The following is a 72,089-nucleotide window of genomic DNA, read 5'->3' as shown; positions in this document are numbered from 1 at the left end:
GTAATGAACTGATAAGAGAACGAGAATCCAAGATATCCTAGGTTTCCTATATGAGATAGGAATCCTAGGGCAATAGGGATGCTTGGGCAGCAAGCATCTAGGAATCTATAAATACGAGGTAAATCTAGAGGTAATGGAGAGCATTCATATTATTTTTCTATTGATAATTAGGGTTCATCTGCTAGTACGTGATACTAACTTAGGCATCCGAGGGGCTTTGCCACGAGAGGCAAAGGTACGCTCACCCCTTGCATGTTTTGCAGATTAGTGTTTTCGACGACGAATTAGGGTTCCGGTGCAGAGGCAAGAATAACCATTGCCAATTGGTGTAATTCTAGGCATCAATTGTTTTCATCCCCCTACAATTGGCACCGTCTGTGGGAAACGAACGAGTTCCCTTTGAAAAACAACCATGGTGGAAATAGATCCAGCAACACCACACGATTCGAAAAATCTACTAGATGGAGGTGGAGATAAATCTCCGCCTGGGGCTCCGAGAAAGCCCGAAGGCGGACACAGGAGGACCACGAGTAAGGGCCGCCCCCTTACTGTTCATGACAACTCTAAGAACAGAGAGGGAGGGACGGCTTCGAGATCCACGAGAAGGAGTAAATCCCACCAAAGGGATGAATCGGTTGCACACTCCAAGAGTGTGCACCATAGCGAAAATGTCCTCGATAAAAAGAGGCAAGAAATCGAGGAGTATGCTCGTCTGATTAAAAAATGAGAGCATGAGATCAGGGAGCTAGAGGGAATCCGGGAACACCCGGAGGACTCCGGACTGTCTCAAAGAAATTCCAAGGGCAACGGGTATGCTATGGTAAATTACAGAGAAGCCCCTTCACGAGGAAGAAGGAGCAGAAGCAGAAGTCCAACCTAAAGGCGACGCAAAGCTTCTCCATGAAAAGAGAAGAGCAGGAGTAAAAGCCGAACACCCGAACGAAGAAGTGCTTCTTCATAAAGGAGAAGAAGCAGGGGCAGAAGTTCTACCCCTAAGGAGAATGGGACTAGGAAACATCATAGGGACAAGTACGAAAGACCTGATTCCGATTAGGAAAGGACTAGACCCAATAAAACGAAGGGACTAGAAGATGAAACCATAACTGCACGAAAAGCAGCAAGAAAAGCATTGAGGAATATTGCATCCTCCCCTTTTGCAAGAAAGTTATAGGAGGCTAGGTTGCCGAGCAGAGTGAAACACGGAACATTCGTCATCTACGAAACAGATGCTGATCCCGTGGCACACATAAGCATTACCAGCAGGCAATGTTCATGCATGAAGGAGACGATGCAATTATGTGCAAGATGTTCCCATCAAGTTTGGGGAAGGTAGCTTTGTCTTGGTTCCATAAGTTGGAACCACGATCCATCCGAACATGGGTGCAGTTGGCTGAAGAATTCACTGCTCGTTTCTTAATTAGCAAAAGAGCTCCAAAAACTTTTGAGAGCCTCTCCTTTATGAAGCAAGGCGAGGATGAGCCAATCAGAAGTTATGCCAAAAAATACTGGGAGACTTTCAATGAGATTGAAGGTTGCAGTGAGGAATACGCGATAGCCACGTTCAAAACCGGGTTGCCTGTTCGAGGAGAACTGCTTAAGTCCTTGAACATGAGTCCAGTGAGAACACTAGCAAAGTTAATGGAACGGATAGAGCACCATGCCAGGAACGAAGATGACATACTCCGAGAAGATGGCAAGGCAGTTCCCGAGCAAGTCAGAGGCCTTGCAAAGAAAGCAGACAAGCCAGAGCCCAAAACCTATCGAGAGAGGAGGGACTATGGGCAGGCTAAGAGAGAGCCGAATAAACAAGCACCTGATCCCAAATCTTTCTTTTCCATTACCACGGTTTGGAAGGAGCCCATCTATAGGATTCTTTATCGAATAAAGAATCAGCCTTACTTCAAGTGGCCCCCAAGTTTTGGTGGAGATAAAAATACAAAACGTGCTACGAATTAGCACTGCAGTTACCATAAGGATTGGGGCCATATGACTGAGGATTGTGAGATGTTTAAAAGGCACATTGATGATCTGGTCTCGCGAGGTTATCTCAAGGAATTTATCCAGGAAAATCCCAAGGATAAAGAAAAAGCAATAGAATTGGATTACAAGCAGAATCCAAAGGGTAAAATCCATATGATACATGGATTGGCCGAGCCTTATACGAGGAATGAGGTGAGATTACTCCAGAGACAGATCAAACATGACCAACATGTGATGCGGTTAGGAAAGAAAAGAGGGCGTGACGAAGAAACATGCAACGAGGGCATAGTTTTCACGGATGAGGATCTGGGAGGAGTCCAGGTACCTCACAATGATGCTTTAGTCATAACCCTACGAGTTGGGGAATATGACATGGAAAGAATCCTGGTGGATTTAGGGAGTTGCACCGAGGTGCTATATTACGATGCATTCAAGAAGTTGGGACTGACTCAAGCAGATTTGGTACAGTCAGTAACCCCCATGGTCGGATTCTGGGTAGGAGCAGTTTGGCCATTAGGAAAGGTAACTTTGCCTATTCAGGCTGGAACAGTGGTACTACGAACTGACTTCCTGGTGGTGGAAGTGTCATCCTCCTATAACGTGATTATAGGGAGAACATGGTTACACAAGATGAGGGCAGTCTCTTCCACCTTCCATCAAATGGTAAAGTTCCCGGGATCCAATGGGATTGAAAAGATCAAGGGTAACCAGAAGGTAGCTCAACAGTGCTTGGTGTCCATCGTAAAGATAATAAAAAACGCCCACCATGTCCATACGGTGGAAGTCCCGAAACAACCGACTATCGAGAATGTCAGAAAGGACCCAACAGAAAGAGTAATTAAGGGTTTTAAGAAAATACAGATCAACGAGACTGATCCTGATAGGTATTTTTTAATTGGGGAATCGCTGCCAGCAGAGGAAAAGGCTGAATTGGCAAGTTTCCTAAAGACATACGTTGACGTATTTGCCTGGACGCTAGAGGAAATGCCTGGGGTGGATGCAGATGTCATCTGCCACCACTTGAATGTTGATCCACAACATAAGCCAATCATTCAAAAGAAAAGAAGGGCAGCCGTATAGCATGTTGACGCTGTAGTTGAAGAGGTAGATCGTTTGTTGGAAGCCAAAGCAATAAGGGAAGTTTACTATCCAGAGTGGCTATCCAATACTGTTGTTGTGAAGAAGAAGAATGGAAAATGGCGTGTCTGTGTGGACTTCACAGATTTAAACAAGTCATGCCCAAAGGACAGCTTCCCTCTTCCAAGGATAAACCAGTTGGTTGATGCAACTGCTGGATACAAACGGATGAGTTTTCTCGATGTATATCGAGGATATCATCAAATTGCCATGTTTAGGCTTGATCAAGAAAAGACTTCTTTTATTACACCACGAGGGTTGTACTGTTATAGTGTCATGCCCTTTGGATTGAAGAATGCAGGGGCAACATATCAAAGATTGGCAACCATCATGTTCAGAAAACTGCTCGGCAAAACTATGGAGGTTTACATAGATGACATGGTGGTAAAAAGTAAAACTGGACAAGGCCATATAGCATATTTGAAAGAGGCTTTTGAAATCTTGAGGAAGTACAAACTGAAGCTTAACGCCTCGAAGTGTGCATTTGGAGTCGGTTTTGGAAAGTTCTTGGGTCACCTTGTAACCATAAGAGGGATTGAGGCAAACCCTGACCAAATATCGGCCTTACAGAATTTACAGAGTCCTAAGACAACTAAGGAAGTACAAAGGCTAACTAGGATGGCAGCGGCCCTCAATAGATTCATCAGCCGGTCAAATGACAAGTGTAGACCCTTTTTCCAATTGTTGAGGAAAAGGGAAGGATTTGAATGGGGAGCAGAATGCGAGCAGGCCTTCCAAGGCCTAAATAAATATTTGGCTTCCCCCCCCCCCCGCCTTCTTGCAACTCCAGAGCCAGGTGAGTCTCTAGTTTTGTATTTAGCTATTTCTGAACATGCTGTGAGTGCAGTCCTGTTAAGGGATAAAGGATCCGAGCAAATCCCTGTCTATTATGTGAGCAAAACGTTGCTAGATGCAGAAACGAGATATCTGCCCCTCGAGAAATTAGTCCTGGCATTAAGAACGACAACTAGAAAACTGCCACATTATTTCTAGAGCCATAGAGTTGTGGTCTATACTGAGTTTCCATTGAAGTCACTGCTACAAAAAATAGACTTCGCGGGAAGGATCTCAACTTGGTCCGTTGAGTTGAGCCAATATGATATTGATTATCAGCCGCGCACAGCAATCAAAGGCCAAGTGTTGGCTGATTTTGTGGCAGAATTCTCGCCCACAGTAGCACATATGCCTCCTACGAGAAAGGAACAAGTAACAGGACCACCAGCAAAGAAGAACCAGGCCCCAGCCGAACAAGATCCCCTGGAATGGAAGCTGTTTGTTGACGGATCAGCATGTAACACTGGATCAGGAATCGGGGTTGTACTTTTTCCCCCAGAAGGATCAATGTTGGAACTATCTGTTCGGCTAGGGTTCAATGCATCAAATAATGTGGCGGAGTACGAGGCATTCCTAGCTGGATTGAGGAGTGCACGAACATTGAAAGCAAAACGGGTTAGGGTATATTGTGATTCACAGCTCGTGGTCAATCAACTGTCCGGGAAATACGAAACCCGGAGTGAAAAGATGGCAGCCTATGTGCAGGCAGCCAAAGATCTGCTTGATACCTTCGAAAGGGTATATATTGAACAGATAAGTTCTGGACAGAATACTCACGCAGATTCATTAGCTTGGTTGGCTGCAGCTGTACCAACTGAGTTTAAAAGGAAGGTGGCAGTAGAGTATCTGAGTGAGCTGAGCATTGGGAGAAGTGTGGAGTTGGTCTTGGACGTGAACCAAGGACCAAGCTGGATGGACCCAATTATGGAGTTTTTATGAGACGAAATACTCCCTTCTGACAAAAAGGAGGCTCACAAGATAAGGACCAAATCTGCTAGGTTTTGGCTATCCCCAGAGGGAAAATTGTACAGGAAGTCTTTTACAGGTCCTTATTTACTTTGCGTACACCCTGAGATGGTGCAAAAATTCTTACACGAAATTCATGAGGGAACCTGTGGAAGCCATGCTGGGGGCAGATCCATAGCCCACCGAGCAATCACCCAAGGCCACACATGCAAGAAGATGCCAAGGTTTATGTGAAGATCTGTGAAAAGTGTCAGAAGTTCTCACCAATGATACGAGTGCCAGCAGAAGATTTGGTGCCACTAACGAGTCCCTGGCCTTTTGCCCAATGGGGCATGGACATCGTGGGTCCACTCCACAAGGCAACAGGAAATAGGAAATTTCTGTTGGTAGCAACGGATTATTTTACCAAATGGATTGAAGCAGAACCTTTGGCTAAGATCACTGAACCTATGATAAAAAGAAAAAGTTCAAAGCATTTTGTGCCCAGTATGGAATAAAGAACTACTACTCGACCCCAGCCTACCCTCAAAGTAACGGGCAGGTAGAAGCTTCCAACAAAACCATTCTTGATGGATCAAGAAGAGGTTGGATAAAGCAAAGGGGAAGTGGCCTGATGAATTGCCACTGGTTTTATGAGCGCACCGAACAACGCCTAGGAGGTCTACGGGAGAGACCCCCTATTCATTAGCATATGAAACGGAGGCTGTTATTCCGTTAGAAGTAGGTCTGCCGACCAATAGAACCACTTTGGTTGAAAGTGGAGGCAATGACAGAGCCCTGGAGATTGAATTAGATCTTGCCGATGAACGAAGAGAGCGGGCCCTGGTGCATTTAGCCTCATACCAAGAGCAGCTAATGAAAACCTACAACAAAAGTGTCCACCCACGAGAGTTTGGTGTTGGAGACCTTGTGCTTCGAAAGGTGCTCGGCAACACCAAGGTGGCCAACGAGGGTAAGTTGGGTGCCAATTGGGAAGGCCCATATCGAGTCACTGAGATTGTGGGCATTGGGACTTATCGATTGGCTGACCTGGACGGGAACCCCTTGCCAAGGCCTTGGAATGTCCATAATTTAAGAAAGTTCTTTGTCTGAATAGCTTCAAGTTTACTTTTTATGATGCACATCGTGATTTTGTGGGAGTTACGAACAAAACTCTCTTGTGTCTTATTCTTTGTTAGTTGCAAGGGGTACGAGTAACGCCCCCTTGAGTTTTGAGTTATGAATTCTGATTTTGAATTATGAAACATTCTTCTTTTTTAGCAAATTTTTATTCTGGGTACTAGAATATGCAGTATGGCACTCATTCTTCAACCTTCCTTCATATTGGGGAGCAGAGAGTGGGCCCATACGCTTTCTTTGCATACATACTAGAATATGTAGTTGATTGTCTAAAGTACGAGTGAACTTAGGCATATATCCAAGTACGTGAAACTTGGAAAGCATACACGAATATGCACAGACAACTAAGTACAAGCAAACTTAGCTGGTTATCCAAGCACGAATAAACCTGGGATGCATACGAGGAGATGCAATCATCTGAGTAAATATTCATAAATAAACTTAGTATGTACGAATACATACAACACTGCCTGAGTACAAACACACTTAGAATGCATACGAGAACATGCAGATATAGTTCAAGTACAAAGCACTTGGCATACATATAATAAACATGCGAATACATTTGGGCACCGAACTAAGTATGAATAAACTTAGAATTCACGGATTGTCTAAATACGACAAACTTAGACATACGAATATGTCCAAGTATGAACAAGCTTGGGGTTGCATACGAATACATGCATAAGTACGAGAAACTTAACCAAGTACGAAACACTTAGCTAATATGCATCTGGAAAGGAACCTTGGCATCAAAAAACGAAATTTAAAGCCAAGAAAGGCCAAACAAAATAGTGTTCAAGCCAGACAGGGCCACAAAAGGCCAAAACACCTTTGTTAAACAAGTTTTTTTTTATACTTGTGCCACGCAGGGCCAGTTCAACTGTTTGAAAGACTCGGATTGTTTGTCAAAGGGAGGAGATTGTACTTATTCATCTTCAGTAAGATCTTGAACAGTCGCTAGAGAAGTTGGTGCAATAATGTCCTCCGTAGCAATATCTCCCCCAGGTTGACCACCACTGGCTTCCTTCTGGCCAGGGTTGGACGTATCAGTCGTTTGGTTGGCATTTGCTACCTGCTGATCGGGGACAACGATATTGAGGCCTCTGTCCGAACTCCCCTCTTCCACTACTGTTTCATCTTCGGAAATGGCTTGTGTGCTCGGTAGGTCATTGTTGGTCCACAAAGGGGAAGACTCAGGTGCTCCAATCTTTGTAAGACAAGCTGTCCAAGAGGCAGCCCAAATCCGATCTTGAGTCACAGGGATTTGATTTTTGTAGCTCTCAGTGGCTACGTTGATCCCTTCATTATACCCCTACTGGTATGCATCTTTTGCTTTGTTCTTGCTTGACTCTAGCTCCATAATAGTTTGGTTCAAACTATCTTCGGCAACGTTGAGCTTACCTTTTAGTTCGTTCACCTCCCCATGAGCTTGGTTTCTTTCTTTCTCAAGCCTGATTATTGTGCATTGCAATTGAGCGTTCTCATTTGCCAACTTGGCACGTTGGGGTTCAGATTGGCCGAGTTTTTGGGCCATAGCTAACATCTTCTGAATTGTCTAGAGATCCAAACAGTTAACGCAATTACAAGAAGATATGATTTAAATGATTAGTAAATAAATTTCGAGGAAGGTTACCTTAGCACTGTGGGTCATAAATGAGCCAAGGAGGTTATCAGGAGAGCATGCAACCTCTCTCTGCATGTCTCCTGGCAGTAGAAAAGCCTGAGATAATGCAATGGCTGTCCCCTCAGATTCTACACTGTCTCGAGCAGTGATAGGTCGATTCCCATGAGTGAGTGGAGGAGCCCAAATAGGAGTTGAAGTCGATGAGGACTGAGGAAGGGGCCTTTCAAGTGATGGTTCCACCCGTTGACGTTTGTCCCGGTGGCTATTATCAATTTCTTCCTGAGAAAACCCAGGGGGAGCATCAGTTTGAATGTGGGCTCGACGACCATGGCCCTGAGAGCCACTGTGGCTTCGAGCAATGCCACGACCTCGACCTGCGCCAGGAATGGTGAGAAGGTCCCCAAGGTCAATTGGCTGGTTCATCTCTTGAGGAGGAGAAGGGGTATAGCCGCTTGATGTGGACGTTGATGCTTCTTCGGCCAAAGTGATTGGCTCGCTTTGGAAGGGAGGCGTTTGAGAACGCCTTTCTTCTCCTTGCTCGGGATGTGAGATGGAGGGACCAGCAGCAATCAGGTTATTAGCTGCACGGGTACGACGATCAATAACCTCGCCATAGGAAGCCCTGTAACTAAAAAGAATTTGGGCAGCCCTTGCTCGGCCAGCAAGATAAGCACCTTGTCCTTTGAATGCTAATACCCGCCTGATATTCGCAACGTGGACCTGATGGGTGATGATGGCATAACCCTGGTTGACATTTGTGGCTACAACAACATACAAAACACATAAATGTTAGTTAAAGCACAAAGAAGCTTTGACTAAAGACAGACAAAACAAGAGGAGAGCACTAACGTGGGCTCCCAAATCTGTGAGGGGCATGAAAACCTATCACTCAGCCGTCCTCATCCCTGGGTTTGAAGTTTCCCGTAACGATGAGGATGTCATCATCGTCTCCCCGGGCAGAGTCAGGAAGTTCAAGCACGAGTCTTTTTTTGGAATCTCTACTTTTGAGATAATAAGTAAGGGCGTCCTTTGTCCTTGAGACGCTGTACAAATGATGGATATCGTGCAGACCTAGGGATGTGCCTAGCATCTGGTTTAGAGCATTTATGCCCATGACTACCCGAAAGAAATTGGCAGAAACCTGCATTGGGGACAAACCATAGTGGGCTAAAACGTGACGAAGCAGGGGTGCTAGGGGAAACCTAACCCCACCTTCAACAATGGCAACTACTGGTATATAAAGGGTGTCGTGATCTGGACACTCACGAAGGGCGTCCACAGGGGTGAGGGTGATGGCAACATTCTCAGGGATCTCGTAGCGAGATCTGAAGTTAGCCATAGCCTGGGGTGTGTTACAATGCTGACTAAATCTCCCCATTGTTGAAAAGTATGTTTTACAGAGAGGGACTAAACCCTAAATCTACGAGAGAAATAGGGCGAAATGGGGAGCAAAGACTTACAATGGATTGGTGATCGGAGTTCCTAATGCAGACAAGAGGAGACCTTGAGAGGGTGAACAGAGCTCCAATGGCGGGTGTGTACGAATAGTCTTTTGTGCAAAAAGAGAGAGAAAACAGGTTTAAAATGGGATGAAAACCCAAAAATACCCTAATAAGTGGGGTGGCGTATGTGAAATGTCACCCCAGACGCCGTTTGGGTGTTCCGTTCCCCAAAAGGCATCCGTCCGCATTTAATGTAAGCAATACGATGAACGCCACGTGTAAAGCTTAGGACTAAAAAGCCCTTTTAGGCCGAACGAAGAGATGTTTTTGCCTGGACTAATGATGAAAATTGCACCAAATTTTATAAAATAAGGTGCAGGAACAGAATAAATTTGCTCGGTAATTAAGAGCTTCACTCGTCATTTGAGTAAACGTAACGAGTAAAGCTGGGGAGCAATTGTAGGGAGGTATTCCCAAACAGGCAGAAATAAGGCCCAAACACGTGGTACGTGGGACCATGGTATAATACGACAAGGACAGTCGCGGTGCAAGACGATGGTCGGCAATGTGGACCAATGACCTGAGAAATCATTGGTCCAGGAAGGTTGTACGGGGTCTTGGTCTAGTAAACATGAGAAGTTATTGGACCAAGGGACTAATAACGGAATAGTGACATGTGAAGTCACTGGTCCAAGTAGCTTGTTCGGCAATGAGAAGGCCGAACAGGAAGGGAGCTCCTGAGAAGACATTGGTCCAAGTAATTGATAAATGACCAGTTACATGTGAAGTGACTGGTCCAGGCAGTTTGTTCGGCGACGAGATAGTCGAACAAACAAAGAACTCCAATCAAGTGTTGTAGCAAAGGGAACGCTCTGGAAGGGTCCAGAAATAGTGGTATTCCATTAAGGAATTAGATCCCGAGAATGCAGAATCTGGAAAAGATACCCAACGGGAATGAGATGTTCGTCCAGTTATGGAAAAGAGTCCTAAAAGGACTAAGGTAATGAACTGATAAGAGAACGAGAATCCAAGATATCCTAGGTTTCCTATACAAGATAGGAATCCTAGGGCAATAGGGATGCTTGGGCAGCAAGCATCTAGGAATCTATAAATACGAGGTAAATCTAGAGGTAATGGAGAGCATTCATATTATTTTTCTATTGATAATTAGGGTTCATCTGCTAGTACGTGGTACTAACTTAGGCATCCGAGGGCCTTTGCCACGAGAGGCAAAGGTGCGCTCACCCCTTGTCTGTTTTGCAGATTAGTGTTTTCGACGACGAATTAGGGTTCCGGTGCAGAGGCAAGAATAACCGTTGCCAATTGGTGTAATTCTAGGCATCAATTGTTTTCATCCCCCTACAATTATGTAGCTAGAGTATATTCGTAACTCACCTCGATCGAGAAACACAATTTATCGTGCGAATATTTACATATTTATTCTGGAACCTCTTGCCACTTCTTTCCTCCTTGTTTGATTTTTCTTCTTCTTTCTTTTTCCCTCCTCCCCTGTTTTCCTCTATTCTTTCCCTTTTTTCCCTTTTCTTTTCTTTGGTGACTGGTGGCCGGGGCCGTGGGTGGTGTGTGTAGTTGGTGTTGTGCAAAGACGTGGATGCCTATTTATACTAATGGAGAAGAATCTAAATGATCAAATCGTATCATATCATAATCTTGAAAGATTAATTAATTTATGTTGAAAATTGAGGGCGTGACAGAACCTGATTAATAAAAATGCATTCAGTATGATGATAACCAAACTGGAACTTTCACTCTCTGCTTATGAAAGTGGATGGTGGACATGATGTTAAGAGATAATCTGCATTGAAAACAACAAAGAATAAGTTCCAAAAATAAAAAAGATATTGAATAACACAAAGTAGTTTGAAAAAATTAGAATTCTACGTTTATAACACTTACCACAGTGAATACTTCCATAGTTCAATTCATTATCAATTACAGGCAAATCATGATTAACCTCTTCTAAATTCTCATCCAAAGTAATGACATGAAAGATCCATTTTTTTCGGCACTGAATATCACTCGACATCCAGTGCGAAGTGTTTTATTCATCCAAAACTTATCGCATCCAGTGTAAAAACGATTATCCGTTGTACGAACATGCTAGATTTTGACTTCGTCTATCAGCAAGACCCACACATCTTTGTTATCACCTTAAAAGATTTGTTCATAAGCAAGGGGAATGTCCTATAACCATAGAAGGAAAATATGAAAGCACATTTCACAAGAATTAATATACATGTAATAATTATATAACTGAACAATGGAAAAGAAAGAAACGCAAAAAACAACAAAAAACAAATTTCAAATTCAGCAGAATCATCAATATTAATTCTCTTAACAAACCAACAACTGTAACACCCCGATTTTCGGACACGTTAATTAAATCATTTTCAACTAATTTAATAATTCATAAAATTGATATATAAGAAATGAAATTTTATTAAACAAAGTTTAGTAGCAGAAACTTTAAATACCAAATTCAAACTTACTTAATTGTCACACAAACCAACAAAATAAAATAGGGTTTGACAATTGTGATAACACTTATAAAAATTTAATTAAAAGTACATCAAATTAACAGAGCTTCTAAGGGTAGGGCATCTAAAGCTCAACAACCTCCCCTTCCTCAGTTGGGAGGTCTTCACCCTGGTACTGATCGTCTTGCAACAGATTCTGTCATTCGGTCTCTTGATTACTTAGCATGAAACGCCAGCCCAACGGCACTATAATGAGTTTTGAAACTCAATAGATAATCTCAACCCTACTAACCCCTTATCTTACAATTAGCAGATCAACAATATAATAATTCACAGGAGGTACAGAATAACAGCACATTGTCCTTTTCTTTATTATCCATTATCTTACATGAAATCTAAGGATCCTTTCAACAAGGTCCTTTCCTCCCACATCCACCAACTTTGACCGTCCCATGAAATAATTCTCCCTTTATTTGTCCTGCACCAAGGTTCTAAGCGAATATTTTAAATTATGTACTTAGTTTGGATTCGCCTACAACCATAATAAAGGAACAGCTCACCATGACAACTCAGCATTAGGGGTCGCACTATCTCATTGCCAGGATCCTTAACCGTCTCCCAACTTTACACACTGGGTACTTTACCATACCCCTAATCTACACACTGGGTGCTATACCGTATTCAGAGATCCTTTACCGTTTCCTAAAATACTATACCTGAAGTCCTTTACCGTCCGTCACACACACACACTGGGTACTGTACCGCATTTAGGATCTTTTACCGTATCCCAAATCTTGTACCCGGAGTCCTTTACCGTCCTCCATACACACACACATTGGGTACTGTACTGCATTTAGAATCCTTTACCGTATCCCAAATCCTGTACCCGGAGTCCTATACCGTCCTCCACACACTCTGAGTACTTTATTATACTCGGGGTTCTTTACCGTTCCCCAACTCAACTAAAGGTACTTTACCGTACCAGAGTCCTTTACCGGCACCCAACTTCCTCTATCAACTTTACCATTTTATCCTTTACTTAACCACGTCTATGTGTTCACTACTCGAAACCAATCCATGAATCCAAATGCATTCTAGCACAAGCAACATGATATAATCAACAATAACTCAAACACGATACATTTCAATGAGATAGCAATATAACAATTCATATGTGCAAATAATTAAACACGTAAAGGATTGGATTGGCCGGGCCAATGCCTTTCGAGTTACTTATATTTTTTTTAATAAACATCTCTATTCTTTGTTCCAATTTTACAGTACATATGTTCTTTACTACTAAATAGGACTAACTTGTATACAAGTTACCTTACTTTATAGTTATGCTAGAACATATTTGTTTTTATTCATTTCACTAAAAATACTAATCTACTATACACTAGTACTCCTTTTATTAATTCCATTCATGAAACTTAATACTTCACAAAATAATGCATTCTAGAGAAAAAAATTTGTTTAATCATGTACACTTATGCATTTTTTTTATATAGCTACTGACTATTACATATTAAGTTTAGCACTTAGAGCATCCCCATTGTAATAATCAAATTGATATGGATAAGCAAACTTAACAACAATGCTAAAAAAATACCTCACATTGTAATAAGCAAAGTTATAAGTCTTTTAGCAAATAACCAAATTCCATTCATTCCATAACCAAACTTAACAACTTTTACCAATAAATAAAACTCAATAACCAAACCCACTAACTAAACTCAATAACTCAATAACTAAAAAATACCCCACATTAGAATCGTTTCATCGAGACGAATAATTTGGTGTGGTCGGGTGCGTGATTGGAACTCGTTTGCTATTGGACATAGGTGCATTGCGTATTGTGGGGGTTTTTTTTTATAGGGATGCAACAATAACCAATGTGGAGGTAAAGGTTGTTAAGTTTGATTATGAACTAAATGGATAATCAAATGCTGACGTGACACATTTTAATTATTGATTTTGATTATTCCCATTGCGGATGCTCTTAGACTACTCTAGTATTTTCTCTAACTTCTAAGTTTAGATTTTAAAAATCTGTTATCAAAATAAGTTTTCAACCTCTCCCAATTTCCTTTCCAAAGTTATCACTTAGAATAAATTTTAGGTTAATGTTTGTTTAAGCTAACTATTACTATTAATCTTATTCAGTATTTTCTTTTCCTATGATAAGGTTTGACTATGATTGACTTATTCACAAACATTTCATGTCATGCATATCAATCGAGAATACAATAGTCATGCATCTATATATCCTACTGAGCAACAAATGTAATAAGTCAACCACCAAGTTTAGGATCAGATTTGAAAACTATAGTAAACACAGGGGGCAAACTGCAATTTAAGAATATTATGCTTAAAATCAAAACGTGTATGCAAAGTGGTGCATTTCTTATTTCCAAAAAATAGAGTATTCTCGATTTCCATGATTTCCAATGCATATGTGCAATTTCTCCCATTATCACTTGCTTAAATCTACATATAGGAATTATTTTATACTTAAGAGAAAGTAGGGAAGAGATTATACTACCTCGGTCCCAACCGAAAAAGCGGGTAACGTTATTCTAGACAGTTTCGAAAGGCTTCAGAAAAATCGGGCAAGATGATAGAGCAACGGGACGCCGGTGCTAACTTCGGATGATTAAGGATTCGTTTGGAGGAGTAATGGAGAGAGAGAGAGAGAGAGAGAGTCGGTTGAGATAAAGAAGATAGGATATTGAGAATGATAAGAGGGATAAGGAACAAGTGTCATATTTGGTGGGTTTTAAATTCTAATGTATTTGGATGTGTATGTATATGGAGGAAGGGAGGCCAAATGAAAAGAGTGAGAAAGAGGGGCATGGGTAGGACTCAAATAAAGATAAGTATGCATATATATAGTAGTTATATGGTACACAATTCATGAGTAATATATTTTATACACATAATAATGTGTTTTAAATAGCTAATCTAATTTATTATTGAATTAGTATTTAACTTTTCAAATTTGTTTTATGAAAATAGGGCAAAAATCTGGGTCTTTACAACAACCATGATGATCTACACCCAAAAATAAAATAGCATGAGGCAAAGAATTTGAAAGCACGTAGAGCACAACATTTTAAAAAGGGAAATAAAAAATCCATTATTGAGAAAAACACTTACTATCTTGAGTCAGCAATAAAAAAGAGAAATAAATAATCCTATCAAGCTATGCATCAATTCCACTTTGAGAAGTCCATCTCAACACAAGGCCCATATCTATCATTCCACCATACGCAGCAACGAATCTAGGACACGCCTCATAGAGCAAATCCCTAGTTCCCCCACTCCAACATTGAGCAACGGTTTCCAATTGGCCACACACTGTCTCTAAGAAAACCGTCCCAACTCTTGTATCAAAATGTGGATGAACAAAAGGTGTTTGCAAATCCATTGTAAAAGCACAAATCTACAAACCTGCACCAAACCAATGCACCGGAAGTTCACAACTAAAATGGTCGGAAAAACACAACAGAATTGAGCATAATAGATATTTCAAATTAATTTTTACAATTTAGGAAGATGAAACACAAAATGCTGAACAAAATTTGGGTCGATCATAAACACCAATCCTATTGTGCTCTCTAACAACTACAAAAATCTTTGTCTAAGGCACAGAAACCGAACCAAATACCTGACATCTACTTCCTTAATTCGCTCTCTCTCTCTCTCTCTCTCAACGAAGATTAACCTACATAACTCAGCTAAGAACATATGCAGACCATCACTCCAATCGATATCAATATAATATTTATACGCAAAATAAAAAGTTAAAATCGTAGAACTCAATCATTATATATGAACCTAACCCAATCAAAACAACATGCATGCATCAATCAATGGGACCAAAAACAATCCCCATACATGATTTTGTGAAAGGGAATTGGAAAGAATCAAACTTCCATCCAGTGCTTTGAAACGGGAAACTAGTACCTTCTTTCTTTCTCTCTAACGAAACCAAATCGACAATTTCATCGTTCATCTCTCACCTTCCCCTTGCATAATAACTACGTGAGTTAGGGTTTTGTAATTAGCCATTGTCTCTCTCAATAATTCACAGATGAAAGAGAGGATAAAGAAACGTGTTGCAGGCTTTTCTCAGAAACCACGCTACCACCATGCAGATTTACCACAAAGCCCTCGCAGAAGGAGACAAAAGCAAATCAAAATGAATTGAGGTCTGGGACACAAAGGGAAAAAATAGGAAGTCCAAAAACCCCTAAAAGTAATTTTTAAATACCTTCTACAGTGCCAAATAGTACCCTTTTTTGCAGTGAAAAGTTGATATTACCCCTAGGCTCTGGTCTTGGGGCTTCCAGATGAAGGGGTTCAATTGAAAAAATCAACCAAAAATGGCACAGCCACACCAATTTCTTCTTCACACATATCCTTAGGTCTATGGTTATGTGTTGCATATGTGAGCCTATTGATTAGCCCCTGTAAGCGCAAGCCAGTTGCTAACAAGGAGGTATTTTCCCTTTGTGCACCGTAGCTCTCCAAGTTTACCGAGAGACTGTTCTCAAGGTATCCACTAAAATATTATTTTCTTTTCTCTCTCCTCCCTACCACTCTCTCATTTTCTCTCGTTCTTTCTCTCTATCACACAGTATGCCGATGATCGATGATGAAGAAAAGTTTGGGATGTGGGTTTGAAGTGATGATCGGCGTCGATCTTCAACGGCGAGGTCCGGCGACCTCAATCTCTCTCAGTCCGGTGACCTCAATCTTGCCTAGCTTGCTCCAATGACCTCCACCGCAACGACGGCGGCATAGATGGGCTAAACGAAGCATAGCCATAGGGGTGTGCGTAGACGTATATGTATCTATCGATGGGGTATATATATGTATATATACTTGTATAATATTTTATGAGTTTTAGGTAGATTGAGGGAAGATGATAGAGAGACTGGTGGAGGGTGAGAGGAAAAAGTGGGTAGGTAAAACATAAATTGTACTTTTTGAGTAGGTATTTTTGCTATTCTTTGTGTACATGCTCTTAACAACTTCTTAGCAATTAATCAAATTTTGGCTCTTGAATAATCAAAATTAGCCATCTTTTGTCAAAAAACAAATTTAGTGGACCCCACATATTCTCAATCAATCATTACACAAAAACCTTCTTTCTCTTCTCCGTTTCTCTCACTATTTTTAAAAAATTGTTTCTACACAACAATTGTTTTTCAAAACACTGTTTTTTTTTGAAAAAGTGTTCCTTCCAAAAAACTATTTTTTTTAATAAAAAAGTAAAAAAAACTGTATTTACACAAACTTTTTTTTTTCAAAAAATGTTTTTACACAAACTTTTTCAAAAAAATGTTTTTTTTTGAAAAAAAATGATTTCTTTTCAAAAAATATTTTTAAAAAAAATTTCAAAACTTTTTTTTCAAAAAATATTTTTGGTTTAAAAATAAATTTTTCTTCAAACATGAAAGCTTTTTTAAAAAAAATTTGAAAATATATTTGCTATTTTTAATAAACAATTTTTATTAGTTTGAAAATTATTTTATATGTTTACGGTTTTTAGTTTTTGGTAGTTTGAAAATGTAATGTGACAAGTTTTAGGTATCCAATTTTGATTATGTCATTGTGGATATCTACATTGTTAACCTTAACAATCTCTTAAATGGATAACCAAAAATTAATGTAACAACTTTTGATTATCCAATTTTGGTTAGGCCATCACAGATGCTCTAAGACATGGTCAGGGGAGGAGGTATGTTAAGGGAGCGTCTAGCACGTGCCACCCCCGTTTCCAAAAATATATTGTATTTGGTATTACCATTTTCCAACAACTTCAATTTATAAATCAATAATGAAAAAATGGGGGTGTAAGGCACATGCCATCCCCAATATAAATATATATATATATATATATATATATATATATATATATATATATATATATATATATGAACAACTTGATTTTATAAAAAAGTGATGAACAAATGCCGATTTAGAAGACAAACGTTTCCGATTATAAAATAATATCTCAATGACTTTCATTTAAAAATTATAAATAGTTGAACCTAGCTTTTAATCTTTTTAATTAAACAAGGTAAAGTTCATGATATAACCTAACTTTACATATTTAACATTTGTATTCGTATTTTTACGAACAACATGCAACAATACTATTGAGCTTCCATCAAACATTGTCCAATTTCAAAATCTTAACTCTGCCACCGCCCATAGTAACAAACTAATTTTCAGCATGATAAACATTCGTAGGACCAATAATGTTCTACCTTATCTGTTACTCATCTCATGTGTAAATGCAATTAATATCAATTAATACTACGGAATTTTGTTTAAGCTCATGGAAAATTCCATTTAAGACATATATATATATATATATATATATATATATATAGAATAACAAAATTTATTTCAAAACTTATATGGTACATCTTAAATAAAATTGCAATTAGAGAATTAAATGGTTTTCTATTTTTACATATTACAAGACTACATAATTGCTTGAGGTATTTGATTTCAACTTGCATTTTATATGGTTAAAAACCTCTTTCCACATTAATCCATTTTGTTATAAACCTAGCCGAAGAGATTTCTATACTCGCTAATATCATAGTGATACCTAACTACAACTCGACTTAAAATTCTCTCTTATTTTTGAGCAACGAAGAAATGTAATTTATTGATTAAAATCATTACGAATTATCAGGCCTATAGGCCTAAAATAGTTCAAACAACGAAGAAGGGAAAAAAGTAGTAAAAACCAAAAATGCTCATAGTCTTGCAACAAAAATCTTAACAAATTATCGAAAAAAGCCGCAAAAAATCAGCTACAAGACTTAAGGTAAGTGAAATGCTTGCTTTAGGCCTCGTAATTTCCTAGAATTGCAAGAAGGCCCATTTCAAATTGGATTGAGGCCCGAGTTTTCCAAAATTCTCAAATTTATCCTATTTATCTTTGAAGGCTCACCTGTTTATAAATTTGCTTTTGGCCCCAAAAGTTATTGAGCTAGCTCTGGCATTGGAAAATCACCAAATCTGCTCGTATATAAATCTCTGAGAGAATCGAGATAAGAAAAAATAGTTTTCCAAAAAACTTGTGTAGTAAAGGCTCCCCACTTCTCTCTCTTACTTCAAAGGCGATTCCCAGTAGCCCTGCCATTGGAAAATCTCACCAAATCTGGTCGTGTATAAATCTCGGAGAGAATCGAGATAAGAAAAAAATAGTTTTTGAAAAAATTATGTGTAAAGGCTCCCCACTTCTCTCTCTATGTCAAAGGCGATTTCCGGTAGGCTACTAGATAGATCTCAGGCATTTGTTCGACGCCTCTTCGGCAAGCCATAGATCTTCATTTTTTTTATTTTCTTATCTACAGAGTGTTTGGCTAAATAAGTTGCTTGACTTTCTTTTCTTTTTTTTTTTTGTATTTATCAATTTACTCTTGTTTCGACGGAAACATGGCCCTATTATCTTCTAATTAAAGTTCTTATGTTCAATTTTGATGAGTCCTCCATTTCCCATCCTTTTCTATTCCCTCCGATTTTATGAGTTTTTTTTGTGGCAACTGGGCTATTAACCAAATTTGATCTATCTTCGGCGATCGCTTGAGCACATGCATCTAGATGTGCAGTGTTCTTTTGTCACCAAAATCTTCCTTTGACTTCGTTAGAAATAAAAAGCTCTATGATAAAAAGTACTATATGTCGGTTCCTCTTGGGCCAAAACCCTGACTCTAGCACTCTATAGAAGAAGCACGCCCGTCTGGAGTAGCATCCTTAGATGCGATAAAAAATTATCAAGGTAACAAAATGATATTCATCGAATATCTATGCTTAACTAGAATTCCGCTTGAGTAATGGGTGGTGTCCTAATTGATAGGGAGCCCTATACCGCGCTCATTTGGTGAGGATTCAATCCCTCCCCCTCGATCCCCTAGATTAGCTTAGATTAGGAATTTCTATTTTATTCAAAATTATTCAAAAATAAAATTAGAATTCCGTTTTATAGTATCATATGCATGCTATTCTTCTTCAAAGCTTTGTTAAAGTTACTTGAGTATGAAATCTGAGTTGTTAACGGATCAATCGCCCGCCGTGGCGGAGGGACGGTGGTGCCCGTCGGGGCGGCTACCGCAAGTGTCACTCTCGTTATTGTTTTGGGTGCAGTGACTTTCGTAAGGTGCAACTCTTTATACAACTTTAGCCTAATGCACCATGTGCGATTATTTCCTTTCGTTTTTGACTAAAGTAATTATCGACCCTCACAACCCACACAAAGAATTTGTTAATCCAAAGTTGATGACGAATTACTTCTCCCCTAATACGTTAGCTTAGATTAAGAATTTCAATGTCACCAAAAAAACTAGAACTCCGGGTCACCTGCTTTTCTTCTCCAAATTTTAATTAGTTACCATTAGTATTCGTATCGACTCATATCTAGCTTAAGAAAACAATAATAGTACCAAAGTTACTCGAATTTAATTCGTAATCACCTTTGGATTAACAAAATCTTTGTGGATTATAAGGGTCGATAACTTTTAGTGGGAAAAAAAAAGAGAAAATAATAATCACACAAACGCATCATGTTAATTTTTTTTTATAAATAGCTGCACCTCAGGAGTGGCTTACGCATTTTACACCCAACTACAACAACGAAGGATGACACCCGCCGCCGCCGGCCGCCACCATCTCGCGGGAGGCGATCGCTCCGTTGACGGTTCGGGTTCCGAGCCGGAACCCGACATGGATACCGAAGACGACGACGTTGAGTACGAGGAAATTGAAGTAGAAGAGGAGGTGGAAGAAGATGATGAGGAAGAGGTCGAAGAAATCGACGAAGAGGTCGAGGAAGAAGAAGAAGAAGAAGTGGACGAAGGAGAATCGCTTGGTTCACCAATCGAAAACGGTGAGTTGATCGAGCACTGAAAACGCCTATTCTTTCGACGTGTTTAAGAAAATGCAACCTATTACATGTGACTGTTGTGTATATTATCTTGTTTCTTAGAATTTGTAATTTTAGCTGTTGTTTTCGTTATCGGGTATTCTGATTTTAGGTTTTTATGATATCTCATTGTGATTTCTGCATTGGCCCCTATCTTGAATTTGTACGTTGTAGCTGTTGTTTTGGTTTTTGGGTATTCCAATTTTTAGGTTTTTATGAGATATCTCATTGTTCTGCCCATGCTTGATTCCTGAATTGGCCCTTATCGTTTTAAAATACATCACATGACCTTCATATGTTAGCCTTGTTTGAGTGCATTTGTGTAACTTGAAAGTCATTTTATCTACTTTGCCCAACTGAAGCATAACTTAGTCTTTTTTCTTCAACTATACTGATTGGTCAACTGTGCAAAAAGCATATGGAAGGAGTGATCAAGTCTTTTTGAGGAATGTAGATGATATAGATGTGGGCTTGATGGGCAAGACATACCTAAGTGACCAAATGAACCTCAACCAGATGATGTTGTCGGGTGTCAACCCCACCTACAATTTGATGATGAGTTTCTCGGGTGAGAATGGAAGGCGTTGGCTGTTTTTGTTAATGTTGGTTTTCTTGGAGGAGGCATAGTTATTAAGGGCGAGAGGCGCAGGCGTGGGCCTTATTGAAGCAAGGCACGCTTAGGTGAGAAAATTTAGCAAAAATAGCATCCACTATGTATTTCACATAATAAACACTAAGACGATGAATTTTAGAAGTTTTACCATGTAAAAATCCATAAAACATCTATAATATGCCAAAGAGTAAACAGTTAGGGTGTTGCTAATGCCAAAATTGTTTTTGTTTGTGCCAAAATTGTAGTGCATAAAACCTTTGTACCGTTTGCTAGGTATATCGCTTTTATACACAAGAGTTTTGGCATTATCATTTCCCAATAGTTATTGCATAGAGAAGAACTTAATTGTTTATATTTGAGGCAAAAAAGAAAAAGGTATCGAAAACTGGCTGAACTGATAAAAATATGAGGCTGAAGGACAAAGAAACCGTTGGTAATAAGGAGGAGAGGAAATACACCTTGGAAGTTCGAAGAGACGAAGCTGCTTGTTGAATGAGTTTGTCTGGTTTGAGTCACTCCGAGGTTGTGAGAGCACATAGAGAGATGAGAGATCGAGGTTGAAAGAGATGAGAGATCAACTTTAAAATAGAGGCTGAGATCAATGTTGAAACAGAGCTAAGAGAGAACGTACTGTTCAAGTCGTTCGACTAAACGATGAGAGATTTGACGTGGTTTACTGATGTGTGAGGATGTTTAGCCTTTAGGTTAAGATCATAGTTACATTTTTTCCCTTCAGAATCAAATTTGGTCCTAATTGAAAGAGGCTCACCAAGTGCACACCTTGGTCACCTAGGCCTCGCCTTTGTCAAGTCGCCTTGCTTGGACTCCCTCTAGGCCCCTATGGTGAGCCTTGACGCGTTTTGCAGCGCGCCTTGTACACAATGGGAGGGGTTTATAGTTAGCTTCCTTCTTAGATTTGTTAACCTTTTTAATGGTTGATTGAAAAACCTACTTACCCAAAAAAAAACACATAAAGTGAAAGGAATTTGAGCCTTAGACAACTAGAGAATATATGGGGTAGGGTGGTATGGGTGCCTCGCTTCTTTTGCAATGTGCATGATTGGTTTTAGTCTCTTGATCTTCTGTATTGTGTGGAAATTGATAGCCAAAGAGAAGATGTAGGGGTTTGATGAAACGGAAGATTTTCTGTCACGTTCCTCTATTTTATTCTTATTTTTGGAGCCAGTAACACATGTAAGAGAATTCAAGTACATGGTCGCCATCAAAGGCGGCCTTTTTTTAGGCTGTAGGTTTAGATACAATCCTCAGCGTTGGCACTATTAGACAAGAGGTTACTTGCTCCCTTAGTGGTATCTTAAGTGTCGCAAAGATGAAGTGTCTTCATTGAGTTGGCCCAAGAAGTATGGAACAACCTTGGTTCACACATTACTTGTGGAGAGGGTTGTCTTTCAAGGACAGTCCTAGAAGCTCAGAGACTCCTTGATGAGGAGTATGAAAAGAAGAAAATGCAAAATCTAAAATTTCACTTGTAGTTTGCTTAAGTTTTAAGTTTTGTGTGCTGACGTTTTAAGGGTAGTTTGAGGGTTATATTCATGCATTCGATAGACAAAATGCTGGTGGACCCACTTACTATTATTATTTCAGATTGTAGTGAAAGCTATTTTTTGTGACATCAACCGCTGTTGTGCTTGAGTGGTACTCAAATATCATTGCCAAGTTACTCTTCATAAGTCTCTTGTACACATTCTGGTGATTGGCCGGGTGAATAAGTCAAATTCAAGGTGGATTTGATGCGCAAAGAGTACGTTATGTCTTGTGGCTGTTGACCTGGTGGGTGCAGCTCCTCCACTTGAGAAGCACATTGGACGCAAGCTTTCTTGAAAGTAAAGACGTCATAGAGGAAGAACTGACCTGGATTGCCTATCAAATTTCTTTTTCTTTTCTTTCATAGGTGATCAAGTTCACTTAAGGAAAATCTTGAAAGTGATGTTTGAAATCCATATGATGGTTTCTTTGTCTTCATCCGTAGTCTCTATCAATGAACCATTTGGCAAGCTAGCTAAACTGAAGACTAGGAGGATAGGACTATTCTCTATTCACTGAATTGAGAGAGCGCTTTTACATGGTAGGCATTTAGGTACTAGGCGTGTTTGCTCTTTGTACTTTGAGTGATAAACATTTCTCTTAGGTCCTTGTCCTGCTTAGGGTGCATTTCCGCCATCTTATTGGACTATAGGCTAATGGCAATAGTCAAGTTGTTTCCTCTAAATGGTATTTTAATTGATGCATGTGTGGAGAATGATCTGCCTAGAAATCTGTGAAAAAATGAGTTTTAGTCCATTTACCTAGAATTTTCTCACTTCTTTTAATCTTTCTGATGGGACTTAACATATCGTGGGAGGGAGGGTGCCCCTTTAGCCCATGTCTTGCCTAATAAGCACTGGCACGCCTTTTTGGCTGGTTCATCGATACCACTTATATCTGGGACATGGACACAACCAAATTGCTTGTCCATTACGCCATTGACGGCGCTCCACTATCCATTTTAATTTTTCTTCCAATTCGGTTTAGAGACTCCAGACATGCCAGTGACATCACTTGAACACTAAGATTCCAGACATGCCCAACAGAAGAAGAACTGAAGAAGCCCTTTTTTTGGTGGTGACCAATTGAAGAGAAAGGTTTAACCTATATAACACCTAATTGACTAATTCTATCACTTTCGAACTATGTGATCAAAATGAACAGAAATTGAGGGTACTATATAGTTGCTAGTTGCTACACATGTTCATGTATGTAGAGAGACGCATATAACCTGCTTGAAAAAGCAAGAAAAGAGGGATATGAAAATTAGTCTCCTGAACATGGAGAGGATTAAGATGGAGAATAAGATGCTGTTTGATAGACTGAAAACTGAATGCTGAATTTTTAAGTTGAAAAGTTGTTTGATAAAAGTATTAAGAGCTGAATTAAAAGATAGGTTGATACAAAGAATAATTAATTGTGATTACATTATTTTCAATTCTTCCCTTTTAGTTTTATAAATCCTCGCTATATGTTTGTTGTGGTTGTCGTTTGATGGCGGCAAGGGGGTGGTGGAGAGGCGGCGATTCCATGTGGTGGTGTAATGGAGAGATGGTTTTTATGGTGGCTGCCTGGCTGGTGGTGGTGGTGTGGTAAAGAGGAGGTGGTAACTGGAACAGAGATGGTGGGGGTTGGGGTGACTACATGTTTTGGTGTGGTGGAGAGACGGTGGTCGTGGTTGCTAGCAGCGGTTTGTTATGTGATAGGTATTGGTGGTTATAGGGGAGGTGGTGATGGTAGAGAGGTGGGTGATTGCATGCGGTGGTGGTGGTAGAGGTTATAACGAAGGATGGTGGTAGGGGAAGGATGGTGGCAATAGGGAGTGATGCTGGTGATGATAACAGTGAGTGGTGATGTAGTCATGGTGGTAAAAAGCGGGTGGTTGTTGTGGTTGAAGGTGGTGGAGAGATGGCGGTCATGGAGGCTAGTGGTAGAGAGGTGGTAATTGTAGTGAAGGTGGTGGATGGTGTCGACAGTGGTGGTGCTGGTGATGACAATGATGAGTGGTGGGTAGTTGTGGTGGTGAAGAGGTAGGGTGTTTGTAGCAATGGAATGTGGTGGAGAGATTGCGGTGATTGTATTGTTGGGGGAAATGGCGGCGGTGCAGTGGTGGAAGGTGGTTGTGGTTGTAGCGGTAGAAGTGGTGGAGAGATGGCGGTGACGGAGTGGTGGTGGAGAGGTGGGGTGTTACCAAGGAGGTAGTATACAAGTATTTTTAATTCAGATAGAGTTAAGTAGGTAGTAGGCTACTAAATTTTTCAAAAATAATTAGCCTTCATTTTAAGAGGCAAGTAAAATTTTAAGTAATGGGTAATATAGTTATAAAACCTACTTAATTCTTATTGCTTGATACATTCAGTTTTATGTGTTGAATTGGGTTATCAAACAACCCCTAAGTGTAGAAGAAGAAACTGTTTGGTTGAAAAGAAAAGAAATTTGAGTATTGAGCATAGCAGAGGTGGTCAAGGAGAAACAAAAGAATATTTTGTGGGGAATGAAAAGAAAGCCTGAAAGTCTCATGAATTGCATTGCTGAAAAGAGTTAGAAGAATAACAGGAGGAAGGGAGATGGACTATGTTGTTAATGTTAGGGACCGAGAGAAGTATTAGTTGGAGAGTGTGGAAACTTTATATTTATCTCAAAACCAATTGGCAATGAGTGGAGGGGTTGCTCATGTTATTAAGTGATCACTCATTCCACCACCAAGCAATGTGGGACTATATTTCCTTAATATCCTCCCACGTGCAACCGTGTTTGAAGTTTGTCACCTGTAACCTCTTTTTGGGTTTATCATTGTGCAGCCTTTTTGCTGGTGTGTCATCGTGAGGTGTGGATTGTGAATTTTTAAAATGTGAGGTGGAATGAGCCCTGCTCTAATACCATGTGGAAACTTTATATCCATCTCAAAACCAATTGGCAATGAGTAGAGAGGTCTCTCATGTTATTAAGTGATCACTCATTCCACTTTTATTTACCGCACCCACTCTATCGAGAGCCACCTTGCTGCTGGCCACTTGCCACATGCTCCAGGAATTTTCCTACTTCATCGAGAGTTACAATGGATTTTCCTGCTCCACCTTTGGAAAGTCCCGGTGCAAGCCCACGACCACCGATGCTTCCAGAAGAGTTCGCCCATAGGTCGTCAGCCATCGGCTCTGATACACTTGTACGACCCGGTCTAGCTGACCTGCTAACCTTTAGCCTTACCACGTGATTCAAAAGGTTAACCTCGAGTTATTAGTTGTTGGAGGGCCTTAAAGCATATACCACTTGACTTTCCCAAAAGTTTTCGATGTGAATCTCACCATCTCTGCACCTTATGATGCAATGTTGCATTGGCCTAGCAACCTTCCCTTGGTGGTCATGCTATGGCACTTAACTCTGTAAAAGACATCATCAGGCTCGTACCAGATCCTAGAGGTGGCTCCCTACCATGTAGACCAGATAAAAGCCCTAAAAAAGGGAGTTGGGTAAAGCAAACTCCCTCCTTGGACGAGCACGGGGCTTAGTCAAGTAGAACCGGGTTGCGCTGCTTGATGCTCCGATCGAAAAAGAAAATCAGTGGGGCCATGCCGGTACGACTGAATATGCGTTAGAAGGTCAATCCCTCCCCTGCGACACCAAAAAAAAGCGGGCCGAACTTCTAACAGCCCACCCGCTTCCATAGAACCATATCTTGTGTTGTGTTACCATGGTAAATTGTTAATCACCAACTTATTAAACTTTTAGATGAGTTGGTAGTTAACAGTCTAATATGGTATCAGAACAGGCAATAGATTCTGTGTTCGAACCTCACCTCCTATCTAATGTTAAAATATTTACACGTGTTTAGCCCGCTTATGGAGGAGAGCCTGGCTACACGTAAGGGGGCGTGTTTGAAGGTATAAATAATAAAAAGCTTAAGATTTTAGATGAGTTGGGGGTTAACAATCTAATAGAGACCAAAGTAGCTGTTTCACCTCATTTCTTGGCTCTCGTTCAAAGCTCGGGTTGTGTAAGTTGGGTCAGCTGTTATCTTCCTTGCAGGATGAAGAGATTAGGAAAGCTGTGATGTAGTGTTCTGTTAGCCATACATGCTTCACTGAACATAGGTGTGACCTGGTGCTTCATGCGGTACTACATTATCTCCCACAATTAAATCAAGGGCTTGTAAAACACCCGGATATTGGAATATAGAATGAAGGTATTAGTTAATTGTTCCTATTTCTTTAGCTATATCCAATTATGTATTGAGAAGAGTGACTTGGTGATCCATTGTTGGGTTTTGTGCAAGTAGACTCCATAGAATCATCTCTTAGAAACCAACCTTCCTTAAGATTGGCTGCAAGCATTCGTTCAAGGGAAGTGTTTACCGTCTCTTTTCTTGATTTTTGATGTTTCTTCCATGTAGATGTTGCCCAGGATATGGCTTCCAACGGGCCAGAAGAGCATTTGAGATCTTCTGATCCTGAAAAATCTGTATCAAATCTACGACCGGATACCCTTGCTCTGGAAGGTGGTAGTGGCAAAGTTGAATTCTCAAGTGCAAGTGAGGCAAGACAAAAGGGTGAATCACGCGTTGATGTTGATGATCCTCAGTATAAAAAATATGGATTTGGAGAGTCTTCTGGTGATAAGGAAGGGTTTGTGCCCTTGGTGGAAAGGGGAGCCCCTAAGGATGATGAAGCACGTAATGATGTTAACTTTTCTCTGCGTGACAGTGGGATTATGACTGCTGAGATGTCCAAAGCCTTGAGCATTTCTGGTAAAGAAATGAATGCTGCAATCGCAATCAGAGAGGAATCATGCAATGAGGCTTATGCTGTTTCTCTTGAGACTGAAACTAAGAAAATGGTCCCACTGTCTACGGAGGATATAAATCAAGAGCCAACAAGGTGCGGTGATGCTCATCAACATACTCTTGACTTATAGAACTTTGAGTGATGGTTTTTCCTATTTTTTGAAATATTAGTGATGAAGTTAAAATTTGATTTTCCACAACCATTTCTTAATGACTGCTAGTTTTTCCAGATTGGTTGTTCCCCAGATAAGGCCCAGAAGTTTGTCCCCTGTTGCTGAATTAAACAATGGAAACAAACGACCAGCTTCCATATGTGACTTTTTCTCTAAAGGTTGGTGCATCAAAGGGAATTCATGTAGGTTCCTTCACATTAAGGATAATGGTAATATTACCAGCCCAAAACCTGAGGGAGACGTAGCTGCTTTGGCAGAGAAAAGTGAATTGCAGGCTGGTGGAGGTAATTCAATTTTCTTATGGAGTATAGATGTCCAAGAATCTCTTATGCTGCGATGATTCTGATAATAAGCACCTTCTTCTGTATCAGGTGTGGGAGATGGTACTGAAAGATCACAGTCAACTGATTTTCCCAATGCAATGGCTTCTTCAGTTGCATATAGTTCTTCATTTTCTTTGGAAAGGACCCTATCAGGGGATCATGGAAAAAGCCCTAGGTGGCATCGCTTTGGAGAAAATCACAAGATTTTGTCTCTTCAAAGAGACAACTTATCTCATTTGAATTCCCCTGAGATGAGTCAGTCACCTATTAACAAAGATACTGCTAGGCCTCTCTCGTCTTCTAAGGACGTTGGAAGAGAGAACCTGAAGCAAAATTGGCCCTCAGAAGATATTCCAATGCATAGAAATAGCTTTTTTCCTGATCCCAGACCTCTGGCTAGAAATTCATCCATACCCTTAGATGCTTACGCTTCTCTTCCGACTACTGGCATAGTCTCATCGCAGAACATTTCAGGGCTGACAAGGTCGTCCTTTTCTTTCAGTTCTCTGGATAAAGATCCACTTGGTGCCTCAAAGCTTCCAGACTTTGTTCGAGAATATCGTGCTTCTGGATCTGCTTCCTTGTTGAGAAGCTCTTCACCGTTCTCTGGTTCTGAATCAGGAAATCTCTCACTGACAGATGTTTCTGGGGATCCTCTGCGTAGTGCTGGGCATAGAACAAGAATAACTACGAATGATTGGGAGCCATCTGTACCTTTTCGACCATCATACTTCATTACTCAACGTCTATTATCTTCAGGAAACATGTACGATCCTATTCGTGATAGCATTGAGCAACCTAACTTAGGAGATGGTTTCTCAAAATTTTCTTCGATATCAAATACATCCGTCACTAATACACAACCGAGTTTAGATAGTGATCCTGTTTTAAAGAGTACCCTTGGGTCCGAAGTTGGTTTGGATAAGCAATCTATTTTCAATCATAGAAAATTCGGCGGTGATACTTCTGACAAGAATTTTCAAGGAAAGGATTTGTTTACGAATGGGGGAGAAAAAGCGAAAACTTCTTATGCTGAACAGAAAAGTGTGAGTACCTTGTCCAAGGAAGACAAGCTCTCGAGTCATTTCAAGGACATTACAAAAGAAAGTAAGTTATTTTCTGATGATGATCCTCGGAATCAAGAGGATGGACCTAGACAGAAGAAGGAACTAAACGCAGATAGGAGTAACAATGATATGACTATTGATCTTAAGATGGACGAGGAGCAGAAGGAATCTAAAGCTCTGAGATATTTCCGTGCTGCTCTTGTTGATTTTGTGAAAGAATTGGTGAAACCAAAATGGCGCGAGGGTCATTTGAGCAAGGATGCTCACAGAATCATCGTTAAAAGGGCAGTTGAGAAGGTCCTTAGCACTTTGCAACCCCAACAAACACCAAGTACTGAAGAATCAATTAAACAGTACCTTTCTGCATCCGAACAAAAAATTTCAAAACTTGTTGAGGTGAGTGTCTTTATGTTGGTGATTAGTGATTGGAAATTACAGTTAATAGGAAATGTCTCCAGTTGGGTTAGTGATTCATTGGCAATTGACATTTAGTTCCTCTATTTGCAGGGATATGTTGTCAAGTATGGAAAATCTTGAGCTGTCAGGCTGCTCTGTTTTCTTGTACAGCCATCTATGCATTCAACCAATTTGAAGTCATGAAATTTTTCGAGGCTATCTTCAAAACTGTCAAAAGCTAGGACTGACTTTTGTAAGGGGTTAAGAGTTCTCTGAGGGATGATGTTTCATTCTATGGATAAGATTTGTTTATTTCTTGTTTTCTGGAATTGGAGGCAATATGAGAACAATGTTTGCTTTGATCCATTTCAAGTTTTGTGGTTGCGAGTCGCTTACATTGGAATCTGTTTAGACGAAGTGGAAATTCGCAAGAGGCTTGATGTCTGGACCTTGGTTTCCAATGACCCATTGTATCAATAGTTGCCGCTTTTGTCCTTTCTTGTGCTCGAAAACTCAGACTTCGTTTATCTTATTTGCAAGTATTGCAAGGGCAACCATTTTTCGTTGCATTTTTAGGTTGTGAATAACTTGAGAATAGTTGTGATGGTTTCTTGTGTTGTGTTTTTCTTGTTCGAGTCAATGACACATCTTGTGCTCCTTGGATGTCTTCCTTTTCTCTTCTGATAAATCCTCTCCATAACCTACTCTATCGTAGTCTTCCTTACCATTATCGTGCTAGTTTAACTTTAATCCCTAGCTGCCTTGAACTCGAAAGGAGGACCCGGTAGATATTGTATTAAGACAGTTTAGAGACAAGGTGTTATAACTACATAGCTGGTTTAGGATACAGTTGTTTTATTCCTTGCACCTATTTCGCACATGGATATGAGTAGCAAACACTTCGGACTATCCTATGTAGAAGCCAATATGTGTGAGGATATTCGTAATTTATCAAGAGAGATGATATTATTTTCATCTTTGATCTTCCTCTCTAAAAAGTAAGTAAAGGTTTAGAATTCTGTACTTTTATGTAATTCTAACAATGTTAATCCAATACTGTGCAATAAGTACCACAATCTTAATTTCACAAAAGTTGGGATACGTAACCTAGAGTATCCAAAAAGTAGCCAATACTTCAAAATTTTATCACTAGAATCTTTTAATAATGTTGATATTTATGGGGTACGTGTACGGATATGATTCCATATGGAAGTGCCCATGGTTTATAGTAGGTTAAAAAGAGAAACCTTAGTGAACCTTAGGAAATATAAAGTTTGAAATTACACTTAAGGAATAAAGTAAAGGACAACAAATGCAAACTAAGTAGCACGGATACGGATATGGATATGAACCATGCTACTGGTACAGACAATCTGTGCACAGATTGTGCACAGATTTTGTGATGGGATCCACCACGGGTCCCACACAAATGATCCGAGCCGTTCATTAAATGTAAAATATTTTTTCAAGAGTCCCCGTAAAAAATCAGCTCAATCTAATACCTATAAGTACTCGATCCAATTATCTAAATTTTCATTCAGATTTCTGGGAAATAAAAAGTTAGATGATTAGATCAAGTACCTATAGGTATTGGATTGAGCTGATTTTTTATAGAAACCCTTAAAAAAATGTTTTACATTTAATGAACGGCTCGGATCATTTGTGTGGGACCCATGGTGGGCCCCACCACAAAATCTGTGCACAGATTGTATGTACCAGTAGCATTTCGGTATGCACAGATTGTATGTACAGTAGCATTTCGGTATGGATATGGATACAGGACATGACAATTCTAAATAAATGGGGACAATGACAGGGTGGGGGACAAAGCAAAAATTATTTTTATATAGTTATTATTCATTTGACCATCTCATTTGGAAATAACCAAAACCAATAGTATCTTTACAATTGTTAATGTTTTCTTTTTAAATATTACAAGACGAACGATGGTTTTATTTGGTCATGATTCATTTATTCGTACTATTTTTCTCGTATTTTTGGAAAATCATACCACGAAAATAACCTTCAATATTATAAATTGCTCCCTATCATGTTTCCATCCATGTGCAAATTGAGACACGAGTTCCGTGTGGCCACGAAGTGTCATGTCTTCCCGAAGTGTCTAATGCGGATTTGGCAAGCTGTTAGTAGTGTCAGTGTAACAACCCGCGCCAACTGCTAAATCTTTAGCCTAACCACGTGGCTTAAAAGGTTTACCTAGAGTTTCCTCATATATGGAATTCACTTTCCATATATTACCAATGTGGGACTCCACAATCTCCCCCAATTAGGACTGCAACGTCCTCATTGCGCCTCAAGGTCCATCACTTCCACCCACCAAGCGATGCGAAACAAGTACCCACTTAAGCACGTCAAGCTCCTCATTTGCAAGACTCGCCTCACACTTCTGGTTGGTGCAAGCTCTGATACCACCTATAACAACCCACACCAGCTGACTTGCTAAAGCTTTAGCCTAACCACGTGGTTCAAAAGGTTAACCTCGGGTTATACATTAGCTGCTCGCGTTTCCTTATACATGGAATTTACTTTGCCATATATTACCGATGTGGGACTCCACAGTCGGTGTTTCATAGACCGCAAAGCACAACTCTATATTCGACCCCCTCTTTCTCAAATGCAAGAAGTAAAAGGCAAGAAAATCTAGAGCTTGCTAAGAAAATGAGCAATAATAGTGTGACTCTTAGTGAAAAATTAGCCATTTGCAATCAAGACGGAACAAATGGTAGATTAGTAGAGCTGGATTAAAGAGTTGGCAAACAAAATGACAATCACACTGAATATGCTTCGTACCCTCATGAAAAACCTTTCCCTGGAGGAAAGGCGACATCTAGGACTGGACCAATGATTTGAACGATACGCCCCAGCTTTTTTTTCCCAAGCCTCGAATCCCCAGAACTAAGAGTAGGATCTATACTCATAATTATAAATATTATAAAAAGTCTATTACGGCGAAATTTTTTCACAAAAATTATCGAATTCAAAAATAAATGTTCGTTAGCAAGTTGATCGGTTAATTCAATAAGAAATGGGTCACAATAAAGAGGCGTTGAGGAGGAAAGAGTAATATCCATATCTAATAAAAGCCAATGTAGCCAAACTGTCCCAGTGGCGGCATGAGCCATAGCACAATATTTTGTTTTTCCCATAAAGAAGAGAATTGGGCAGAAAAATGCAATAGCTTGATGAAGGCTTCTAAAGAGAGATATTACAAGACCAATCAGTATCAGCATAAGCTCAAAGAGTTAAGCTTGAAATTGAAGAGCAACAAACACTGTAGAAGTACCACAAACATATTGCAAATACAACAAGGCAACTCAATGCATTGAACAATGTGGGGGGGGGGGGGGGGGGTGGTGTGCAAACTAAGTAACAATTTAGATGACATATGCAATGTCAAGTCACGGTAAGCTAAACCAATAAGGCATTTTGCTCATGATACTCAGTAGGAGCAAGAGGAACACTATCCAAAGCGGAGAACCTAGCATCTAACTCAATAGGGGTATTAAAAGTCTCTTATAAGTGAGATGAGCACGGTGAAGAATGTTCTGCGCATACTTACTACACTAGCTAATAAAATATACCCTGTGCAAAAGGAGGCAATCTCAATGATAAAAAAGTACCAAAGATGGCCCAAATCTTTCATTTCAAACTCGCGGAAGAGAGAGAGTTTTACCTCACTGGTAGTGACAATAAAATCATCCACATAAAAGCGAGAGACCAAATCATACAAGTTGTGGCGATCAAACTAAGCAAAATCATGGGTATTAGACTGAAAATCAATATGTAGAACCATATCTTGAAACCGCGCATGCTAAGAACGAGGGGACTATTTAAGGCTATAGAGATTACAAAGTAAACGAGAAACAACCCAGAAGCATGAGAGAAGTCCAGAGGAGGGCATATGTTAACTTCTTCAGACATGTACCATTAACGAATGCATTTTGAACATTCAACTGAAAAGAGTACAACAACCTCAGATATCGTAGTGCTAACAGTAGTCAACATTGAAATGGGAACACAAGTTTCTTCGTAATTAATCCTGGTTTCCATAGATATCCAGCACATGCTGCCAGTGGAGTACGAGAGGTAGTGTTAGTGAAATGGGGTAGAGACCCCCCAGTGAATGTAGTCGGATGGACAGATCGACTGTCGCATGATCGAGTGTGCGTGCTTTCTCTCGTTGTTGAAGCAGTTATGCTTGTGTGAAAGCGGAGCCTTGGGTAAGGTTTGCCAGGATGGCTTGGTAAGCAAGCAACCACTTATGTAGGCGCCAACTCCTAGTTCTTTCTCTTCTTTCTTTTTTCGTTTAGTGACAGTTCATCAAAACATAAGACAGCAGTCGGCTCTAGTCTCTCGAACCAATAGAGTGATCTTATACCTCTCTTTCGTAGTAATAAATTTCTTCGTTGTCAATAAAAAATTGACGTAATTGTGGTTTAGAATGAGAAAATACAATTGTTAAAAGCATGTAATTTGTTGGCTTTAGTCCTCTAAATTAATGGTATTCTACTTCAATATATTTAGTAGATATGTGAAAAGCAATTTTTAATTCATGTGCCTTCGGAGGAATTTTGCGAGCACCCTACTCCCAGGGGTTGCTGTAAATATTCCTGGGCTGTAGGGCTCTAGGTGTTCAGCTACCAATAGTCCCAAAAAGTTTAGCTATTAGGAAATGGGCCCAACGATGTATATCAAGCTATCTAACACTCTCCAACCCCGTCTTGCACGTGGAGACGCAAACTTATATATTATATATATACAAATGTGTTTATATATCACGATAGAATGCAAATGGGAGAGACATAATGCAAACCGAGAACAAATGCCAATAAAGAGACTTGAACCCAAGACCTCTCCTAACCTTAGCTCTGATACCATGTTAAATTGCAAGTAGTCCCAAAAATTTAAGCTGTTAGGAAATGGGCCCAACAATGTATATCAAGCTATCAAACTCCATGATCTTGGAAGCCTTGTTTTTTTTTAAAGTCGAACCCCTCAATAAGGAATTGCTTAGAGTGAAGCTATTGGATTTGAATTGTCGGCTGAACCTTAGCCTGAGAAGGGAAGAAGATCACTCCTAAACAATTTAGAATTGAATGTTGGAAGTTTCTTTCCAACTCCCAGACATCATCGAAAACCTTTTTATGAGCGTGAACTGTTTCACATAGTCTGTTGTTACTCCTAAGTTCCTAACCCGCTGGATGCCTCGTTGTGCTAATTTCAGATAAAAGTTAAAAAGGAAACGTAAAGGCCTGTTTGAAGTGGTGAAATCTAAATTACATCTGAATATTTAGTGCTGACAACAAAGTTGGTACATGACTACATGTGGTTGCGGGAGAAGAGATAGATAGACAGCAGGAAGCAGATACACTACGTAGTTTTCAAATTATTTGGAGTGAGTTACTGATGAGTTGATTGGGACTTGAGGCTCTATTTGGTTTCGTTGGGTTTGAGTGACTGACAAGTCGATAATAATCTCAGGCTGAACTCAGTTTTAATCAGCGAAAGCATCAACCAAGCGAAATCATCGATATGCAGATAGTAGAAACATTTACTTAGAAGCAGTGAAATGTAAGTTGACGGAGCTGTGGTGTTTGATTTTCCTTTTGTAATGTCTATACCTTCACGGACCGAGATGGCTCAATGGCATGACAACCTCTTCACGGTGCACCAAGTGAGTTGAAAATTTTCTGATCAAAAGACTTGTTTCCTTGGTTCCTGACTTCATTGTTTTGTACTTTTGCAGATTTGTTGAACAAAACTCATTGTCATTCAATCTCCGGGTGCTGCTGCTAATTGTACGTGTACGTCTATGAGGTGGAGGCAACAACTCTTTCAAACGGACTTGACCCAGCACTTGAGATCTATTCAAATGGGGTCGAAGTGATTGGGGTAATCCAACCGAAATCAGCTAGGGAGATTTCGGTTGGATTACCTGCAGTTGAGCCTTGTGGTTTTACGAGACCAAATACAAATTCTGGGTCATGTTTGTGGAGAGGCAGTGGGAGCACATCCCTATCTGTGGGCTTTGAATTTGGGTGTCTTACATACAAGGTTTTGGAAGGATAGTGATTCAGTTGATCTGAGATCAGCGGAAACATGTAAAGATAATCTTTCTTCGTCCACTTGTTGCCATTGACTTTCTTATAAACCAAGTGCCCGAATCCTTGCCTTTACATATGAAGACATTTAAGAGGGTTTTGGAGGCACCTTATTGTTCCTTTTTGTTTCTTTCTTTACTTATTTCAGTATGTTCCTGATTCTTTCTATTCTTTTTGGTGCAGGGTAGAACTCTTTTGAAGAGGGAAATTGGTTTGCATGGGGTTTGAACCTGGTGACCCAACAAAGCATCCTCTAGCCTCGACCATTGGGTATGACTGTTTCCTCATATTTTTTTCTCTAGTATTGGGTCGGTTGAAAATTGAAATGTATTTTATCAAATAAACAGAAGAAAAGAGAAAAAGGTGGGGGTATTTTCTTTATTATAGTTTGTCTGTATTCGTAATTAAGCTTGGGTCTGCAGAGATTCTTTGGTGTATTAATGATCTTGAATTACGAAAGTAGAAATTTTTAGAAGAATGACAATCGAAAGATTTAAGATCAGTAATTCTTCTGATCTGAAATAACTAAAATCATGCTATTCTATAATTTGTTGTTGCTATTTTTGCGTTTTTATAACTTGGAATACATGTGTATAACCCTTTGTCGTTACAAACAATGTTAAGGTGGCTGATACCTATGAGGGAAGATGGGCATGTCGGTCACTGTTGACGGAAAAACAATGTAGTGAAATTGCATTTATTCTATGGTGGTCATACTTTGATTATGTGCCATCTTATTGTCACTAGGGGAAACAAGAAATGGAGATGATTGTAATGGTGGAGAAGAATTCTTGAACAAAAAACTTCAGATATTTCCGACCAAGAAGTATTGGATTCTCTTTCGAATGGACCCGGAAAGAAGAAGGAAGGCTGGAATGTCAATAGGCGTCTATTATTAAATTCACCCCACCCTAGAGTACCCGTTTGGGGAATGTCCAGGGCCGAAGTCATTGAATGGGTAAGTCACTGATCCTTAAAACTAAATTATGTAATGTACCCTGTATGCTGGGTTACGACTTACGAGTAGGCATTTTACCAGATGTTTCTAATTTATCTTTGTGTGATTCCTGTTGAAGCATATACTTACGGGTGGGTGTAGGGTGGACGGTTTTAAAGCAGACTCTCCTAGAGAAGATCCCTGTTTTGAACATGGTTGTCGTTCTCAAATGACTCACCTTCATTTCACTTGGCTGTTGCCAACGGAATTTGTGCTTCAAAGCACTGATTGGTTTGGGAAAAGCTTTTCTTTCTTTTCTTTTTTTGCTTTCTGGTAATAATTGCCGTCTAAGGTTATGTCTGAATATTGAATTTTTACGATATTATACAAGTCAATGTGACATTGCTTCATTTAGAATCGAAAATTATCTACTCAATTACCAGTGAACTAGTAGTAGCACACTATGTTGTCTTTCATGTAAAGAGTGTACCGTATCCCTTCTTAGGATGGGTAAAAGGTTTGGCCCCGTTCTAATTTACATTCTTTTTTTAAAAGTTCTTTTTTTTAATTTTTAAATTTAAATATAATGAAAATAAAAAATAATTTTTTGCTTTTTTTTACACCTTATAAAAGATCTTAATGAGTATTGGTAGAAAAATTATTTGTGTAAACATATGATTTTTGAGCTTGAAATTACTCTTTTTTTTCAAAAAATATTTTTTTCGGAAACCGGAACACCCCCCTCACATAATCCTTTAAAATTCTTTGTGTTCCTGCTTTCAATCTTCACTATCGCAAATTTAGTAGGTTGAGATGTGTTTTGTAGACGCTTTTACGTTCGCGCTTGAGCACACGCACAAGACACACTTGCACCCCTCGACTTTCCAGAAAAATGCACTTTTCACTGTAAAGTTGTACTAGTAGCCTTACAATATACAGTATGTTTCCCCGCTATGTGTGTACCAAAACAGCCTCTTATTTTTTCCGAAAGAAATTTCGCACAGTTTGCCTCTTGGGAATCTACGCGTTGTGTAGACTGTATAGGTACTTGCATATCAGCATTTAGGAATAGGTTTTCGCCTAGGGACGTGATTTTGACACTTTAGTTTTAGCCAGTGGCACTCCATATTTTATTTTGTAATCTCACATGATCAAGACACAAAATGGAGTGTTAGTAGTTAAAACATGAGTGCCAAAATCAATTTTCTTTGGCTTATTGACATTTTTGGTTTCCAAAGTAGTAGTATTACTTTGAACAAAAATTAACCATTTTCAAAATCGAATCGAAAGAACATGTCTTCATCAACAATTTGGAGAAAATCAACCCCAGAAAGAGACATTCAGCCAGATTCCACCATAATCTTCTGCTCTACTACGGAGTATTAAATTCCAAGCAAAGGACCTAAGATATTTTGTCCACTAAAAGAGTATATATAGTAGTACAATAAAATTGTATTATCTTTCTTGTCCCATTCGATTCCAGATCCATTTTTGACAAAGACAATTCCACTTAAACCTCTTCAAATTTCTTGGTGGTGGGTCATGCTAAGGTGAGAATAGACCATTGAAGTTTTTTTTTTTTCCCTTCTAATCAAACGAAATATTGAGAAGAATTTTGAAAGCATTAAGCTCAATTGAATATCAGTAAAAGTTTTCATTCAATTTTTGATTCCTTAGAATTCTCATTGACTGAAAATCGAATTAACAAATACTGATTTTACAAATATTCGATTGAGCTAATTTTTTTTTATAGAGATTTTCAAAAAATATTTAAATAAATTGAATGGCTCGTCATTTGCATAGAATCCCGAGATGAGTCTCACATAATCCGATGTATCCATGATGTACACATTTTGGTTGTCAAGTGTGTGTGGGACCCACCACTCATGTGAGTGTGGGTGTGTATTTGGGTGTGTATAAGTGCCTGTGGTACTAGAATTATTGATAAGGAAAAATTATTGGGTGGGTCTTACTCCTTAATCAATGGTATGACCCCACGTGTTTCTATACAGAAAACCCATTAGCTGTGGACCCCACAATTAATATAGGAAGAGGACAACGTTTAATTACGATCTGACACCTGTACAGTAGCCCTCAACTACTCTCATCCGATCTAGTACTGTAGTACTGATTCTACTGAAGGAAGCGATATTTTCTCTGGGTCCCATGTTTAATTTTATTGGAGTATATTAGTCTTCATCCTTATCCACATTGTTTTATTTTATTTCCACTTCCACTTTCACTACTTCCATGTAGTAGTAGTATTTTATTGCTATCTTATTTTTGGACAGATATTTTACGAGAAAATGAAGGACCAATGTTTTAAATACCGTACCGGTCAGGGTATCAGTTTTTCTACTGGTACGGTACATACCGGTACCGGTCAAATATCAGGTACCGTTTCGGATTGATCGCTATTAGTGTTATTTTCTTACTTAAAAGAATTTATACTATAATATACATTTTTTTAAAATAAATAAAAAATACAAAATCCGGTATTTGTCCGGTACCGTTCGGTATTGTCCGGTACTTGAAGAAAAAAATAAATTTAAAAGTAGTCCGGTACTATCCGGTACTGGCCAGTACTGACCGATATGTCCGGTATCGGGTATGGCCGGTACCGACCGGTATTTGAGCCGGAACAGAATTAGAGGTGTAAGGTACCGGATTCTGTCAAAAATGGTACGTACCAACCGGTACGGAACGGTATTGATAACATTGCGAAGGACACCGACCAAAGGGGAGACCGACAGGCTACTGATGGCGCGCAGGGGCCTACTCCGACCACCAGATGGCTGATCTGAGCCATCCAAAAATTCTATAAAAAAAAAAAAAAAACTAGCAAAATCTCTTGTACAAATAAGGATGCAAGGTTAAAATTAAACCCCCCAGCTCTCGCTATAAATTACCCGCTTCTTGCACTTCCAAACAACCCCTAAAGAAACTACACCTTTTTTTTTTTCTGGTCAGCCCAAAAAATACGTACTATACTTGGAAGTAGCAATAAACGGTCTTGAAAATCGCTTTTGGTGAGGAGATGTTTTAGCAACAACCTCTTCTATTTATTAGCGCAGTAGAACCAGATCCCTTGGAGAGAGAGAGAGAGGAGAGAGAGAGAGGAGATGGGTTTGCTGGACAAGCTTTGGGATGACGTTATGGCAGGACCTGTCCCTCACCAAGACCATGGCCTCGGCAAGCTTAGAACGATAAGTACCTTAAACATCAAAGGTACTGTGCCTCTAATTCTCTTGCTTGATTAAGAGTGTTTATATTTCAAATTTATTTTTGTACAAAGTGGTTTCTTATGGGATTCTAGGAAATGTTTTGGAATGGAGGAGCTTCTGCAGTTTCATCTCTCGAACTTTGATCGTGGAATTAATTAATGTTTCAAAGCGTAATTAAAAAGATTCTTTTCAAAAAGAATAGATTTTTCGAGAAATTTTTTCAAGCTAATCTGGAATATTAGAAAAAAAAAAAAACTAATACGATCGAGATTACGCATAACTGCCACCTTATTTAGCACGAACTCTACTATATAAAAGTTAAAAAAAAATTTCTCGTTTTGTGTAACAATATTGCTCGTGTCGTGATTCTATGGTGATCTTTGGGCAGAGGGGGAAGGAGAGGGGAGCAAGCAGTTTCAGAGGTCCTTGTCGATGCCGACGGGTCCCGAGACACCGACATCGTTGCCGATGACGCCGACGACTCCCTCACCGACGGCGCTGCGTAAAGAGAACGTGTGGAGGAGTGTGTTCAACCCGGGTAGCAACCTAGCCACCAAGGGTATTGGTGGTGCGGTGTTTGACAAGCCGCACCCTAAATCCCCTACTGTTTACGACTGGTACGTATACATGTAGCTTGATAAGTCCAGTTTCTCTTTGCTGCAGTACTCCAGTCCGGTCTAGTTCGGGGCCTTCATCTTATAGAGCTAGTTGATTATGTCGTTCTCGTAAAAAAATAATTTGATCGATCAATATGTAAATAAATTAAACAGATTTGTACGAGAGAATTTTTTCATTTTTTCATGTACAAATCTGTTTTGTTCATGCACCTATAAATGTTCGATTAAGCTATTTTTTTAACGTAGACAAAATTGTCCATTTTTAACTTGTACAAATCTATTTTGCTCACGCATCTATCGATGGTCAATTAAAGATATACTCGACTGAGTTTTACAAAACATTCGATTTCGATGATTATTGTTGCGGGATCTGGAGAGACCACCAAAGCCCAAAACTGAACCGGACTGAACAGTAGGCTGGTTATTATTTTGCATATGATCTGGTTTTTGGGTTTTTATTGGTGTCAAACACTAGCGTTAACACTTGTTGCTTGATTACAGGCTCTACAGTGGGGAGACCAAGAGCGAGCATCGCGGAGGATAAAGTTACTGATTACTGGGTGCATGTAAATAGTGTTCTTTCAGGTTCCTTGCCCGCCACGTGTTGTGGTGGTTGGTTTGTGATTAGTATCAGTTGTATTTCTCGTTTGAGTTTACTGCTCCATGGTAGTAGTAAGCAAGCTTGTGGTGTTGTACACTGGCACGGTTTGATGGTGTGAGTGAGTCGTCTGTATAATATTGTCTGCCGTGGACGGTTGTGATGATCCTCCTCCTTTTACCATCATATAATAAATGCTTTTAGTTTTTTGTTTTATTTAGTCCTGGTCATCTGGCTATTGGCTTGGTGATTAATAGTTGATACTAGTAATATGGTCTTGCTACAAGGTCCCGGGCTAAGGCACATGCGCATGCGATAGCGTGAGCCTAAAAGTGTCTTCAAAACATACCTCAAACTATTAAAATCCGTGAGCGATGAGAATTGAGATCACGTATGCAGTACGAGGATTGAGAAGTGTTTTAGATGATTCGGATTAAAAATAATCTATTACTTCTATTACCGGTAATAGATTGTTTTTAATATGGATAGTTCAAAATACTTTTGGACGGTCAAGATTGAGCTCTGTAATAATTAATTATGAAGCTGCGTGAATAAGTTATTCTCATATGACTGAGGTGTTGGACTTGGTTACTTGTAGGTTGATTCTCTCTTCTTTTTTTAAAATTGTTGATTCTATGAGACCCATAATTGATTTTTAGACTGATGGCTGAAAAGAGTAGGGATGAGTAAATATTTTGTTAAGAGGTTAAATTGGAATTTCTCAAAGTTGAAGGGAAGCTTATGGTTATTGTGTATTTTGAGGTCTTGGTGTCAATTTTTGGTGGGGAAAATTTCGAAATACCCCAAAAACTTGGGCGCCGCTATTCGCAGCCCTTTATTTTCTCCCGTAGCCCACAATATTTCGGTAAATGGTTGTTGAAAATCATAAATAACATTTCGGTAAATTGCTGTTGAAAACAAGATTATATTTCGGTAACTACATGTCGAAAATATGTTCAACTTTCGGTAAACAACTACCGAACATGCATTTTCGGTAAATATCTGTTGAAAAAAATATTATATTTCGGTAATTGGATGCTGAAAATATATCTCAATTTCGGTAATTAATTGTCGAGTATAATTGAAAATTTTTAACGGGCTATGAGAGTAAATAGAGGGCTGCGAATAGCAGCGCCCAAAAACTTTGACCTTCGGAGCCTAATAGACACTCAAATTTCAATAAAAACTTCAATTACACACTTGAACTATGACTCTATTATTCAATTAATTCCCTACCATCTAAATCTGTTAAATTATTGATGGATTTTGCTGACTTGAACTAATGACTCCGTTAAATCACATGTAGCTTCTTATTTTCTACACGTGGCGCAACATGTACACTAAAATAAAGATTTGGCCGACATATCTGATCATCCAATTTAAAGATGTGAACATAAATATTTAAAATATGTTGTAAATCCCGCACCGTACTGACAATAAAATGGACATATACATAAGTGTTCCCTTACTGTCCCAAATACCGGCATATATCAGACAATACCGGGTGTACCGTCCTGTACCGGTCGATACCAAACTTGTACCGGAATCTAAGTCATAAAAAAAATTGATTTTTTTTTTCCTCTTGGTTAATAAAGAAGTGCCTTTGTTTGGTTTCCATCTTTGGGTATTTTTGTTTTGAGTCCTGCTATAGGGACCGACCATTCAGCTACCAAAATCGTACCGATGGTTGATCCGAACCGTCCAAAAATTCTAAAAAAAAAAAAACGTGAGAATCAACGGCATCCGATGTGTATAGGGTGCTTGATCTAGACATCCTATTTTTCGTGTATATATATATACACATATATACATGAAAAATAGGGTGCTTATATCAAACACCCTACACATATCTTGATTCCAGCTAGGGCCCCCTCAGTTTTTTTTTATAGAAATTTTGGACTGCTCAGATCGGCCGTCCAGTAGCTGGAGAAGGCTCAGCACGACCGTCGGTACAATTTCGGTAGTCGAATGGTCGGTCCCTATAGCTTTTTTGTTTTGTTTTGGTAGTGGGTGGAGAAAGAAATATGGTAATAATTAGAGAAATGAATAATGAGTAAAAAGAGATAGAGAGAGAAATGAAAGTAATAATTGAAAGGCGCTGCTATTCGCAACCCCTTATTTTCTCCCATAGCCCGTTAAAAATTTTCAATTATACTTGACAGTTAATTACCGAAAATTGAGATACATTTTCAACATCCAATTACCGAAATATATATAATATTTTTTTCAACAGCTATTTACCGAAAATGTATGTTCGGCAGTTGTTTATCGAATGTTGAACATATTTTCGACATGTAGTTACCGAAATATAATCTTGTTTTCAACAGCTATTTACCAAAATGTTATATATGATTTTCAACAACTATTTACCGAAATGCAGTGGGCTGTGGAAAAAAATACGGGGCTGCGAATAGCAGCGTCCTGAAAAAGTAGGATAATGATTAAAAACAAAAACTAAACAAAGTTAAACTTGAAAACGAACAAAGTTAGTATTTAAGACAATTTCACAAAATTTGGACTCTATAATATGTTAATCATCTTAATTTTTTATTAGGACTAATGTTAAGGTATATCAAAGTGTTAGAATTTATTTTATTTCTCAATTTTAAGTTTTTTGGTTTTTCATAAAAATATATAAAATATATATCGTGGTCAGTCCGAAACGGTACCAATACGTACCATCCCAATAAAATAAACGGTACGCTTGTTGTCGATACGAGATTGACAACTTTGATTTAAACTCATTAGGATGAGAACTTAAGTAGGTCCCAAACAAAGTTTGTGAGTTTGGTTCAAACAAAAAAAGGGAAAAAAACAAGATGGCTATTTAAGGTGTGCATTTGGGGAAAAAAGTGTTGAAAATCAATTGGGGCCGACTATTTACAACTATAAATTTTTTGAACGTAACCTGTTTATATTATGGTACACATTTTTATTTGCATATGAAAACATGCTACGTTCAGAAATCTGTGGTTGCAAATAGTCCGGCCCTACCAATTATACCGAAGAAAACATACAGTCGGTCCCCAAAAATTAACAACATTGCTACGACGTCGTTTGCGTTTCTTTTCAGATGCCTCCAAATCCTAAACCCCAATTCCCCCAGACGATCCTCTCTGTCCCCTCAAATTTACTGTATTTTTTTGAGGGTAAACTACACACAGAACGAATTGATCGAAATTCCAATCCACCTGCGATTTTCCTCTCCAAATTTTCTGCAGTTTCAGTAATTCCCCACATGGGTTTGCCCGAAATCGTCGACGTAGCTCGCAATTTCGCCGTCTTGGTCAGAGTTCAAGGCCCTGTTAGTCTCTCTCTCGCCCTTCCACAACCCCCCCCCCCCCCCCCCCCCCCCCCCCCCCCCCCCCCCCGCTCTCTCTCTCTCCAATTGCTGTTTTTTTTCCCCCTTCTGTCTTGTTGTAATTGGGTGACAAATTTTCTTTTAATTTCAGGACCCAAAAGGACTGAAGATGAGAAACCATGCTTTTCACCTCTACAAGTAAGTTTCTAACATGTATCTATAGAGTAAAATTTCAAATCTCTTATGAATATCTCGTAGTTAGCACTTTTTTTGGTCCACATATAAATGGATACACAAAAGTTGTTTGCTTGTACAAACTTACATTGGATTAGTTTTAAAAAATTTAGCACCAGACACACAAGTGCGCGCACTTCACGCACTTGTATGTGGTGCACACTCGGGCCATGAGTGTGAGTGTGTGAATGAGTGCGCGCACACAGTGAATGTGAGTGTGAGTGTGTGTGTGCGCGCGCGCTCTTGTATGTGATGCACACTCGGGCAATGAGTGTGACTGCGAGTGTGTATGAGTGCGCGCACTTGTGTGTGGTGCATGCTGAGGCCCACAGTGAATGCGAGTGTGCGCACTTCAGCACTTGTCTGTGGTGCACACTCAGGCAGTGAGTGTAAGTGTGTGTATGAGTGTGCGCACTTGTGTGTGGTGCACACTGGGGCCCACAGTGAATGTGAGTGTGTGCACTTGTGTGGGGTGCTAGAAGGACTGATTGGTCATTAGATGAAGTCCGACTATTGGTTTGCAACTTTAAAACTGAGACCAAGTAATGAAGTGGTTTTGCAAAAAAACGAAGTCAATGATGTGATTTTTCAGCTTTTTTCACTTACCATAGTTGGTGACAAAACTAATCAGTTTAGGTGAGAACTCTTGCAATAAGTTGAATAACTCTTACAATTTCAATTACATGAGAACCCTTTCAATATACAGGGAATACTTACCACTCTAAGAGCTCATGTAGTCATATGCAGTTTTATGAATGGTTTTTCGAAGCCATTTGGCCTGCAGTGAGCTGAAATCTCCTCCAGTGTTTTGGGTTTTTTGTGTTGTGAAGTGAGTCAGTTTTCGTTTGGTGTATTTTTCGTAGCTCTGGCAATACCACACTTTCAGCCTCTGGAATGTTGTTGCCTGCTTCTTTTAGTCTTGCTCCAGCAGTTGAGCAAATCAACAGTGGTTATAAAGATACACAGTCGTTGGTTGTGACTGTTGCTTCCATTGTTGAGCCATTTCTATCTCTACAACACCGGGAAAGCACATCTCAGGTTGGAATTTTGGTTAATTTGTTACATATATATTTGTTACTTTGTACTGAGACTATGCACAAACCATTAATGCTTGCTTCCGATTTCTCGCAGGAGAAACCACAGATGATTCCTGGTGCTAAAATTGATATAATGGTAGAGGTATAACCATTAACCACTGCATTAGATATTACACAAGGACTTTTATTATTTTTGTACTTCTTGACAAACTCAAATTGTTGGCTTACAAATTACTTTTTTCATTTGATTATAAGGAAAATAAATTGGTGGAAGATGGCACTAAGAGGTCAGATGAGCGAGTTCCCCATTGGTTTTCTGCACGACTATTGGCATTGGTAGGCATTTGTTGAGTTGACTGCATTCACATGCATGGAAATGAATTGTGGTAATGTTTTCACGTACTTTGATATTTTATCTATCTCATTTGTAGTTTCCATTGGTATTAATTAATGTATTGTCTTATACCTTATAAGGAAATTTGATGTTTCCCTTTAATATTACACTTCTAGTTGACAACAGTGGTTATGATGCTTCAACTTGAGTGATTACTAATCATGTCTTTAAGTACTCGATTTCCTTTTTTTTCATAGAATATATTAGTTGCATTTTTTGTTATCTGATATGTTCTAAGTGCGTTTTGAAACTAAAGACATGATGTGTGATGTACAGATTGACGTGCCCGTATCTTCTACTGCTGTCCAATCACTGATTCAAGGTACTTCTGGCTTAATGGAGCATGGTTGGGAGGTTGGTTGGTCCTTAGCCTCGTCTACTGATGGGCCTCAACCTTCAACAGATGCTACACAAACCCAGGTAAATTCGTTTCTCGTGTAAATTCATCTGAACTGGGTCAAACTTATGAATAGAAAGAATTCCCTTTTATGGAGATAAATGAAAATAAAGTACCCGGACTCTAATACCATCAACAAATAGGAATGAGTTATGAGCTTTTAAAATCTATGCTTTGGCTGGTGGATGCCTGGTTTATTGGTGGTGTTGATTTGTGAATTTAGTGGAATTAATGGGTGTTTGCACTTTGTAGCAAATTTGTTCCTTGAACAAGGAGATATTTCCTGCCATGTTTTTTGAATTTTATGCATAAGCTGGACTTTTAACCCTTTAAATAAGGATGCAATGATCCTAGACTCATTGTTGATGTCTCTCAGAAGTCAAAAAGAATTCCAAAGTGAGATATGTCACACAAACTTTCAACTGAATGTTCTAGGTTGAGCAGTCTTCCATGAAGAGGCAGAATCATATGGTAGGGGGACAGTCAAGCAACCCAAATTTGATGGGTAGGTCAACTGCTAAAGTTGCCCTTCTCGGTGTTTCCTCTGTAAAATCTGAGGTACTCTCAAGCTCTCCCACTCTCCATCTCTTCTAGTATGATATTGTGAGTATGCCGCAACATGGAAAATAAATGTGCAAAAGAGTTATATTTTCTGGCAGTATTCTTTTTCCAGTTCTATTGCGTATTCTTGTGAATGATTGACATCTCAAGTAATTTCTACTAGGATCTGCCAAATCTTAACATATCACCCTCAAATGAGAGGGGAGATCTTCTTCTGGCTATGGGATCTCCTTTTGGTATCTTGTCTCCTGTGCACTTCTGTAACAGGTAGTGTTGCTCACCCGAGGATTTGTTTTACGTTTCCGTTTCAGTCTGTTTCCTGGAAAGATTGGATTATCTTGACTGTTGTAAAGTGCACTGCGACATAAAATGGGTTTGGGATAATGAGGTTTAACTAAGTCACCCTACTCTCACAACAGTTGGTTTTAAACATGTTATAAGTGCCAGAAGGCCCTTTCTTCAAATTCTACTTCTCCAAATAGGAAGATACCGTAATATACCCAATGACATTCCCCTTTAAATGGCTGTATGCTTTTGGAACTAAGTCACCCTACTCTCACAACAGTTGGTTTTAAACATGGTATAAGTGCCAGAAGGCCCTTTCTTCAAATTCTACTTCTCCAAATAGGAAGATACCGTAGTATACCCAATGACATTCCCCTTTATTTTGTCTCCTGTGCACTTCTGTAACAGGTAGTGTTGCTCGCTCGAGGATTTGTTTTACGTTTCCGTTTCAGTCTGTTTCCTGGAAAGATTGGATTATCTTGGCTGTTGTAAAGTGCACTGCGACATAAAAATGGGTTTGGGATGATGAGGTTTAACTAAGTCCCCCTACTCTCACAACAGTTGGTTTTAAACATGGTATAAGTGCCAGAAGGCCCTTTCTTCAAATTCTACTTTTCCAAATAGGAAGATACCGTATTGTACCCAATGACATTCTCCTTTAAATGGCTCTATGCTTTTGGAGTTGGCTGTAAACAGTATTTAGGTGGATTCTTTTCTTTTTCCCGTGCCATGCCTAACTAAAAAATTTAACTTTTTTTTTTGGTTAACAAAAAGGAAAAAGTTGGGGTTAGCTGTTTGAAGGTTTTCTATTTTCTTTGCAACACAGATTCTCTTTCCGAGGTTGCTGTTTTGTTTTTTCTTCTTTCCCAAGTAAAATAAAATGCAGAGAAATTCAGTCTGATTCAATGCCTGAGTTAGTGTTAGTGCTCTTAGTCATTATGGTGAATTAAATCTTTCTGTCATGTTGAAATTCTGTGGTCCAAAAATTCATGGTTTGATATTTTTCATTGTTTGCATCAGTATATCTGTGGGATCTGTTGCCAACTGCTATCCTTCTGGCTCTGCTAAGAGATCATTGTTGATGGCAGACATTCGGTGTCTTCCTGGTGCGGGAATTTCTGCTTAGAACTCTCGGTTCATTTATTGCTATTGGATTCTGATTTCAATTCAACACTTGACAGGAATGGAAGGCGGTCCTGTCTTTGGGGAGCATGCACTGCTTATTGGTCTACTGACAAGACCGTTAAGACAGAGGATAAGTGGTGCTGAAATTCAGGTAACTTGGAATATTATGTTCTCTTTACATGTAGTAGTAAGCCTTAAATAACTGAATCAACATTGGAGACATACTTACCTTGGAAATATCATGTGCATAATAACTATTACTCCCTCCGTCCCTTTTTAAGTGTACCGCTTCGTAACTCCAACTTATTAAGAAAACATTATTATTATACCTTTCACATCAACTTTTACCTCTACTTTCCCTACTTACCCTCTATGGAGACATTATCATTACACTTTTACTCACTAACTTTTCAAAATGGAATCTACTTTTAGGGGCAAAATGGAAAATGTACTAACTTTACAAAATGGACACTTATTAAGGGACAACCCAAAATGGAATACTGGACTTTAAAAAGGGGACAGAAGGAGTATTCGTTATTTTGAATGTATTCTCCAATACGTTGTTTCTTTCTTAGGTGTTTCCCTTCATATGCACTCATGCGTTGTGAAAATCTGAGTTGATGGCAATTTATCTGGACACCTTCATTCAAATTGTTAAGAATCTCCTGTTTGAATTTATTTAAGCAATCCTTGATTCCTTGAGCAAAATATTTATGTTGGTATCTTTTTTAGGGTGTGTCAGCTGTATGTTGAATAAGCAAAACATATATACATGTTTACAAGGGTCGTCGAATACTGCCATAGAGAATATTCCTACGCTGCCAAACAATATATGCATCCTTACCAAATATGTCATTATGCACGTAATATGTGAAAATAGTCTGATATGGCGACTCTGAATATCAGAGTACTGATTAAAATTAAGGATCCACTGATTGCCTGAAATTTGATTGAAATTATGATTTCTTAATGTGGATTTGTTATGGTTCTAACTAGATTTTAAATCTTATATGTGCTTCATTATGCAATATTTTACTTTGGATGACAGCTGGTAATTCCGTGGGAAGCCATTGCAACTGCTTGCAGTGACTTGCTGCAGGAGGAGCCTCAGAATGCATTCAAAAGAATCAATTATAACAATGGAAACTTGAATGCTGTAGGAAGGTTATGTACATCTATCAGTCTTCACTTAAACGGTTCGTCCAATCGTCTCCATTCGCCTATCAACTCTATGTGCCCTCCCCCATCACCTGTTGATAAGGCAATGGCTTCTATATGTCTCGTCACTATGGACAATGGCGTATGGGCATCTGGAGTTTTGCTCAACAGCAAAGGCCTGATTCTTACAAATGCTCACTTGTTGGAGCCATGGAGGTTTCGGAAAGCAACTGCAAATGGGGAACGAAATGAAAGCAAATCAGAGGTACTTGTCAACCCATTTGATGATTCTTTTCCTTCTCGGAAAGTGGGAATTGGTGGTGACCCTCGATCTCAAGGTTTGCTGCCAAAAAGACTGGAAACCAGAGGCTCTTCTGTTGTTAATGACCCTGGGGACCATAAATTGAATTGGAATGTCACTCACAGAAGCATACGTGTTCGCCTGGATCATGGGGATCCGTGGATATGGTGCGAGGCTAGGGTAGTGTACGTCTCCAGAGGACCTTTGGACATTGCCCTACTGCAGCTTGAATGTGTTCCGGATCATCTCTGCCCTATTGTTCAGGATTTTGCATGCCCATCCCCAGGATCAAAGGTATTTGTCATTGGACATGGACTTTTTGGGCCACGATGTGGTGAGTAATGTGCTCTTGTTATTTGTTTTTGGACTTATATTTGTGCTCTTTATTGTTGTGGTGGTAGTTGTCTGGTCATTCGTGTTGTTTGGAGAGGAAAAAGTGTGTAAGGTTTCTTTTACCTTCACACATAATCATTTATTTATATAAGGAGATAGTTCATTACATAATGTAAATAAGCAATGTGGGACTAAACACAATATACTAGTATATGAGTATACTAGTATTCCAACACTCCCCCTCAAGCTGGGAAATAGATATCACACAAACCCAGCTTGTCACATAACATCTCCAACCGGGGTTTAAACAATGACTTGATGAATATGTCGGCCAATTGAGCACTTGTAGACACGAAAGGAGTTGCTATAACACCACCAGTCAACTTCTCTCGCACCAGATGACAATCAACTTCGATATGCTTAGTCCGCTCATGAAATACAGGGTTGGATGCAATATGAATTGCTGCTTGGTTATCACAATACAAATTCATAGGCAATTGCACATGGAATCCTATCTCCTCAAGAAAAGATCGCACCCACACAATCTCACATGTGGTGTGAGCCATGGCTCTATATTCTGCCTCTGCACTAGACCGTGCAACCATGGTCTGTTTCTTACTCTTCCAATTAACAAGATTGCCACCAAGAAAAACACAATATCCAGTGGTTGACCTCCTGTCAGACGGGCCTCCTGCCCAATCAGAATCAGTGAAGGCCTCAATACGCAAATGACCATTAGCTCTATAAAATAGACCACGTCCAGGATGAGACTTGAGATACTTGACAATTCTAAGAACAGCCTCCCAATGTGGCACATGAGGAGCAAACATAAACTGACTCACGATACTCACTGCAAATGAAATATCAGGACGTGTAATAGTGAGATAATTCAGTTTACCAACCAAACGGCGATATTGATCAGGACTAGACATTGCCTCCCCCTGATCAATGCATAGTTTGACATTAGGATCCATAGGGGTATCGACAGGTTTCGTCCCCAACAAACCAGTCTCATCTAAGATATCCAGCACATATTTCCTTTGTGATAAACTAATACCATCTTTAGATCGTGCCACCTCGATACCTAAAAAGTATCGCAATCTACCCAAGTCTTTAGTATGAAATTGACTCTGCAGAAAGACCTTCAACGCATCAATACCTCTCTGGTCATCACCCGTAATAATAATATCATCGACATACACAATCAATAACACTTTGCCTCGAGGAGATGTGAGAGAGAAAACAGAATGATCAGACTGACATTGATGCATACCAAATTTCAAAACTGCATCACTGAACTTTCCAAACCAGGCCCTGGGAGACTGTTTAAGCCCGTAAAGAGCTTTACGAAGACGACATACCTGAGAACGCTCCCCCTGAGCAACAAACCCAGGTGGTTGCTCCATATAAACCTCCTCAAGAAGATCGCCATGTAAAAAAGCATTCTTGACATCCAATTGAAATAAGGGCCAGCCAAGGTTGGCTGCAAGAGAAATAAGGAGACGGACAGAACCAAGCTTTGCAACCGGGGAAAAGGTTTCAGCATAGTCAACACCATAAGTCTGGGTGTAGCCTTTAGCAACAAGGCGAGCTTTGTAACGCTCAACAGACCCATTAGGATGATATTTCACAGTGAATACCCAGCGGCACCCCACAGTGGATTTGCCAAAGGGTAGAGGAACCAACTCCCAAGTCCCATTATCATGGAGTGCAGAGATCTCTTCCTCCATAGCTATCCGCCACTCAGAAATAGACAAGGCCTCCTGAACAGTTTTAGGAACAAAGACAGAGGAAACAGAGGCAGTAAAAGCACGAAGGGTGGGGGACATATGATCATAAGATACAAATTTAGCAATAGGATGAGAGATAGTACAAGTGCGAATACCTTTACGAAGAGCAATGGGAGGAGAAGGTGGAGCAATAGGGGCCAAAGGAGGTGGAGGCGGATCTCGCAACGGAGGAGAAGACTCAGCGGTAGGCGGAGGGGGTGATGGTGCAGCTTTGGCACGGCGAACATATACCTGCATCGGGGGGTGCTGCTTTTGAGGTTGCCCGGAAGGAACCAAAATATGCATATACTCAGACGGATCCGCATGAGGCAAAGACGGAAAATAGGGTATCAACTCATGAAACGTAACATCAGCACAAACAAACTCGCGATGCAGAGTGGGAGAATAACACTTATAACCTTTTTGAGTCCTAGAGTACCCAAGGAATACACACTTAATAGAGCGAGGATCAAGTTTATCGCGGCCGGGATCCAGGGCATGAACATAACACGTGCACCCAAAAATTTTAAGAGGTAAAGAATATAAAGAACAACTAGGGTGCAAAATACTATAGGGAATCTGGCCCCCAAGAACGCGGGTGGGCATGCGATTCACAAGGTAGCCGGCAGTAAGGACGGCGTCGCCCCAAAAGGATTTGGGAACCGTTCGCTGGATTAAAAGAGCTCGGGCAACCTCTGTCAAATGTCGTATCTTGCGTTCGGCAACCCCATTTTGTTGGGGAGTGCGAGAACACGAAGATTGATGAAGAATACCATACTCATCAAAAAAGGCAGACAAAATATTATAGAAATATTCACCAGCATTATCCGAACGAAAGATACGAAGAGAAACATCAAATTGAGTCTTTATTTTCATATAAAAAGATTTGAAAATTGAGTACAAGTCTGACCGGTTTTTCATGAGATAAACATAAGTAAGCCTAGAATAGTCATCCACAAAAATAACAAAATACTGAAAACCACCACGTGATGAAACACGCACTGGACCCCAAATATCGGAGTGAACTAAATGAAAAGGACGAGACACTCGACTCTCTACTCTAGGCGGAAAAGAAACACGACGGTGTTTACTGAACTCACAGACTTCACATGGCAAAGACTGAAGACCACGACACGACGGAACTAACTGCTGGAGAGTCTGAAGGGAGGGATGACCAAGATGGCAATGATGTTCATAAGGAGATACGGAAGCCTGAAAAGCAACAGAGGCAGGAGGTGCGCGTTCGCCAGTGTCAAAATAGTATAGACCACCACGCTCAACACCGCCACCAATCTTCTTCCCCGTCTGGAGATCCTGAAATACACAATAACCAGGAAAAAAGGTAACCGAACAATTTAAGGATTGGGTAAGTTTACTAACAGACATAAGACTATGGGGAAAACGAGGAACATGTAAAACAGAGTCTAATGTAAGAGAAGGATGTAAGATAACAGAACCCAAACCAGCAATGTCAGAAGAGGAACCGTCAGCCAAGGCAACACTAGAAGACTTCACAAGAGGACGAGAACCAGAGAGGTGGATGGAGTGACCTGTCATATGATCGGTAGCTCCAGAATCAATAACCCACGGAGTATTAGAGGCCAGGCCAGCAAAGGTGGAGCCTTTCTGAGCGAACGTAGCAGTGGAAGAGGAGGGCGCATAAGGGGACGGCTGAGAAATCAGGCGATGATACTCATCCTCTGGAATAGTAACAACTCGTGGAATGGAGCTGGGCACAGAAACAGAGCCATCATCCTCAGAAACAGTAACCTGATGAGCAGATGGGCGGCCATGAAGAATCCAACAAAAATCAACTGTATGATTAGTACCATGGCAATAGGTGCAGGAACGAGACCCACGAGCACGAGCACGACTAAAATCACGACCACGACCACCACTACCAGAATCACGACCACCAACAGACTGCATCGGACCACTGCTACCAGAATCACGACCATATCCACGGCCAGTAGGACCACGACTGCCTCCCCCACGGTCAAAACCACGAGAAGAAGTACCACCACGAGGAATCGTGGTAACCAAAGCTGAGCTGGCAGCAGGGGTCAAATCAAGACTAGAGTCAGGAACAGAGGCCTGACGGACACGACTGAACACCTCACTGAGAGAAGGTAAATCTCTACCACCCAAAAGATTGGACCGGATAGAATCATATGCTGGCGAAGGTAAACCAAACAGAAAACGAGCTACCTGCAAGTGCTCACGCTGACGCTCCATAACCTGAATGTCTGAAGAAAAAGGCTCACAAGTGTTGAGCTCCTCACACACCACAGAACTTGGCATAATACTCTTCCAAGGATAAGTTGCCAAGGTCAAGAGAAAAGAACTGTTGATGAAGAGCATAAGTCTGGCGGAGATTATCAGCCCCAGAAAACATCTCCTTAACCTTCATCCATACTTTTTTCGCAGTAGATAAGAAAACCAGAGTATTCTTAATATTTTCCTCCATACTATTCCAAAGCTCAACACGAATCTTAGCATCTGCAGGAACCCAAGCACCATATGATGCGGCAGTCGCCGCGGGAGGATCATCAGTAAGATAATGATAGTCGGACTCCCCGACATAATAGACTTCAACAGCCTTAGCCCAAACAGCATAATTTCGACCATTCAATAAGGTAGAGGTAATGGACAACCTGTCACGAGACCGGGAAGAACGACTAACAGCGGAAGTCACAGTACTAGAACTAGAAATAGAGGCAGTGCCAGAGCTCATTGCAAATATACCAACCAGAAACTATGCCAATAACACAGAGGCAGCCACAATCATCAACAAACCGCGATCACCAGCAAACAAGAGCAGTAAAAAAACAAGACCAAGAAGAAACGAGAAGTCCAAAATAGCCAGACATAAAGTAGGGCAGCCAAATAAGCCCACAAATAAGAACAGAACAAAATACCAACGGCAAACTCATACCAAAGTGTCAGAAGCAAGCGACAGAAGCATAAAGAGACAGAGATCAGCAATTAGAAGAAGCGCCGGAGGTCGGTGACGACGAAAGAGAGGTTGCCGAGGGATGGGCAGGGGTTGACGGGGGCTGGGGAGAGCCGACAAGGGCAGGGTGAGGGCCAACGGTGGCTGTCGGGATGAGAAAAAGTGTATAGGGTGTTCTGATCGAAAATGGCAAGATCGACGTTAACAGATGCCGCAATGAAACAGTATCTGATGAACAGTGCCGTGAACAGTGCCGTGAACAGTACGATGAACAGTGACGTGAACAGTGCTGCGATGAACAGTGTCGTTTTAGGGTTTTTTTTTTTTTGCGTCAAGACGATAGCGGAGGGCTGATGGTGGCTGGTGGGTAGTGGGTGGCTGTCGTAGTCGGCCGATGGTGGCTGCTATAGTAGGTTTAGGGTTTCAAAGGTGGCTGCTATAGTAGGTTTAGGGTTTCTAGGGTTTCAAAGGTGGCTGCTATAGTAGGTTTAGGGTTTCAAAGGTGGTTTAAGATTGGGATTGAGAACCCGCTCTGATACCATGTTTGGAGAGGAAAAAGTGTGTAAGGTTTCTTTTACCTTCACACATAATCATTTATTTATATAAGGAGATAGTTCATTACATAATGTAAATAAGCAATGTGGGACTAAACACAATATACTAGTATATGAGTATACTAGTATTCCAACAATTCGTATATGTTTTAAAAGCCGTTAATGAAAGTTTAAATAAAAGCCGTTTTGTATAGAGGGTCTTTATGTCAGGATTACTTGAGATGTCCACTTGTATTTATTCATTGCTATTGTTCATGGTCTGATGTGATTGCAATTGCTTCATCTCGACCTAAGACTTATCCATGAGTACATCATACAACAAGCGGCGGTCCCCAGGGTGTGCAAGGGGGGACTCGAGCCCCTGCACAACCTCAAATTATCTCGCGTATTACACTTATTTTTAGGTTAATTAGGAAAAATTCTATGGGATTAGCCCTTGCAAGTCGTTTGGGTGAAAAAAATCTCTTAAAATTTCTATGTTGGGGTAAACATCCCCAAAAATTTCAAGTTATCAATCATTTTTTAGGTTGCCTTTATAAAATTAAATGGTGGTTGCGCAAATACAAATAATATCATCTCTTCTTCGGACCTCGCAAGCAGCAATATGTACTTATAAAATACATATTTTATTACCAATATGAAAATACACGTGATTTGAGCCCTTGCTCGACACAAATCCTGCGACTGCCACTTGATACAATTGATACATGCAGAATACTTAAGAGGTTTTGCTGAACACTGACAGATTGCTATTGTTATGGTCACTTCCTCTGTTCCTCAATAAAGGTCTATATTACAGTACGAGCTCCAGCCTTTTGACAAATTGACATTTGTTATTAACTAATTTCCTCTCCTACATACGCTATGCGACATGAAAGGCATAGCCATGTTTAATCTCAACTAAGAACGCAATAGATTTAGTTGTGGACAACTCAAATTATTTGTGAAATAAGTTGTATGGGTTGTATTTCTATCAACTATGTTCTTACCATACGTTGAGTTCTTACAAAGATTAAAAGGATCTTTATAATTTTTGCTAACTCCTTGCATCAGATTTTGCCCCATCTGCTTGTGTTGGTGTTGTTGCAAAAGTCGTAGAAGGAAAGAGGCCTCTACGCAACAGAACCAGTCAGCAAGACAATCACTCACATGAGCGTATTCCAGCAATGCTAGAAACAACAGCATCTGTGCATCCTGGTGGTAGTGGCGGTGCTGTTGTCAACACAGATGGTCATATGATTGGGCTCGTCACGAGGTATACTAAATGAAACTGTGGAATGTCCTGTCAGGAAGCCACCTGTTCTTTCTTTTATTTTCGTTGCTGCTGACTGACCGTCTGGGATTATTGGTTTGTGGTTAGTAAGGCCTAGTGGTAAAAATAGTGTTAAAGCTCACAAAGAGACTCAATTGATTACTATTATTAAGATGCCAACTCTAAGAATTAATCTAGTTGGTTCACTTGGTTGCAACTCCTTCCCCGCTAGAAAAAAAATGAAAAATTAGGTTGGGAATGCCTTCCCTAAAAATATTAGATGAGTTTGCCTTCCTATTTCCGGTTAAAACAACTTGACTTGCAAGGGCTGATATATCAGAATGACAAAAAATTGAGGGGTCGTAAGCTGATGGTAATATACTATCTGGATGAGACAGCAACTTCTTTTTAGTATCCACAGTATTCCAGTTTCTTCGTTGCAGATTAACTTCCTATCTAATTTAATATAGTATTGATACAGCAATGCAAGGCATGGTGGAGGAACGGTGATACCACATCTGAACTTCAGTATTCCATGTTTAGCTCTGGAGCCCATCTTCAAGTTCTCACAAGGTAAGCTGTGTGGAAATGTTTTATCCTTTTTTACTTTGGGCTTTTTGTGTTTTCAGAAACTACAGTAACAAATTTGAGAGCACGTGTCATTTTCTCCTCGCTTTCATTTTGTGCAGAAACAGTTTTCAAAACTTCGGTAACATCATTTGGGTATTTTTTGAAAAGTGGGCTGTTTTGAGAAATTCTCCCTAATACAGTTTTCCAAGAAGTTTTTTAGTGTTTTCCTCTATATGAAAACAGAAACAAAAACGATGGGAAATTTGGAATTGCAATTTTTTGAATTTGCTTCTAAAATACATTTTGGATTTTGTTTTTGTGGCTCGAATCAATCACTTTCATTGCTTGTGGGTGGTTGATAAAAAAGAAAAAATGCTTGTGGTTTAAATATCTCAGTTCAATTGAATGTATCTGCTGAAAGAAGCTTGAGATGTGCTACTGAAATTCGATGACACTGTCTTCTTAACAGACATGCAAGATTTGTCGCTGTTGGACGATCTTGACAAACCTAGCGAACATCTTTCTTCCATATGGGCATTGGTGCCGCCTTTATCTCCTGAACCGAGCCCACCATTGCCCTATCTGCCGCCATCACAGTCAGGTGATACCAATAGAGATGGGAAGGGTTCACAATTCGCTAAATTCATGGCAGAAAGGCAGGAAATCTTGAGGAAATCAAGTCACTTCGCTCCCAGTAAGTTGTGACTTGTGACTATCCACAATTCCCATACAATAATACTAGCAAAATAGTCACCCACTTGATTTACCTGTAAAAGAATGTATAGTCTGAGCTCCGTGGAATCGAGGTTTGTGGCTTTTTTGTCAGTTGTGAAATGTGAAATTGGAAAAATCTTTTGTGTATCAGTAGTGTATGCTGATGGGGATATTCCTTGAATTTGGCAAGTTACCTTGAAAACTTGCCATTCTTTCTTTGTTAGGAAATTGGTAGTGGTCGTTCTTGTTCTTGTTCTTTGTTTTCATCGCTCAGGGTGTCCAAGTCATCTTACCCGCATCTCAACTAATTATTGAGGACCAATCACATCGTCCACTAAAAGGTCCCTTGATTAAAATTGGGTCAAAGTCGCGTATGGATTGATCCCGCGAGAGTGGATAGACTTGGGAAGTTTCGAAGCTGAGATCTAGGAAGACGTAAATTCCTAAGTCCCAAGCCACGATCGCTAGGCCAACCCCTTGGGTTGTAGACGTTTTGTTAGTGAGCAATCACGGGAAATGATTTGATTCCTGCTGCACAATTCCTGAAGGTTGTGTTCTGATAATGTATCTTCACCCAACATGGGTTTTTCGTAATGGTATTTGAATTTCTAGTCGACTCATGCGGGCTGAACTTGCACAGTTTTGAGTTGTAGCCCCGTTGGGAAACTTTTCGATAGTCCGTCTATTTCGCAGGTCTTTCGATATGTGGATCGTTCATGAAAAAAGTTGGTTCCTTCAGGGTTCTAGTACGTATTCGACTGTTTCGTCGTATATTCTAAAGGCAATTGACGGTCCACGTATAAATGACACTTATCTATGGTTTCAAAGAAAAACATACGGAATCACATGGCTAGGATTTACCCAATTGAACTAAATTTTGTCACGGATGATGACTAGAGTCAGAGCTTATAAACCGAACGGCTTGGATCATCAGAGTGGTCTTCATGTTGGGATGATGAGCTTAGATTGTACAAAACAGTCCACATAAATAGAATACAGAGAATCCATTTATATTTTTTGCCCCCCTTGGTTGTCTAACTGGAACTATTATTTTGTAGCTCTATCATAACCATAATGTTCTAAAAGTCGCTAAGCGCTAGTTGGACGGTCGGCCACCTCTAAAGCCTAGAAATCGGCGTTTAATCAGTGTATTGCAATTAATAATCGATGCATCGCAATTAGTCAGATCTAGTCGAATAGGCCCCTGCCAGCGATTAATCGCCGATTAATTTCTTGCTTTAGAACCCTGCATAACCAACCGACACTAATGTCTCTCTTTTGTAAATGGGGTATGCAGTTGTCCTCATGTTTATATTATTTTAATTATTGTGAGTTTACTCTTGAAGTTACGCTTAAAAATATATTGAAACGGAATGATTACAAAGGCCCTGCTCAAGTGAAAACAATGGAACAGAGGCAACTACTATACCAAATTTGATTCCATATATACGTCCAACTATATTAAACAATTTAAGTGGTTTGACAGAAACATACATTGAATACAAGACAAATTAGATATATCTAACATGCAACCCCGAGGGGTTTAGCCAAGCGGGAATGAGAAAATAATGTGCATGTTCTCCATGAGGTCGGATATTCGAATCCCACGGAGGCAATAACGTTTGATCCACACTTTTCAGGCCATTAGAAGGTTTGCCCCCGTCGTTAATTTCAGGGTCTCAGAATTAGTCTGGGAGCGTGTAAGTTGACATGGACATTCGATTACATAAAAGAAGAGACATATCTATCATGCTTTTTGTTGTGAAGCTTAGACATGGGTGATGGGTTTCGAACTATTCAACCCATTAGGATATGTTTGGTTCGACGGAAGACATAAGTTGGAATATACTGTAGTTTGACCTACATTCTTAGCACTATCAGTTAGTTAATTAGTTTATCAATACAGCTTTATAGTATATGTTTCCTCCTTAAAGTGTTTTCATGATTACAATTCGCAAGTAACCATGTGGTTCAGTGGGCATTGGATCGTGTTAAAGACCTTGAGTTTGACTTGTACTTTATTTGAATGTGGGGTTTCATGTCGAGTAGTTATTATTATTATTATTATTATTATTATAAGAAAATTGTTTTTCTACATATCAACCAAGAAAGAAGTTTTTGCAAATCAAGTAAGTACGAGAGCTAATTGAAGGTCTTGTGTTCAAGTTTTGCAACATATACTCCACTAGTTTTGTCTCTCTATCTTAATTTTTTTATTGCAACTTTTTTTTGAACGACAAAGAAAATTTCATTAATCATAAAGATGCAAAGATGAAATTAATACAGTAGAAGAAAAATTGCATTGAGAGAGCCTCCAAGAGTACATACTATTTTGCTACTGTGCTACTCGCAAGTCGCAAGAACAAAACTTGCGTCCAGGCCACTCGAGGTTTTTTGTTTTTTTTTTTTAAATAGAAACGAAACAACAAAGCAAAAACAAATTGTTGTCGAGACGCCAACTAAAAAACACGAAAACATAAAATTGATCAGAATGTTCCTCGGTCACCCAAAGATCTGCGCTTCCTCAACCACCTTCGCCTTTCAACGTTCTCATCAGACATATCCCTCGCCCTATAAACGCCCCCAAAAGTCCTAAACACCCCTTGCCTCCCTAATCAAACCCAACCACCACTCTCTCTCTCTCTCTCTCTCTCTCTCTCTCTCTCTCTCTCTCTGTCTGTTCAGCCAAAACATTTAATGTAAAAATATGAGTTTGGGTCATAATTTTTTTAAGAAAAATATGATGTAAAAAATTTTAATCTAAGGGGTGTTTCGGCTAAATAAGTCACCTGGTTTTTTTTTTTTTTTTTGTCTTTATTCAATTTTTTCTTCATATTTGTTAGTTTCGTGTCAATTTTTTGTAGATTATTGGCACGTCTTGATGAGAGATCGAAAAATTAAAAAATTATGGTCGAAATTAAGCAAAAACAACTGAAAATGCCCTGTCAAAAAGACCAAGAAAAGTTGGGAAAGTCTTCAATACACATTTCTTTAAGGTGTGTAACATATCCACCTATTGTGTGGTTCATATTGTGCCACCTCATAAAAAAATTACTTGTAGGATCGGTCATTCATAACATTTTATTTCGTATCGTAAGATTTATATTAAAAATTCTTAATTTTTCATCAATATGATTTGTAGCTTTTTAGCAATTAATAAATTCATAACATTTTGGGAATCATAATATTTTGGTGTGTTTCAATGAGAGTGCATATGATACATATCCAAATAAAATGTATGTATTGTTGCACTTCTTAAGAAAGTTTGGCCAAACTCTGATAATTGATTGGCCCTTATGTATGCCCTTGTTGTTTCTTTGTTGAGAAGGAACAGCTAGATTGCAGGTGAAGAAAATTCGGGTCACGGTCATGAACACAAAAAAAAACCCGGTAAGATTAAAGAAAAACGCTGCAAAGATCAGAATGAGCATTCATGTACCTATCAATTCTCAGTTGTGTGCATCCATACTTTTGATAATTAAGTCCAAAGTTGAGCATCCATACTTTTGATAATTAAGTCCAAAAGTTGACCTGTTTGTGTGTATCCTATTGTTGTAGTAGAATATTTTCTTGTCAGTTCTCTCTCTCTCTCTCTCTCTCTCTCTCTCTCTCTAGATCTCTCGACATAAATATAATGTTGAGAGGAACAAGTTTGCAAGAGGAAAAACAAAAACAAATTTGCAAGAAAAAGAAGAATGGAGTTCGATCGAGAGATTTATAACTAGGTAACTTTATTAATACTGCTCCATCAACTCGAAATCAAACATTTTCAACACCTAATTCTTATGGCGATTGGACTAGAAGCCCAAGTCGTATGCATGTTACTTGAAATTTTCACGCTATTAAAGCAGATAGCGTCACACCAAAGTCACGCGTGAAGAAAATTTGTGTGACGTAAGCAAATCAATGTAAGATTTTACAAAATCATGCAAAGATCACATTTGAGAATTGATTATGTAGCTATCAATTCTAAATTGTGTACAGGTACGTATTAGTATTTTAAATTCAACATGATCCAAGTGGACAGCTAGGAGAGAATGACTCTTGTCACTAGCCAACAACCACTATCAGTTCTTTTATGTTTGTTGTTTAAATGGTTTTTTTTTTTTTTGGAAATGTTGTTTCATTTTTTGAATTAAATAAATTTTCATTGAGTATTACCGTCGTTGCAATGTAGACCCAATATAGGGCAATTAAATGGGAGTATTGGGTAAGACCAAGGCATGAGCAGTTGGTCATATATGGAATTATAATACTAGACCATGATGACATCTTTTCACACCCCTTGTCCACCCAATTTTCTTGGGCAAGTTTTTTTAGATCTCTGTCCCGGGGATGCTGCCGAGTAGTTCCATGTCGAGCGGCTGATTCGACAGTTTATCTCGGCAAGGATAGTTCAGATTGAATATGAACGCACGCATACAAATTTTAACCGTCCATTGCTCGGTTAATATCCGAATTATTGATTGCCGAGACGAGTCTGCACCGCTTTGAAGCAGCAGCCCCCATTCTGTCAAATACAAGGCCAGCTCTAACATTTTGGGCTTAAGGCGGATTTTGAAGGTGCCCTAAATTTTATTTTTGGATGTATAAGTCAGGTACTAATTTTTTTTTCTTTTGGGCTTACGTGTTCTTACTTTCTCCGTCCCACTTTAAATGTCTCCTACGAGAATTCGTGCAATTTTAAATTCCAAAAAAACATATTTTTACATATATATATATATATATATATGTATATATTATTTTCTTACACCAAATTAAAGTCCTCATTGAGTACTTTAATTTGGTATAAGAAAATAAAAATGATAGTAACATGTACAAATATGTTTTTTTTTGAAAATGCACGAATTTCCGTATGAGATATTTAAAGTAAAAAAGAGGGATTATCAAATAATCTTTTGGGAGGCCGCCGCCTCTCAGGCCATCTTAGGTCATGGCCGGCCCTGGTCGAACATGAATATTAATTTCATTTCGTGGATCCTTGGATAGATTCTTACGAAAATTTCTAGTGAGCCTTGTGTGATAAATGAAATAAGTACTGACCATGGAATAATTACTTGTATGTGAGCGGCGCCACCCAAAATTAAATAATTAAGTTAGTGATTTTAAATGTTTCATAATTATGGAAGTAATTTTATAAAATTAGATTATATTTTCTTGCGTGCGTGCCGAAAGTAACAGAATACCTCTCATTTTAACGCGTGAAGACAAATAATTAAACAGTTATATGAGTGCTTATTGAGTTACGCGAGTGATCCCATTCATTTTCCGTCTTGTTTCGTTTTCGTGACATTGGATCGTGTCATATCGGTATTCGTGTAGAAGAATTAATCCAAACCTTCTAATTGTATGTTAGGTTCGAGTCGTGTTATCGTGTCATGCTCAAAATTTTCACCCTTAATTTTTAGGTACATTTGTAGGAAGTATGCATTATAAAATCTCGTCGTTCATAATATACGATCGAAGTGCAATATTATTTCGTTTGTGATTAACTAAGCATGTCCACTATATGTAATTTCTGGCTCCGCCACTGGAGTCGAAGTTGGGGGCATGATTATGTCAACTCTTTCCCCGGACGCGACCTCAAATCTCAACACTTATGCAAGGAAAATTAACCCAATTGACATCCAGTCAACTCGGCCCATTTTGCAATGAGTAGATTCGGTAATATGATTTCACAACAAAATTACTTCGAAAGTTCTAGTATGAGGTAATCTTAAAATGAGTGGAGTACAGAAGTTGATGCCTTCTTTTTACTCCAATGCATATCGGCCGTAAGCAGTCATTCTATAACGTTCCGAATTTTGTAAACGTTAAAAGGATAATTTCATTGAAAATTAAATAGAGTTTGGCTCAATATTACAGCATAATTCTCAAAATGATACTTTTATTTAACAAAAAGAGGGGTAAACTAGGGTTCCTATCTACTGCTCCGCCTGTTCCTCCATCTTGGCCAGCTCCTCAGCTCCAAAGGCTTTCAAGGTGTAGAGTTCACCCTGTTTATCTATAAGATCTGACACATTATCCTAGCATCGCCACCAATATAATATGTCAGGGTTACCAAAGGTAACACCGTGAGCTATAAAAGCTCAATAGAATAACACATACCCTCTAACCCTTAAACTTACGAACAAACGATCATAAATTCAATGATTTCAACATAGTTCATACATATTCGACAAAACAGTTAATAATGACACATCCACATTCATTATCCAAACTAACGTTAGTGTCCATTATTTTTCGAGTTTCTCCTATGCGACTCCTCGTAGACCGTGTCACCATTTTCCACATTTCATAACCATATCACATTTCCAAAATCGTTATTTTACACACCCAACCTCGGTTCCGCCTCACCAATCTCCCGAGTATCCTCACAATGGTTCCGCCACACCGGGTTCCTATTAGCACACAAAACTTTGCATTGGCTCCTCTCCGCGGATAACCAAGCAACACACCCAACCTTGGTTCCGCTGCGCCGGTCTCCCGAGTATCCTCACAATGGTTCCGCCGCGCCGAGTTCCCATTGGCACAAAAAACACACACCACACAATGGGCTACCACGTCCGGCCACATTGAGGTTTCCAAAACATTTCTCCTTTCCAAAACACGCCTTTTTATTAACCATACCCTAGGTGTCATGTTTCTAACTTTCTCGATTTTCGTATCACGTTTTCATGCATAGACTCCGCGGTAGGACTTTTCACATATGTAATCATACATTATTCATTGTAATTTGAAACTAACTAGTAAGATCATTCAACTCTATATCACTAAACATGCTCAATTTCCTACTTAAAGCATAACGCCACATGTACGGACACCTTTGGAGTGAAAATCACTTATGTTTTACAACAAGACAAGTAATACAAACAATTCATAATACATGCTCATAACCATCTAAAGATCAAAATACGAATACTTCTATCAACGATAACGTCTTATCTTTTGAAAAATCGTTCTTTCGTCCTTTGTGGGAAATTCAAAACAACACATGTTTATTAGAGTAAAAGTCGATTATTCTAACATATTCATACTTCCATTAGCGAGAATAAGTTTACTAAGTATCATGCATTTCAAAATATTATAAGTGATAGATAACCTTATATACGGAGAATCTACTTATACTTCCAACATACGGTTCTACGTTATACGTTGAGTTTAGTGGACAAGGGATTCTATCTTTCTTCTTGGCAGTAGTGACGACTACGGAAAGTAAGTTGACGTTCGGACGGAGTAACTTCCTACGGTAAGCTTTCGGTAGCTTCGAAAGAGAAAGGTTTCTCTTGAAACTACTTCGTGACTAAAACTACTAAACTTTATGGATCGAAAGGGTGGTTTAGGATGAGTTTCTTGAAGAACTTAGGAAAAACTCAAGAACAAAGTAAGAACACAAGGATTTTCTAGAGAGAAGTTAGAGGATTGGAAGGTGTGAGTTGAATGGTGAGAATGGGGTCCTATTTATAGCAAAATGTTGGGCTCTCCCTCCCCTCTCTTGGCCGGCCATCTCCCTCTCTCTTTATCCCATGGATTTTGCTCCATTGAGTTGTCATTTCATGCTTGAAAGCATGCCAAGTATGGTCAAATGCAATCTTTAGGCATAAGGCTATTGCTTGCTCAACCAAAGTGTGTCGTAGTAAAGAGTGCCCCAAGCGTAAGGCTAGGTCGGTTGAGCATAATAAACTCAAAAGTCCGAGGTCGAATCCACAGGGAGCCAATGGAGCTAGGCCGGAGGTTTGATTTACGAAGGATTTTTAGCGTTAGGACCGCCAACCTTTAAGTTCGGCTTTGAGACGGCCAACTTTTGAGTGATTGAAATTCTCTCTACCTCCTAACTTGATTGAAAATGAAGTTTGACTAGAAATTAAAAGCGGCAAAGTCTAGGGGTTTATTCCGCCCATAACTTAGGTCGTTCAATGCTTCTCTTCGATAACTCAAGTGAGAGTCATTGTCATTTGATATCACTCGGAAGATTTAACCATGAAAATCAAGTTTAACTCATACAACAAGCTTTGGAGATTGAAAGGAACTCATTTAGGCATTTTATCAAACACCTAAAGTGACAGAGTTCCAAGCATATCGTGTGCCAAGGAGACTTGTTGACACGGCATCAAAGAAGTTAACAGCCCTAAGTTTAGACCAACGATTAGAGTTCAACAAGTTCTTTGAGACATTTTGGCAAACACTTAGAGTGACATAGCTCCAAGCATTAGATGTGGCAAGAGATCAAGTCCTTGCCTACACATAATCAAAGAGGTTAACAACCCTAGGTTTTGTTACGTAAAAATGAACTTAATCCATTCACAAAGCACATTAAGTACAAGAAATGAAAGAAGCCATTAAACTACCCAAGTCACGAGATGAAATCACCCCATGACCAAGCCTTTATCTCTACTCAACCATAGAACAAGAATGAAGAACAAGGATAAAAAGTAAATACGATTCATGGATAAAAACAAAAATAAACTTAAGATTACGAAAGATCTCAACCGTACCTACAACATTAATGAAGACGAAATATCTCAAAACCCAACTCTTCAATCTCCTTTGAAGAGAGATGAAGAGTTTGAGAGGAGATGGAGGTAGAGAAAGAAGTTCCTAGGGCTGAAAATCAAAGATATCCTCTCAAAATAAGGTTAAAAACTATTTATAGTCCCAAATATTCAGGATACAAAAGTCTAAACTACCCCTAAAATGTCCAAAAAGTCAGGCATAAAATCTGCAGAAACTTCCAGGTGCTACGGGTAGGACCATTTTTGGGCTACCGGTAGTAGTCTCGTTTTGCAATTTTGACACAGCTTCTGATCATTGGCTACGGGTAGTACCATTTTGGGACTATGGGTAGCGGCTGGACAGATTTCTTTCTCCTTTGTTTCTTTAGCCTTTCCATGTCCTTTGGGCTTCCGTTGTCCCGCACACCCTCCGAAGTTACTTTTCATCATTCTTAGGATTCGATGATGGAGTGCCACATGGCCTCGGGTGTACGGATACCCTTAGAGTTGATCCATGGCGTCAAAACACACCTTATTCACGCGATTCACCTGAAAACGACAAAAACACACATTTCGTGCAATATCGTTTAAATCAAGCAAGTTATGCACTTGTGTGTGACAAAAATGAGAGAGACAAGCCCTATTATTTACATTATAGAGGGCTTATCAGCTATAAAATCAAGTAGGATTTTAGGCTTTCTAGGTAAATCTAGGTGATCATAGTCTAGGTTGGCAGGTCTTACAAGTCTAAGGTAGGTTTTGATTAGGCTAAAGAGTAGCCTTCCATGTTTTGTCTTTCTTAGGTTTAGGTTGTAGTCAAATCCTAGGGTAATTAAGGCTAGGTTCTAGGACGATTAAATGCTACTTTGGAATCAAATTTAGGATGATCAGGGCTAGGATTCTATGTTAGAAATTGACTAGAATGAGTTGTCTAGTCAATTGGACTTAAGGCTAAAATAGAGCTAAAAAGGTTGCTTGTGCAAGTGTACAAACCTCAAAGCATACACATGCACCTATCTCTCTCTCTCTCTCAGCCTCTCTCTCCTCTCTCCTTCTCTCTCTCTCTCTCTCTCTCTCTCTCTCTCATTTCTCCCATGTGCTTAATATATATATATATGTGTGTGTGTGTGTGTGTGTGTGTGTGTGTGTAAGACTATGGAGGTTTAGGTCTAAGTAGGCTTTACAAGGTTAGGAAGGAGTAATGATGGTAGTCAAGGCTCTCAAGTGTTAGTCAATATCCAATGGACAATACTTCCCCTAGCAATCATACATATATCTATACATATTTATACTAGGTATACTTAGGTCCAAGAAGTCCTAATAGGTCTAATGTAGGACATGATTAAGGCTTAAGCTTCCAAAGGTAATCATATGGACCAATGGTTAATAGTTTCCTAGAAAGTAAGTCTATGGTCAAGTAGTCATGATTAAAGTAGGTTATGAGTGCTACTTTTGGTAGTATCATGATTACTATTTTTGTCCGATGGTTCTTAAATGCTAGGGAAATGTAACTAAGTTAATTGGTACTTAGATTTGCCTAACTAAATGATTGAAAACAAAACCTATTACCCAAAGGATAAGAATTACTCTAACAACTATCGTTCAATGGGTAAAGAGAAAAGATACCATTGAAAGATGTAGTGATGAGGAATGAAGTTAAAAATTGGCTAGTCAAAAAAGTGCAATGATTTCCTAGTCTTGGGTTACATGCATGGCAAGGCTAAGATTGCTTCTTTTAGAAGCAAAATGATGGCTTCCTTTGGTATGACTTGTCTTGTTAAGTCAATACATTCATTGGCAATTTCAAATGTCTATTGTCCAAGGGATAAAAATTTCCTTAACAATTATTGACCAATGGGTAAAGAGGTAATGATGATGGATATGACCTTGAAATGACTAGTCATGGGTATAATGATTACCTCTAAAGGTCTAAGGCTTCAATTAGGGTTTGGAGGGGTTCATAAGATTCAAAGATGGTCAAAAAGATCCATTTAGGATTAGGAAATCGTAATTAGGTGAATTGGTAGTTTTGTTCTTCCAACTAGTCGGTTGAAAACTAATTCTTCTTGCCACGTAGGATTTCTAGTCAAGAAATATAATTTAAAGATTTTATTTTATTCACTATGAAAATATACAAGTGCTTCGATAAGCATACTTGTCTTTTAGAAAAGGACTAAATTGTCCGGGACGAAAAGATTAAATTTTAGAAGTCTCAAATCTAATTGTGACAGATTATTAGAAATTAAAAAGGAATTTTAAAAGCAAACCTAAGTAATTAAAATAAAATTCAAATATTTAACGAAATTTTTATTTACCGAAAATCAGGGTCGTTACACATCCTCTCCTCAAGTTCTTTTTCGAAAATAAACGTTTGGCAATTAGTACTCTTTCCCATTAGTTATTATATGAATCACTAATCTTCTTTTCATAGACTTTCTCCATTATTCATATCGTTTTGATCAAATTTCAAAAAAAAAAAAGGGGCAAATTTTCGTAGTTGTCCATCTAGTCTTACAACTGTCTCAATTTCGTCCCTCTTGTTTCAATTGTCTCAATTTCGTCCCGTAGTTTGTTTTACGTTCTAAATTGGTAAAATTGTTAATACCGTTACTGAAACTAACGGAAAAATATGATTAAAAACTTGAGTGCTTCAATTTTCAATCCGGTTGAACCGGTGCGAGGATCGTACTTTTTGATCATTTTATCCTAGATAGTCGTAATGAATTTTTTGCTCTAAGGCCTTTCAACAAGCACCCGTAGACTCCTTATTTAGTTTCAGGGCTCTCTTAGGGTACTCATTGAAATACCTTAGAGCCAAAAATTTATTATGACAATTTAAGATAAAATGATCAGAAAAATAAAATCTTTGCACCGGTTCAAACGGATTGAAAATTGGAACATTTAATTTTTTACACCGATTATATATTAAAAAATATAGTTAAAAAATTAAGTGTTCCAATTTTTAATCTGTTTGAACCGGTGCGAAGATTTTTTTTTCTGATCATTTTATCTTAAATGGTCATAATGAATTTTTGGCTATAAGGCTTTTCAATAAGCACTCTAAGAGAGCCGTGAAACTAAATAAGAAGTCTTCAGGTGCTCGTTGAAAGGTCTTAAAGCCAAAAATTCATTACGACCATCTAGGATAAAATGATCAAAAAAATAAGATCTTCGCACTGGTTCGACTAGATTGAAAATTGGAGCATTTAAATTTTTAATCCTATTTTTCCGTTAGTTTCATTAACGGTATTAACGATTTTACCAATTTGGAACGTAAAACAAATTACAGGGATGAAATTGAGATAATTAGAGGGACGAAATTGAGGCGACCGTAAAACTTGAAGAACGACTACGAAAATTTGCCAAAAAAAAATTATTCCAATGCGCTAACCACGCCAAGTATTGTCTTTTTTTTATGAGAGATTTTTGGATGTCATCCGAGTGCTTGCGTTGTGCTATTACTAGGAAGAACTAGTGAATCCTTCTTCTTCATTGAATTTCATATATGCATATGTAGTCCTAATTTTTTAGGTACCTGTGACATACATTGCCATCAAGATGATTTGAGGGAATAAATGAGGTCACCCGACCGAACGGGTTTCTATGGGGGCATTTGGTAACCATTTTGTTTTCAGTTTTTAGTTTTTGTTAACTGTTTTGAAAATTAATGAACAAAACTTGTTTGGTGGAGTAACATATTTCTACTTTTTTGTTTTTCATAAATGTTTTTAGAGTTTTTGTAAATTATGAAAACTATAAAAATGTGTTTTCCCCAGTTTTTTTTTTTTTTTTTTTGGAGAAACACAAACATAACAAAGAGATCCCGATCATTTTTATTTCATCCCGCCTTGATCGTTTCCTTCTCCAGTTTCCCCCCATCTATCTATCTCTCTCTCTCTCTCTCTCTCTCTCTCTCTCTCTCTCTGTTTTTGATGTGCTTACGAAGATGAACAGTTGTCATGGGAGGAGACTGTATATACTCAGCCCATAAATGGGCAGGGTTCTGAAACGCCACATTACAAAACAAACATCTTAATTCTGTCTTCTATCTCAATATACACATTTACCAAATCAATGAACAGCATAACTCCTTTTTCATATTATCTTTACAGCTTTTCCCTTCTCTTTTTTTCCCTTATCTTGATTATTCTCCCATGACAAAAAACAAGGGGTTTCCTTTTTGCTGTTTTCAAAATAAAATAGGGAGCCGCTATTCGCAGCCCTTTATTTTCTCCCGTAGCCTATTACATTTCGGTAAATGGTTGTTGAAAATCAAAAATAACATTTTGGTAAATTGCTGTTGAAAACAAGATTATATTTCGGTAACTACATGTTAAAAATATGTTCAACTTTCGGTAAACAACTGCCGAACATACATTTTCGGTAAACGTCTGTTGAAAAAAATATTATATTTCGGTAATTGGATGCTGAAAATATATCTCAATTTCGGTAACTAACTGTCGAGTATAATTGAAAATTTTTAACGGGCTATGGGAGTAAATAGAGGGCTGCGAATAGCAGCGCCCAAAAAATATTACCAAACATGTTTCTTGATTTTGTTTTTATAAAAACACAAACCTGATTCTACTTTTAGTTTTTTAAAAATTAAAAACTAAAAAGGTTACCAAACACACGCTAAGGTTACGATTTCGAAAGGCTCGACTCTTGATGATGGACAAATTTCCAACTAAGTCAAGTCACTCAAGTAATATATCTTGCGGGAACTCAGATGCAACTGAGTTACATGAATGAGTAAGGAAACAAATGGTGTCCTAGAACGATCGAGTTGGTGGTGGGTGCCGATCGAGTCTGCCGGTGAAAATGGTAACAATGGTTCTCGAATTTTTGTACCTTCCTATACTTTAGAATAAAGATCGATATATGATCAAAATACATTGATGAACAATCATGTTATTTGACGGTGCGTGGGAGGCACTTTTTCCTCTTCAAGCAACAAAGCGCATAAACAATGGCCACCTTTTCTTTCTTCTTTTTCCTCCCAACTTGAGGTCTGCTAAGCACATGAAGCCTTATTTTGCCCTCAATAATTAGGACACGATCGAGTAATGCTACTAATACCATATTTTGACACTGCATTTTATACTCTATAAATACAAGTATGATGAGCTCCACATAAACACTTATGTGGAAACAGTGTATCTATGAAACATAATACACGGTGTCAAAATGCGATGTCACTAGACTTTTCCTTAGAACACCCACTCTTGTTGTGGCACCTCGATCTCAAAAGGGATATAGACAAGTTCTCACAAGCGGACTGATTGATTGATGGAAATAATTACTTGACTCTATGAAGCTGGCCGCGGGAAAGACTGGAAATAATAAAAGAACGAGAATACATATGCCAGACACATAGGATGTAACATAGATACATCAATATTCTGGCCGGGATTCATGATTTCTGCTGGTAAGGGTACGTAGTTACGTACCATTAAGCGACAATTTCTTCTGTTATCTTTAATGTAAACAACACATGTGTACATGCCGACTATCTTACTTCCACAAATATATACAAGAAACTGACAAATTATAGTAACCTCAAATGTATTTTTTTTTAATTACTGGCAAAATAATATTATTAGGAAATCTTGTCAAAGCACACCAGCCGCCGCCGGCCACCACCAGAAGCTAGGCAGACCCACCAAACACACCGCCCGGAAAGTCTCCTCCAGACTCCACCACGCCACCAC

General features: G+C 39.2%; 3 protein-coding genes and 1 long non-coding RNA gene across 6 annotated transcripts; all 4 read left to right on the top strand.

The window, feature by feature from the left end:
- The first annotated feature begins 20,179 nt into the window (after positions 1-20,179).
- On the top strand, positions 20,180-35,361 carry LOC131316234 (protein FRIGIDA-ESSENTIAL 1). 2 transcript variants are annotated; one of them, XR_009197051.1, is made up of 6 exons: positions 20,180-20,517; positions 27,102-27,585; positions 27,722-27,948; positions 28,036-29,450; positions 29,562-29,703; positions 35,218-35,361. XR_009197051.1 is itself a non-coding variant. In XM_058345537.1 (5 exons), exons 1-5 carry the CDS (start codon positions 20,271-20,273, stop codon positions 29,589-29,591), a joined length of 2,403 nt encoding a protein of 800 aa, XP_058201520.1. In that variant the 5' UTR covers positions 20,180-20,270; the 3' UTR covers positions 29,592-30,019. The 2 variants fall into 2 exon arrangements, 1 of the variants encoding a protein (XP_058201520.1); XM_058345537.1 differs by lacking the exon at positions 35,218-35,361 and having other exon boundaries at positions 29,562-30,019.
- A 16-nt stretch (positions 35,362-35,377) lies between these two features.
- LOC131316235 (uncharacterized) lies at positions 35,378-36,933 on the top strand. Of its 2 annotated transcripts, XR_009197052.1 has the most exons (4): positions 35,378-35,572; positions 35,756-35,842; positions 36,320-36,530; positions 36,649-36,933. It is a non-coding gene; the product is annotated as an uncharacterized LOC131316235 (long non-coding RNA). The 2 variants fall into 2 exon arrangements; XR_009197053.1 differs by having other exon boundaries at positions 35,384-35,572; positions 36,320-36,933.
- A 2,468-nt stretch (positions 36,934-39,401) lies between these two features.
- LOC131316231 (dormancy-associated protein 1-like) lies at positions 39,402-41,164 on the top strand. Its single transcript, XM_058345536.1, has 3 exons — positions 39,402-39,737; positions 40,122-40,350; positions 40,852-41,164. The coding sequence occupies exons 1-3, from the start codon at positions 39,632-39,634 to the stop codon at positions 40,892-40,894; spliced, it is 378 nt and encodes a 125-aa protein (XP_058201519.1). The 5' UTR covers positions 39,402-39,631; the 3' UTR covers positions 40,895-41,164.
- A 2,857-nt stretch (positions 41,165-44,021) lies between these two features.
- Positions 44,022-58,135, top strand: LOC131315999 (glyoxysomal processing protease, glyoxysomal). The gene is made up of 14 exons (XM_058345264.1): positions 44,022-44,252; positions 44,401-44,447; positions 45,347-45,521; positions 45,615-45,662; positions 45,776-45,856; positions 46,191-46,334; positions 46,747-46,869; positions 47,036-47,139; positions 48,178-48,263; positions 48,339-48,433; positions 49,331-50,075; positions 56,404-56,605; positions 57,084-57,175; positions 57,642-58,135. Exons 1-14 carry the CDS (start codon positions 44,022-44,024, stop codon positions 57,875-57,877), a joined length of 2,409 nt encoding a protein of 802 aa, XP_058201247.1. The 3' UTR covers positions 57,878-58,135.
- Positions 58,136-72,089: the final 13,954 nt, after the last annotated feature.

Source organism: Rhododendron vialii, chromosome 2a (genome assembly GCF_030253575.1).
Source record: "Rhododendron vialii isolate Sample 1 chromosome 2a, ASM3025357v1".
NCBI lineage: Eukaryota > Viridiplantae > Streptophyta > Magnoliopsida > Ericales > Ericaceae > Rhododendron > Rhododendron vialii.
The sequence above is the reverse complement of the archived record's forward strand: the minus strand, read 5'-3'. Positions and strand labels throughout refer to the sequence as shown.

Coding starts and splice junctions, on each gene's coding strand:
- LOC131316234 (XM_058345537.1), top strand. CDS start 20,271: ATGACACCCGCCGCCGCCGGCCGCCACCATCTCGCGGGAGGCGATCGC. Junction 27,586..27,721: donor ATAAATCAAGAGCCAACAAG/GTGCGGTGATGC, acceptor TAGTTTTTCCAG/ATTGGTTGTTCCCCAGATAA. Junction 27,949..28,035: donor TGAATTGCAGGCTGGTGGAG/GTAATTCAATTT, acceptor CTTCTGTATCAG/GTGTGGGAGATGGTACTGAA.
- LOC131316231 (XM_058345536.1), top strand. CDS start 39,632: ATGGGTTTGCTGGACAAGCTTTGGGATGACGTTATGGCAGGACCTGTC. Junction 39,738..40,121: donor AAGTACCTTAAACATCAAAG/GTACTGTGCCTC, acceptor ATCTTTGGGCAG/AGGGGGAAGGAGAGGGGAGC. Junction 40,351..40,851: donor TCCCCTACTGTTTACGACTG/GTACGTATACAT, acceptor GCTTGATTACAG/GCTCTACAGTGGGGAGACCA.
- LOC131315999 (XM_058345264.1), top strand. CDS start 44,022: ATGCCTCCAAATCCTAAACCCCAATTCCCCCAGACGATCCTCTCTGTC. Junction 45,857..46,190: donor CTGCACGACTATTGGCATTG/GTAGGCATTTGT, acceptor TGTGATGTACAG/ATTGACGTGCCCGTATCTTC. Junction 48,264..48,338: donor AGACATTCGGTGTCTTCCTG/GTGCGGGAATTT, acceptor AACACTTGACAG/GAATGGAAGGCGGTCCTGTC.